This window comes from Helicoverpa armigera, chromosome 4 (genome assembly GCF_030705265.1).
Source record: "Helicoverpa armigera isolate CAAS_96S chromosome 4, ASM3070526v1, whole genome shotgun sequence".
Lineage (NCBI taxonomy): Eukaryota > Metazoa > Arthropoda > Insecta > Lepidoptera > Noctuidae > Helicoverpa > Helicoverpa armigera.
In genome coordinates, this window is record NC_087123.1 from 2,977,499 (window position 1) to 3,042,238 (window position 64,740).

General features: G+C 35.9%; 5 protein-coding genes across 7 annotated transcripts; 1 reads left to right on the top strand and 4 right to left on the bottom strand.

The window, feature by feature from the left end:
• Window positions 1-3,132: 3,132 nt before the first annotated feature.
• LOC110380983 (netrin receptor UNC5B) lies at window positions 3,133-12,776 on the bottom strand. The gene is made up of 13 exons (XM_064034443.1): window positions 12,405-12,776; window positions 11,743-12,128; window positions 10,845-11,055; window positions 10,229-10,428; window positions 9,778-9,856; window positions 8,548-8,730; window positions 8,189-8,233; window positions 7,929-8,087; window positions 7,310-7,441; window positions 7,061-7,229; window positions 6,598-6,713; window positions 6,011-6,265; window positions 3,133-4,811 (listed from the first exon to the last, which is right to left on the bottom strand). Exons 1-13 carry the CDS (start codon window positions 12,484-12,486, stop codon window positions 3,658-3,660), a joined length of 3,171 nt encoding a protein of 1,056 aa, XP_063890513.1. The 5' UTR covers window positions 12,487-12,776; the 3' UTR covers window positions 3,133-3,657.
• Window positions 12,777-13,422: 646 nt separating this feature from the next.
• LOC110380984 (antichymotrypsin-2) lies at window positions 13,423-20,852 on the bottom strand. The gene is made up of 10 exons (XM_064034302.1): window positions 20,801-20,852; window positions 19,861-20,048; window positions 19,150-19,293; window positions 18,574-18,777; window positions 18,147-18,245; window positions 17,501-17,632; window positions 16,944-17,156; window positions 16,335-16,476; window positions 15,644-15,764; window positions 13,423-13,538 (listed from the first exon to the last, which is right to left on the bottom strand). Coding segments are annotated over exons 1-10 (1,296 nt in total). The 3' UTR covers window positions 13,423-13,537.
• A 2,767-nt stretch (window positions 20,853-23,619) lies between these two features.
• Window positions 23,620-40,568, bottom strand: LOC110380970 (protein suppressor of hairy wing). 2 transcript variants are annotated; one of them, XM_021341133.3, is made up of 6 exons: window positions 40,283-40,568; window positions 39,539-39,711; window positions 35,096-35,246; window positions 30,607-30,738; window positions 27,321-27,483; window positions 23,620-26,168 (listed from the first exon to the last, which is right to left on the bottom strand). In XM_021341133.3, the coding sequence occupies exons 2-6, from the start codon at window positions 39,687-39,689 to the stop codon at window positions 24,585-24,587; spliced, it is 2,181 nt and encodes a 726-aa protein (XP_021196808.3). In that variant the 5' UTR covers window positions 39,690-39,711; window positions 40,283-40,568; the 3' UTR covers window positions 23,620-24,584. The 2 variants fall into 2 exon arrangements, with proteins under 2 accessions (XP_021196808.3, XP_049703191.2); XM_049847234.2 differs by lacking the exon at window positions 40,283-40,568 and adding an exon at window positions 40,015-40,171.
• Window positions 40,569-40,719: 151 nt separating this feature from the next.
• LOC110380972 (uncharacterized) lies at window positions 40,720-50,045 on the top strand. Its single transcript, XM_021341136.3, has 5 exons — window positions 40,720-40,932; window positions 43,879-43,991; window positions 47,618-47,775; window positions 48,518-48,704; window positions 49,174-50,045. The coding sequence occupies exons 1-5, from the start codon at window positions 40,897-40,899 to the stop codon at window positions 49,325-49,327; spliced, it is 648 nt and encodes a 215-aa protein (XP_021196811.1). The 5' UTR covers window positions 40,720-40,896; the 3' UTR covers window positions 49,328-50,045.
• Window positions 50,046-50,959: 914 nt separating this feature from the next.
• Window positions 50,960-58,692, bottom strand: LOC110380986 (cuticle protein 7). Of its 2 annotated transcripts, none has more exons than XM_021341159.3 (5): window positions 58,505-58,692; window positions 56,111-56,236; window positions 55,526-55,684; window positions 52,204-52,383; window positions 50,960-51,194 (listed from the first exon to the last, which is right to left on the bottom strand). In XM_021341159.3, exons 1-5 carry the CDS (start codon window positions 58,589-58,591, stop codon window positions 51,042-51,044), a joined length of 705 nt encoding a protein of 234 aa, XP_021196834.2. In that variant the 5' UTR covers window positions 58,592-58,692; the 3' UTR covers window positions 50,960-51,041. The 2 variants fall into 2 exon arrangements, with proteins under 2 accessions (XP_021196834.2, XP_021196833.2); XM_021341158.3 differs by having other exon boundaries at window positions 50,961-51,194; window positions 56,111-56,239; window positions 58,505-58,691.
• Window positions 58,693-64,740: the final 6,048 nt, after the last annotated feature.

The following is a 64,740-nucleotide window of genomic DNA, read 5'->3' on the forward strand; positions in this document are numbered from 1 at the left end:
ACCTCTTTTTAAAAAGAGATTCACATATTATGGGCAAACGGGACCGATTAAAGCCTCTTAACTTTTTTAGTAGTTGAGTATATACATACTCTTTAAAATTGTAGAAGGATTTTTTATCAAATTATCATTTCTAAATAATAAAATTACAAAACCATTTTGTCGCTTACGACTTTTAGTTATAAGGTAGCGCGCGTACTGTTATCCTCGCCCCGCTCAGACGCTCCGACCCCTTTTGGCGCCTTAGATGCGCGTGCCGGTTATGGAATTATTGTTGACCAATTCCTCGCCTTAAATCCTCAATCTTATCATCAAGTACACTTCCAAAAATCATCATCAAACCATTTACAGCTAATTAAAAACATCAGATTCACCTTTACACACTTCAAACTACTCATCATCAAAGTTCACCATTCAAAATACCGTCAATAAAAACTCCAAAAAGAAACATCAAAAGTTCTCCAACTTTTTAAATGTTAAATGTTATTCAACTGTGTAGCTCTATTAGTATAAAACCCGTGATACCGTCAAGCAGTTGTTCAGGCGAAGAGCTCGCGAACTAAGTGCCCTCCAATTAAGACGAGACTACCTAGTGCCTGTGTTTTTGAACCTGGCTTGAAAATTCTTGCGTTTTTTGCTTCTTTTTTTTTCTTTTTGGTTGCTATGTGAAATGGTTGGTGGTGTTTTGTTTTATTGTACTCTTTTTTAACACAGAATAAAATTCCAAAACAACATATTTAGGATTTTATTTTATTAAGATAACTGAAATTAATTATTTTAAGATTTTTTGAATGATTCTGGTACTGCGTAAAATACGTACAAATAGATACATGATTTGACAGTGTCTTTTGAAAAAGTCAAGTTTATTTAAGTAGCTTTCATATCACATTTATGCTTATTTAATTATTGCACTTATCTGCAATTTGATCACAAAGGATTTTTCCTCACCTTAAATTAGTTTCGCCAAACGTTCAAATGTTAGTGGTAGTCCAAATGTTCCCGAATTTCAGCCAGATGAAAGAAAAATACATGAAGCACCATATTGTCTTTCCATTAAAGCTATACCTAAATCAATACGGGATGAAAATGAGTTCATTCCGTGAAGTTTAATAGGGTTGCGAAGTTATCACGGGTGGCGCAGTATTTGAGGAAACGGCTGTTTAGCTGATTATTGGTGGTTTGATTCCCGGATGAGACACTTAGAACAATCTCATCAGGCTGTTGTTTTCTATATCCCATATAGAGTAGCTATGTACTACCTGTCTGTGTAAATAATAGTAGCTATGTCCTGACTAAAAAACGGCAAAAGTAAAGTCTTTGAACTGTGAAGGAACTAGATTTTTTTCATAAAAAAAACCTCATCAAGATTCAAAAGACCCTCATCCAAAGGAACCCTTTAGAAAAAAGGGTCACGATCCAAAGTAAAAGGTAATCGTTTTTGAATAAAACAAAAACTAAACGGGTCACGACCAGAATTGGACAACTGATAGCTTCAAATCAACCCGGAACGTAAACTTTCACATACCATGAATACATACTGAACCACCTAAATATTTAACCACGCCCCATTAAAACAAAAGACTGTCTAATCACATAAAAAAAAAGAATTCAAAAAAGGAAAATCAACGAACAGTTCCACCGTCGAAATTCACTTATAGTAGCACAAACTGCAGACTAAACAGTCGGCCGACAGTTGGCTGGATGGCCAACCTCTTTTTTTATGAAAATCAAACTGAAACTCAAGAACGTTAATTCAAATTAAACTGATAAATCAGTACTTTTAAAACGACAAAAACAAAAGACAGCCCCCTAAACGCCTATCCTTCACCAGTTCTCATGTGTTTTGCTAGGAAGAAGAAGTGGCGCAATAAACACCCCACATGTCTTGTCGCAAACGTGAATTCAATCAAAGTTTTAATCAGTCTAATACCGACTAAATATCTGATAGTTGTATGTTCATACTACTATTCATTTCCACACTGATTTATGAGCCCAAAAAGTCGGTCAACTAAAAGTTTCCACCCTACTCTCAACATTCCGAAATTCATGTCGGGATATCACTAAATAATTTGTTCGGTATCTCAACACGATATAGCATGTTCCTTGACCCAAATACTAGGTATTCAAGTATTAAGGCTAGGGTTGTACGGCGAGACGATTGCATTGCTTAATAATTGAGACCACGTTCCTACGGTACCGGTCGTAAGTGATAGGCGGAGGCGGGCGAACAATTTATTGTTAGGAAGTAAATTGTGAATTGTATTTCTGATTTGTTTGTATTTTGTATGTATGCTTTTGGAGTTATGCTCTGCTTTTTTTCGCCATTTGTACCTACATAGTATCGAGTTTAAGTCCCGATTATTTTATATATACAGGTCACAGAAATTTCACAACCATTTTATGTATTTTTTATGTAGTAAAGACAGTTTTTTTCGTACATACGTACTTCAGGACATTCTTATAAATTCCTTACTTAACCCTTAATATCTCAGCTATTCTCGATTGAAGCTGTTTCGTATTACTTTTTTAAAATATCGCTTGTTGCTTTTAATTTGTACCTTATAACAATTTTACCAGGTTCCGCTCAATTCCATCGAAGGAATCCTCTCGTAAAGAACAGGTGTTATGGTTATTAACTCCTAAACCCATACATTTTATCTACGAGATTCTCTTTTCTACACTACAGTTATTGAATTCTTTTGAGAAAATGTATTTGAGATACTTCTGACCTTCTTCGTGTATTTTTTACAGATTCTAAGATCTTCAGATTCTTCGGCCAGCGTTTTCACACGCGTCTCGAGGGAAGTATGTAAACTAGAAGCCGACCGAAACCGAAGTTGGGAAAAGGCTAGGCAGATGATTAATTAAGACTATTCTAGATATACTTTTTTAAATTCGTCTCCTAACTTTATAATGTAGTGTTATTAAAAGTTAATGGCTATATAACAAAACTGTTGTTTATGTTTGGTATTGATTTTGTACAAACTTTTCTAGTATTCAGTAGGCTTGAAAGTTTAAATGAATACCTATTATTTCGATGTAAAGGGTTATTACATAAATAAAACAAAACATTTCCAAATGTTTACTTTAATTTCAAAATTTCAAATCACTACTTAATTTTCTTATCTAAACAATACAGTATCTATTTGGTTCATTAATATTTATTTATATATACAACTAATAATGTTTTTTAAACATACTCTTTAGTAAAATATTAAGCCTTTTCTAAGATAATCTCAATACTGATTAGAACGAACTATAGTGTTTGCTTATTAATTAAAATTGAAAGAAGTGTTGGTCTAAAATAACTATATTCTCACTTTCAAGTGAAAACATCAAAGTGAATGAGAAGACTTATAATTATACAGAAGAAAAACTAAGGCTTGTTAAAACAATACTAATGGTGGAAATAATTAAGCAGTTATAAACATAATAGCGAACGTTGAGTTTGAACGGACATCAAAATAATAGAAAAATAACAATTATAACAAACAAAAAGAAGTGAAAATTCCTTCAAAGAAATAACGATGACATAATTGGCAAAGTGGAAACAAGTTCAAATATTTTCTCAAAAGATTGACTCAATAAAGAGACTAAAAGAAAAATGTTTTCCTCTATTCAAACTCAACAATTGTTACACATTTCTTTATATTATTCCCTTCAGTTGGGAAAACAGCGCCTTTCAACAACTGTTGCACAATCAATCCTACCCATTTCCCTGAATATCCTCGACAAATTGACCAACATGTTCACGTCGTTATTCCTACACAACCATAAATTCAATATATTTTCTGTCGGAGAACAAGTATTGGAGAAATAATAATAGTAAGAGCAAACTTTTAGCTTCTCAGCCAACAGTCGCCAGTCGTTGCTTTTCGCCGTCTGAGAGTCCAGCAGTTTGCACAGTATCACCCGGTCGGACTTGGTCAACACGTTCGTGCGGTAATTATTGTCAACGCTAAAGTAGCTCCTAAAGCTGTGATTCTTATACACGAAGTCATACCTACCCTCCTTCTTAGTCAGTGACGAATAATTGAATGGGTTCTCTAATATATTAACAGTCTCTACGCTCGCACAACTGAATCTCTTACAATTTATGTTAAAATTCAAGTCGTTAGTCTTAAAATTGAAATTGACAGAATTCGATTGCTTCTGCTTCTGGTAAGCAGACACATTAAGCTCTAAACAATTTATTGAGTCTGTCTGTTGCACTACAAATATACAGTGCATGGATCGTACAGTCATGTTCCAAACTTGGGAATACGGCAGCTCCTGGTATTTCCCCCCTGACTGTATTTTCCAACCAACTCCTACATCCCTAATATTAATACATAAATCAGAACAATTTTCTTGAAAACAAATCGTTTTTGGATCACAAAGCAATGAGCACCCGGCCCTCTTTTCACTTTCGAAACATTCGTAGAAAGCGTAAGGTGTGTCGTTAAACACATGGACTTTCAAGCTATAGTAACTGTCGTCCATTCTTTTAGATATAAACAGCGCTAGTTTGAGCAACTTGGCGTCTAGACCGCTGAAACTTCTCCCGACTAGAACAAAGTCGCTCAGAAATTCGCTCACTAGGTAAACTTTGGAAGGGTCGACTTGCGCGAACAGTGGGGTCCCGGGCGTTTCCTGGCCCAAAGTCAAAACTTTTCGCCACTCCCTCGAGTTGATTTCTTCGGGCCTTTGGAGGATGGATAGGAGCCAGCTGGTGTTCTTTAAGGCGGCGCAATGCGGGAAGGATAAAACCACACCCTTGCAGAAGTGAAAGTTTTTGGGACCGCACCGTATCACGGGGCTTAGTTGTGTTTCACCTGTTAAAGAAAACTTAGCGTTATGCATGTTCTTATACTAGTCTCGTGTTTTATGACACCATTAAATGCAGACATAAATCCTCCAATAACATTACACCATTACAAGTCCAAGCTTGAACATGATATTGATAATCCCAAGAATATATTATAAGTCACTAATTCAACTATGTACATATTTCAAGGCAATCAATCGTGACCCGTCTCCAAATAACACGGCCTGGTCTACACGAAGAAACTTATAGGTCGGACTATCTGACATTTGAGATTCAGGTCAGACCACGGCTCAATGTAATCCTATTTCTGAATAGCCAAGTTTAATATTGAGAATAAGTTTGTAAGTTTGTTGCGTTCACTTTGTTTGTTGCAGGTGTTGAAGAGTTGGCAAACTTTGCGATTTAATGTCTGCAGTTTATTGTTTTGCTGAAGGAAGTAAAAGTCCTTTTGTTTCCGTTTGGACTGCTAGTTTATTATTAAAAAGTTTTATAATATTATTTATTTAATATTCTTTTTATTTTTAAACTGGAATATAGTCAGTCGTCATTTGTTACGTCTAGGTATGTTATTACGCCTATATTTTACTATAATCTGTAGGTAAAGTGTGCCGCTGCTTCCCGCAAGCTGTGATAGTTGCTCAAACTTACAACCTAAATATGAGTATAAGCTAGAAGTCTCTAAAATTTACTTTCAAAACTAAGCCAACCAGATCCAAATCTGGCGATCCAATCTCGATTCCCAATCCAGGTCACTAGGCCTAAATCTAAATCGCATTTACCTTCTTGCATCAGAGGTCTATTCCAGTCGTCTGCGACCTCGATCGAGAATAACTTTATGCCCTTATTGAGAAGTCCGTGGGGAACAAACTAATCTTACACTTATGTATCAAGGTTCAGTGCTGATTACTTTGGAAGTAAATTATGTATGTTTATGTGGATGATGTTAAAGAGGCTATTTAGGATTTATTACGAGAGCATCCGTTGATTACCAATACGGCATTTTCCATGCTACCTAATGACAGACCTTAAACAGTGCATTTCTAATCATAGATTATAATACGACGAGTCTAAAATATATAGCAACAACGAGAGTGCTTGGTGCGTGTCAAATATTACCTAGCAAGCATTCATGTAAACCTAAAGACCAAATTAGTGACTTTCAAAAAAATTAATAAAAAAAATCTTAATCCAGCTAGGAGCACCTACCTTCCTGCAGCAAAGGTCTACTCCAATCATCATCAGCAACTTCAATGGAGAACAACTCTTCACCTTTATCCACTACTCCATCGGGTACAAACAAGCTCACTCCACACTTATTAAGATTCAGCCAATCACCGTCAGCGGTCACTATCTTCGAAGTAGCTACGTCTATGTGCTTGGTGAAGTATTTTGAGTCTAACGATGCATTATTTTTGAGTGATGGTGACATTTCTACACTTTCATTGCCATACGACGAACCGGCTGCAAAGATTTGTAAAGGTTAGAATTATGTTGATAATGGGAGTTTGATTTTTAAAGCTGATAGAAGCTAGAGGCTTGTGATTGTGGATTTGATTGAGGTTCACAGTAATTAAATAAATAATGAATATGTTTATGTAAGTGGTAAAATTGTGGACAAGATTTATTTACTTGTTAATACATGAACTGAAATGAAGTTGTCTCAAGGGTTCAACAAATCAGGTTAGGTTATTGAAAATAACCAACACAATTAAAGAAAGTTAAAAAATAAATAAAGATAAAAACGTTAAAATTCCTCAATCTGGTGCCTCAACAAAGTGCATAGAAGAACTCACAGCTCAAAAAGCAACTGGAGTCAGATCGGGCTGACTCGACACTGTCCTTGCAAGCGTAAATCCTTTCGCTGCCGTTCCGTTCGGTCCTTACCTCATGATCTATAGGCGTGATGTAGCTGCAAAATAAATATTATATTGCATAATGTGGAAAAGCAATTTTTTATACATTACGTTTCGTCAAGGGCCGGAAAATTGATGATAAAATTTGGGATTTTGGCTTTAAAATATTTTGATGCTACAATACAGAACACAATTACACAAACAATAATTGCTACCGGCCCAATACTGAAACCTCCTAATTTATTCGATCTATGTGACAGAAAATTTTATGAGGAAGAGTTAAAAGTTAAGTAATGTTTCATAATTTCCAGGTAAATCTGACCAGGTAAACTCCAAAGACCAAAAATTTGGTAACTGATCCATCGATCAGTATTACTAAACAATAAGCCATTGACATTATCACCTGTTAGCTAATTGCGGTACTTCATACAAATGTTCGTGTCGAGTGTTTGTAGACGTGCTCATATGTCTGTGTGTCCTCCGAGAATCAATAGTTTGGAACTCCTCGTGTATGGTCAGGTCCGGCTGATTCGTTAGAGTCCTTTTTATTACATTCCCAAAGTAATTTGAACCTTAAGAACACAAAAATAAGATATAATATAGCACGAATTTTTAGATGATGAGTAATAAATGAAAAAAAAACTAAAATTACCTGAAGGTGGCTTGACATACGGCGAAGTATCATTCAATCTAAGTTTTATATATTTAATTCCCAAAATAACGACGACCATGAATATTAGGAAGGCTATTGATAACGCAATAAATAAAGGCCAGTATGATGATCCTGCGGACAAATAAATTTTTATCACAATCTTCGAAGAAGTTCTAGAACTATATTTCATACAATAACATCTTCGCACATAATAATATTCCACATGACAAGGACAATATAAGAGTCACAATAGGCTAGTTTCCTAAAAAATAATAATTAGTCCGTCTTGTAGATTGTCCAAAATTAAGCGATACGTATTTTTTCTTTTTTAAATTGGATCAGAACTTGTTAAGATATAGCGTGTTAAAGTTGAGTGTGACGTCACAAGTTGCTACAATTTTCAGGACACTGTGACGTAAAAGGCCCCCACTCCTAATTTTTGAAGTGTATTATCTTTGTCATTTTATGTTTAATTAAAAAAAGAAAAAATACTTATCCAATATTTTTTGATTATCTAAAAAGCGGACTAAATATTATTTCATTATTTCGACCCTGGACACTACCCTATTATCGTCCTTCGTTTAAAAATAAATAAGCAAAGCAGGAAAAACTGGCTCACCATCATTAATATCAGATTTAGAAGTCCTCACACAAAGCGGACATTGTGCAACTTGGTAGTCTATTCCACGACATGCATTTAAAGTAAGACACCTCCTCCGTCTAGTTCGAAGGCAGTCCAAGTCACATCTCGACCACTCTGACCATTGGGACCAGCGACCTGGGACAAATGGAAGGCTTAAATTTGGGAGCGAAGGACCAATAGCGCAAGCAAAATCTGGTCCTCGATTTTGAGGAATAATGAAATGAATCCATTGTTACCTAGTATTATATCTGGTGATTCATCCGCCAATTCGTCTAGTTCATCTGTTGGAGAAACATACCAAATCTTATAGATAATATACAAACATACAAACACGTGATGTAACAAAATTATATGATTAAACAATTGCAAATATGTAATACATCAGAATATTTCAGCTGAATGTTATTCATTTATACCAGCTTTTACATAACCATAATGATAGTCTTATACCACAATATTATTTTATATTTATATTACAGTTGTCACATTGCCGATTTAACCAAATGCCGGCAAGTATACGGCTGGTTATAATTTGGTTACAGTTTTAAATGTTGCAACTGAGTCTTAATGTTTTATTAGCCTATGGTTTACATACCTATATCACAATCCACACAATCCTGCGTCTTCTGCAAGTTAGGCCCCATACAGGGTTGTCCGCCATTCAGAGGTCTCGGTGCCGTGCAAGTCCGTTCCCTCTTCCTTCCCGTATGGCCTTGCCTCGCTTGATCTTCGCAGAAGCACTCGGTCCAAGCAGACCAGGCGCTCCAACCACCGTTGACTGTTGAAAGAACTTCAATATCGTCATCATGAACACATAATGTGCTATCAACCCTATTTAACTATAAATGGCTGCAAAAGGCGTTAAATTGCTAACTCCGGAGAAGCAAAGTTATTTTAAAAAGCTGTATATACTTATGAGGTAAGAGCGATCATTACCATGCTTAAGCGAGCTTTTATTCGACTGTCATTCAAAAGCCACAGATTTGCAATGAAAAGGAATTGTAGTTAAATAATAACGAACTATTTGGAGGATGAATCACATGGTACCTAATTAATAGTTATTTGTTATACAAGAGTGCAAAGTTGCTTTTTAACCGCGGGCTCAATTTTGATGACCGAGCAAGCGAAGGATTCTAAAATTGAAACACGAGCGTAGCGAGTGTTTCAATAATTAGAATCCTGAGCGATAGCGAGGGAATCAAAAGAGCACAAGGTGAAAAATCTTTGCACTCGAGTGCAACACGTAACTTTTCATCCCACCTCATCGAGGAAATTACTAAATGCAAAAAAACAAAATGGCGCGCACATACGAGTATCGAATTAAAAAGATGTACCTATTAAAGTTCATATATTTGAAAACTCACTTAAAAAATGAAACGACGTTAAAAATCTGTATAAAAACAATAATAAAAAATACTTAATTATTTTAAGCAGTAGGTATTTTATTTGTTTAATATGTATTTGTTTGAAAAGTCTTATCAAGATTGTCACAAATGGAGTATTGCACACGATGTTCTAAATTCAAATCACTTTGCCGCTCTAGAGGATAAAAACGACTTTTGCGCTCAGATATCAAAGGGTAAAACTACTCTTTCCGAGATGGTGGGATGAAAAATATTATTACTCCAGTGACTGGTAATTGCTTGTTATACACACACGTATATTGCTAACCACACTCACACACAAAGCAAACTCACAATTTAAATGTCATTCACGCAAACGGTGTCTTGTAACAATAATTTCAGCAGAAACGAGGGAGAGACGAGAAAACAAAATTGCTTCAAGTTTATTTGAAAAGCGACTGGGAGTTGGAATTTTAACGTACCGAAAACTGTCAGCAGGGCTGGTTCGGATATCCTTTTCCCGGCTAAATTTTCAGCGACACATGTGTAGTTCGCCATGTCCTGAAAATTGTTTCACAATTGAAATCTGTCCGTGACTGCGTCCGTAGAATTCGTTTCTTTATTTAGTTACTCGTAGTAGGAAATAAAAAGAATTGAACTAGTTGCTTGTTTTGTGTTAAACATGCATGCATCATAGTGAAAACTTAGTTTTACTAAATTCATTAACTGTTATTGGACCAAAATTACTCAAGCAATTATTACGAGACATTTGCATGATATTTATTCATGATTACAATTTTAACGTAGCCAAAAATTTCGAACGTACTCTTTTCTTATTTTAATCTTGAACTGACCCGGAATAATTTCTTTGAATAGGTATATTTGAAAAATCTTTTTAGTGTATTTAAAAAATATGTTTGTCTTCGAACTTACAAGTAGCGTAGCCTGCTTAATAAGCAGATCTCCTTCCTTAGACACCTGTACGTTATCATCAACGACGATTGGAGCTCCATTCTTCAACCAGTATATTTGTACGAAAGGGGCGGCCGGGGGCGGCTCGCATCGGAACGTGACTGATGTGTATTGCTTGACTAACTGAGATTGGGGAGCCACGGAGAACTGTTTCTTTATGTCTAGAAGTAGGTTTTAATTGGTTAGGTTATGGTAAAGGATGTTTTAAATTGTTATCTCTTAAAGATGATTAGTATCCGAATGGTGCATGTTGTGTTCAACCACGAATTTTAATGTGATGAAGATTTTCGGGCATCTTTGATTTATAAGAGAGGATGCATGGTAAATATAATATATACAAGTCATATTGAAGCCCTTAAGTATCTTGATTCTGTCATACATATTATGGGATCTTTTTAACTAATCATTGGTCATTAGAACAGTGTACCGTCAATGACTGACGTTGAAGACAATAGGTTTGTATCAAGTACTTTTTCCGTCCACTGCATTTTTATGCACAACCATTTAAAGATCATATTTATGTCCAAAATTAACATTTATCTTTTCATGCAATTAAATGTAAATATTTTTAACTTACAAGCCAACTCGATAGTAGCAGGCTGGCTGCGTATATGTCCGAGGCTGGTCCAAGCAAAACATGAGCATTGGTACTTGTCACTTCCGAAGTACTCTTCGACATTTTCCCTCGTGACTTTACACTCGCCCTCAATGATTCTCACGCCAGTTTGAGGGTCCACAAATTCGAAATTAAGCGCTTGCGTTTGTACTCCATTACATTTGAAAAATACCTTTGGGTTTTGGAGAAAATGGTGTTAATTTTTGTTTGGGAAGTTTAATTTGATGTTTAAACGTGGAACGGAAAGTCAATTCAGACTTTCATATTCTGAATTGATTAATGATTGACTGCCTTGATTAGGTTTCATGCTTTTTTAACTATACTCCATTCAAAATAACATTAGAAATTTAAGGACACCTTTTTTACTGTTTGTTCAACCGATTATGACTTCTATTCCGTAGACAAAAGAACGGAATTGAAAGCAAAATAGTGGTTACAATACCAAGTATTTATTGCAGCCGCCATTAATCATAATACCAATGCAATAGAAGTCAAAATCGGTTGAACAAACAGTAAAAAAGGTTTACTTAAATTTCTAATGTTATTTTGAATGGAGTATAGGTATAAGACGTGTTGTCTTCATTGAATGCTTGTGCTATACTTTCATTTTTTTTTAAACAGTCAAAATATAGCAGTAAATGTATTTTACTATGAACTTAAACCGTGTCAAAATTTAACGATTTTCAGATGTTCAAATTCATGACAAAGTTATTAAGATGCAAATTGGAAAACACAACACAACCCTTTCTATCGCATAAAATAGAATATTCATAATTAACACATTGAAAGTTAGTCTTCGAACTACATACCTAGTAGCTTTTATAAATAGTAAAAACTATACTAGAATTTGATGACTTACTTTTAAAGCATTAGCAGCCCGACATTTCAGAGTAGCCGGCTTATTTTTAACAACATAAGTGTTTTCAGGTTCCAAAAGAAAAATTGGCAAATTGTCTTTGACTGTGTGCAAAGGTATCTTATCATCTACAGAAGATACATCATGAACATCGCTTCGCACTGTCGCTGTGTCTGGGGAATCTTTATAATTTGCTTCTTTACCATCATAATCATAGTCTAAATAAGTACTTTCGTCCTCTTCCTCATCTTCCTCAATATCCTCGTGGTTGTTAAACACGGGAGGTAAAAAATAATCTCGTTCGTCTTTTGTTTGGTGGCTGACTAAAAAGTCTAGAGGTTTGTCGTTTTTGAGTTCCGTTTTTATATCATCTGTTCGACGGTGAGAATCTATAATGGAAAGTTTGCGGTAATATTGTTGATGTATTATTGTTTCGCTTTTAAGTGACTTTAAAATTGTTTCAAAAAAATATTAGGCTAAAGTATATAAAAGCTTCTTACGAAGTCAGAATTTATGCATTGACAACATCGCTGAATCACTGAATTACACACATTAATATTAATCTAAACTATTGTTATTGTGGTATTTTATTCTTAAAGTCAATTAAAAACAAATATTACATCCAAATGTGAGCTAGAATCAAAATTATTTAGGATACTACTTACTTTTGACCGTGTTTTGTCCTCCCACATAAAAAGCCAATTGCAATTGTATTATAATCAGGCAAATCCAAAAATTCACTTCCATTTATAAACTTATTAACTTTCCAATTATTTAAAAAAACAACCGAAGTATCGCGAACATCGTGTTCCATGCTTTATAAGTTTTACATAATAATTATATTGCACTTTTTTCAAAATATTTTCAAAACACAATCCATGTCACTGTTTATCACGGGAGTTTCTTTGATTTGTAATAAATCACTTCACAATATTTTTTAACGAACTGATTCATTAAAATCGTAAAAGTTTACGATTTTGGCCGAACGCTTGCGTAGGTGTTAGCGTGACGAGAAATGGCATACAACTGCTATTTAGGGGTTGAATGGAAACGGTTCGTACCCTTAATAATTTTACTGCGCATGTGTAGAACTTTTAAAAGTTTTCATAGAACTTACGATGTTTTTAGTGGTAAAACTTCTATTTTTTTTTAATTTGCGTAATGATTTTCTGACATTTTTTGACATTTTTTTGAAATATGTGGTGCGATTGAGCTACTGCTACTCTACTTGGGTTCGTACATTAAACTCAAACTAATTTTGGAAGAATAGTAGAATTTATTGCAGAATGCGTTTCGTTTTATACTCCAATATGGATGCCTAAAAATGCTCTATTGTCATTGAATTTATTTGATGTAGATTGCGGTGGCAATACCATAATATGATATGTACTCCTGCAAGTACCAAACTAATTATTTCAGAGCCAAGAAATAGCTTAATAAGATTTCTTCAGCCTTAATATTTAAGTTTCTGCATCCTGTAACTACTTCATAGGTACTGTAATTTTATGTATCTATTAGAATGCATTAATTATGCTTTAGTTTCTTTCACTTTCGTCCTCATAGTAAATACCTATGTAAAAGTGGGATTATAAATAACACTTAAGGTCGATAGGAGCAGAAGGTATTAAAAATAAGTATTTACACAGTTTTAAAGTTTATTTATTTCAAATTTACTTACTATCCGGAAAATGTTCCAGCAAATAATTGCTCTTGAACAAATGATATGTAGAACAGAAAAGGCCGACTAGCGTCAAAAATAACTTTATTCAATATTCCTTTAACGGGTTTCAATACCGCCCCTGCAAGCATAGATACGTCATTTAGGTACGTACATAAAACAATGTATCTACACTAACACGTATAATAAAGAGGATTTTTTTCCTTCATTTGTAAAGGCTCCGAAACTACTGAACCAATTTCAAAGATTCTTTCACTCTACATGTCACTCTTTCTCAATATAGGGCATATTTTTTCCGGGTACGGGAAGAAGTTCCCTCAGTGGGTGAAACCGCGGGTTAACAAGTGGTTTTCTTATAATTGTTTATTAATCTATTCAGGCATGTATTTTTATTTATTAAAATTTTACTATTTAAGTAGTGATATATTTAAATAGCTATTATAAAAAGCTTTTTGTATCAGGGTGAAAATTAAAACACCCTATTAGGAAAAAAAATATATTATATATATATATATATATTTTTAAATTAATAACCGAACACGTTTAGAAAAATCTACCGTTGAAACCATTAATATGTAGTTTTTTTTCATATAGGTACGGTAGACCGCACATCAGTGGTAACTGTCATGCACCTTAACTCAATAGTAATAAGTACGAGTTTCCTATAAAACTGTTACCACTGACCTGAAGTTGACTGTACGTATATTTATATATATTTCAAACGCACTTACTATCCCGAAAAAACTCCGGCAAATAACTGTTCCTGCACCATAGTTATGTAGAATATGAACGGACGATTAGCATTAAAAATCTGCATATTTAGATTCATTTTCTGTACTTGCACTGCTGCAAACATAAATAGGTACAGTCAACTTCAGGTCAGTGGTAACAGTTTTATAGGAAAATCGTACTTATTACTATTGAGTTAAGGTGCATGACAGTTACCACTTATGTGCAGTTTACTGTACATACTGATTTTATTTTCTGACGCTATATGCAGAAACTAGCTGTTTTTTCGCGGTTTCACCCGCGAATTTTTACCATAACAGAACAACATATTGAATTTTTTTCAAATTTATTCTATAGTTTCGGATCCTTTTATGTACAAAGAAACAAAAAAAAATCCTTTTATTATACTTTTGCAGCTATTTTATTTACGTACGCGTACCATGGGAACAATTTAACGCACCTCAATAAAAAACTGTCCTCTATAAATGGACAATAGTTATAGTATAGTTACAGCCTTTTTATTGTCCCACTGCTGGGCACACGCCTCCTCTCATACGGAGAAGGATTGAGCATTAATCACCACGCTTGCTCAATGCGGGTTGGTGATTTCGGACTATATAGGGTATTCCAGTTTTCTTTTATCTTCTTATCAGCCATAGTGTCTTAGATATACTTAGAAAGTACTTACATACAAACTTAGAAAAGTTGCATTGGTATTTTCCTGACTTGGAATCGAATCCACACACTCATACAAGAGATGTACATAAGTATTTTAACATTTAATTACATTTATACATTACGAATTTAGTATAAATATGTCGCTTCTTGTAAAGCACTGGTACTCAGCTGAATCCGGTTAGACTGGAAGCCGACCCCAACATGATTGGGAAAAGGCTCGGAGGATGATGAGGATGAGGATGATGTCGCTACAGCAATACTTACATATTTTATATACCTACCTACATACCTAAATGTATGCACTCCAATTACTTGATATCGAGTTTTGGATACCTACTGGAATCAAAAAACCTAACCTTTTTACTGACAATATCTTATTCCTGAAATAATTTAAATCGAGTTTTGTTTCAATGGTTTACAGCGTTTTCACACTGGCGGTTTTTCGGAGCGGAATTTGATCTTTTGATCTTTTTTCTTTTGATCAAGTTACTATCATTCCTGACTTTATTAATTTCATCATTTTGCATATATTGTTACTGGATTCCGACGGCTGAAACCCCTTCCTGAAGGAACTACTTCTCGCACCCGATAAAAACAAGCATGAGTATAAATATACCTATTATTGCAGTTTCATCAAAATCTGTTCAGCTGTTTCGGCGTGACAAGAAACAAGGAGAACAGGGAAGAAAACGTTTTCTTCCGTAATAAGAAAATTGTGACTACCTATAATTTTCTTCCTCATAATAAAGCGTGAGTGGGGGTAAAGTATCAATAAAGTATCAAAAATAAGTAGGTATAGGTATCGTTTCTTTCACTTACTATCCCGAAAAGACGCCAGCAAACAATTGCTCTTGTACGAAGGTTATGTAGAACAAGAACGGTCGATTAGCATCGAATATAGGCAGGTTCAGAATAGCACTCGTAAACACTACTTCTACTTCTGCAAGGACAAACAACCCACCGGTACAAAAGATTACGTTTCAAACAAAGCCACAACCTTAGGTAAGAATATTCAATGAACAGAGAGCCTTATGCAAATCATGATTGAAAAGTTAAAATTTTTTTTAACTTATAAGTGATTTGCATAACTAATTTCTTAACAAACATCAGCTATTTATCTGTTATTTCGACTGTATCTATTGCGTACTGTAATATCAATAATGATGGTTACTAAATCGTCAAACAATTTTATCCTATCCATATTTTGACGTCAGCTTACTTGCTTCGAATACCCTACTTTATCTTCTGATTTTGTGTCCACATTTCATATGATATCACCATACTTCATAAATCATTTAGGTACTTACCAGCTTTAATCCGCACACTACAGACTAAACTGTCGACGGTAATGGTGTATCTAATTAAACTTTTTAGTCGGTTAAACACTGGACGGATTTCTGTGCAAACTACGATTGACTCCAAACTAATTTAAGAGCCAGAACAAGCTATCGGCCGATTCAAAGTCTGAAGCAGTGTCGAGACTGATACTTAAATAGAAAGCCTGACTTACCAGTGGCCGCAGCGGCTTCTGTTCCTCTCTCATTAACTTCAATCACAGCTTTATGTATTGCTTTAGACACATAGATTGTTTCATCATCAACAATGCCAGTCAAATCGGATTTACTTCTATCGGTCATAGATCGCAGACCAATCTGAAAGTTAGATAAAAACCACATCGAATATGATTCTTACGTTTAAGTGCTGTGTGCCACAGAAAGATACGCAGAATGGAGAACACAAATAGCGGTGGAAGTTAAATAAGCATCAGAATGCTTGCCACCCCCCTTATCCTCCGAAATACATGATACATATCTAGAAATTTGCTACCGGTTGCCTTTAGTTGCTACCAATTGCTAACCTCGTGTTTTGAAAATCTTTTGTTTAATCCAGTGTGAAGAAAAGCATGCTACCTTCAAGTAATTCATTGTGATCTACTTTAAGGATGAAAAGATATTAATAAATTGATTTTATGTGCCTCGAGAAAGTGTTAGCATTGCGTAATTAGCATGTACTTAGTACTGCCCTTCCTCTCGAAAAACAGAGTCGTTGTGAAAATGGGTATTACCACCAGGGTTTTAGGTAAAATATTTATTTTCTTGATAATTCTTATCTGGCTTACCTTTCTGTATAAGTCACGTAAATCGAATTCAGACTCTATTTTGAATTTTGGCATCGTTAGCAACACTTCAGTTGATTTCATTCGATCCAATGCCTCGTTCAGTAGCTCAGGAGCCAGTTTCAAGGCTCGTAAGAGTACTGGCAGACCATCGTTGCTGTACGGAAGAACTATGACCATGGAGCAATAATCGCCTTTATAAGGAATTTCTATGACCTGAAAAATAAGACAAAATAGAAAAGCAGTTTTGCATGTCGTCTTATGGGGCCAATTAGAGGTCACAAAAAGAAAAATATGTTATAAAGATACTGAAGGTGGGAAACTTATTTACTTACTCATCATGTACTTATTTAAAAAATACTAGCCGTTTTGCTGACCGTACCCGCCCGGATAAAACATTACTCGAGAATAGAGTAGCTCTTCTAACAGTGAAAGAATGTTTAAATCGGTTCTGTGGATTCGGATCCTTTAGAGTACAAACAAACAAACAAAAAATTGTGTCCTCTAAATATTAGTACAGAGTACTTTTAGATATAAAATTAGTATTTTAACAATATTACCTGGGCATTCAAAGTGTCAGATTTATAATAGTTGTACGATCCTTCACGCGACATCTTTGGCATTCGACGCACCCCAGTGGGAGTATGGAAATCGCCCGTAAAAGTGTTATCAAATGGATTACTCCAAGCACCCTAAAACATTATACTTTAGTAAAACCTTAACGGACAAACAGAAGACATACCTATGTATTGTTGTTAAGTTTATTGCAGCACTTCTTGTTCTCAGCAAAAACGCATAGGAAGTGGTGAAGAGTGGGCGTTTTGGGAGCTGACTTTTGTACACCCTTTTTTTTTTAACGACGTCAAAAATCATCAAATGAGCCCTCCTGCTGTGGGTTAGCAGTGGTGAGGGATTGTCAGACTCTTACTGACCAAAAACCGTCGTGTTCCGTCGTAAGCCTTTTATGTACCAGGGCCGCGGTAACTCTTTCGAACAACCCGCAGCCCCGGCAGGCCTTGGCCCTACTGGGCCCCGCTGGACTTTTGTACACCCTGACGTTCAAAAAGTGCTGTTTTGTAGGCGAGTTCCAATAAATGATTTTCAGTTTTTTATTCTTTTGTAACTCCTTTCTTTATCAAAAGAAAATGTCAATGTAGATCCTTAACATACGAATTCCAAGAATAATATACATAGGTAGATACTTACTGCAAAATAAACAGCGTTGACCAAAACCATTGATGTGTCTTCTGTTATATCATTATCACTGAGCAGTTCCGTTATTTTATTTTTAGTCTTTTCGGCCACCTGATTTAAAAACATCGTGATCAACTACTTAATGAATACTTTTTTCAACAATACAGAGAATGAAGAAAACAGGGGTGGTTAGGGTAATGGAATCTACTGAAATAAACTATTTACTTTAAAAGTGAATTGACATAGTAAACAATTGTTCTTTTAAACCGTCGTTTTTATTTATAAAAGAAAAATCTGATGTTCTTGTTGTCAATGCACTTGGGGTTGAGTCAGTTAATTCATTGCCGAATAATAAAGATTGAGCTACTCCAAGAGCGAAAAAAATGCTCTCTATCTGAAATCATCAACCAACGAAACGCTAATTTTCTTTAATCCTTACCCACTTGTTTATATCTCTCGCAGTACGCGACGGATTTGATCGATCTATCTTTCTGCAAGAAGACTTGAAGATCTTCTTCGTTCTTTTCATGAATTTCTTATTGATGTCGGCTTTTGATGAAACGTATATTCTGCTCGCTACGTCTAGCGTCACTCCTGGCAGATACTCCATGTTGGTTATTAGAAGACGGAATGCTGTTGATATCTGTTCGAAAGAACGTTATAATGAAGAAATGTGTGACTTTGTTGCTATGGAATAGGTATGCTACGTGTGGTTCGTGGTTCGTGGCAGAACCGCTCAACTGCCCTGAGACAGCTGTTCAACCTTGATAAAGAACCACAAATTGAAAGGGATCTTATCTAAAACGAAACCGCTGTCTCGTTAGCTATTGCGAACAGACTATTAATACCAAGAAGTTCCATACTTCTTATTAAAAGGAACCGATCCGAATTCATCCATTTGTCTAAACTTCTCTTGAATCACTCCTCTACATATATGAATATGAATAGCATTAAAAATCCCAATTTTCTCCAGAGAAAACGTAGTTTTAGTATGTGTAAGAATGAGGATAATCACCTGCTTACGTTCAGTAAGACCCAAAGCCGACAATAGTTCTTTTTCTGTTGTCTTCTTCGCTCCTAATACTAATTTGCCGAGAGGCATCATCGCAGATATTGGAGAACATATCATATTCCTCCCGTGGTTATCCAACGCTGCTTGCTAGAAATTGAAACCAATAGTTCAATTTAATTTTAACAAAATTTTATTATACAAAATTGGGCCTGGTTCAGGCCATGGTCCGGGGCGGTCCACCTTCTGCGAAGCAGTCATGCTCGTGAAGGAGGCAGCGAAACGACAGAGAGTTCACACCTCTCATCTCGGCTGCAGCGCTGGACCAGGTAGGTGTGGGTCCGTGGATGGTGAGTTCGGGTGGCTCATCGCTCATATCTAGATAGACAACAGACCCGTGTCGGTGGAGCGCGTTGTTCCATGCGCTCCTCAAAGAGATGTCAGCAATCCCAGCGGGGCCCACCAGGGTCAAGGGCTGCCGGGGCTGCTATTAAAAATAACTATTCTTAGGTGGCGAAATAAACACATCACACACATCATCTACTAGACCCCGACTCCTAGCCCGATGTATATGCTAAATAACTTTGCTTCTACTACTGGTAGTGGTGTGGTACTCTGTACACAGTACCCATCCAGTATTCTTGCAAGAATAACAACCATCCCTGCAAATTTTATTACATAATACCCTTATGAATTAGAAATCTACCGAAGTCATACCAGAGCAAACTCCCTCCTCAAACTCCCTCTCATTTCGAAGAAGGAATCATGCCCTAACGGCGGCGGCGGTTCTTCTTCACTAGTTGATAGATGTTTCTTCGCTTCATCATACTCCCTATACTCAGAACTTCCTATAGATCCCCTCTGTTTATGTTTCTTTGCTGACACTAAAAAGCTTATGTAAACGACTGTAAAAAAATAATTACAAACGAAAATAAAAAAAAAACGAAACATATCCATCAAAGATATTTTTTAACTGGCAAATTAAAGGATGTATCTAGTTAAGATTTATGATTAAGTCATAATAAATAATTACTTACAAATTAAGGCCAATCTCATTATAATAAAATTAAATCATCACTCCATCAGATATAAAAACTCCTCACCAAAAGAAATACGTTAACTGATAAGGGCACATCGTTTCGTTATTTCAATTAAGAGATTCGTTTCATACTGATTCAAGAACCACCGGGACTAATCATAGTGATTGTTTTACTAGATATAGCAGGTACTTTTCAGAATTAACATACCAGTACGTAGGTAACTACTTCTCCTTACCAACTTTTCTGTACGGGCGAGTGTCACAAATTCGCTGTCTGAGATTAGAGAGTAGTACTTACATAAGGAAGTTTACAGCGAGAATAAATAAGGAAATACATAGGGAAGTATGTATTACATATATAAAAGAAGAAATAAGTGTGACGTCACATGTAAATTAGGTCTGTGGGCATGACAACAATATCCCACAATGCTTTGCACCACTACGGAACCTAGATCCGTCAGTGGTGCCGGTGCCAAGTTCATTTACCTCCCGAATTCTATAAACTCAAACTTATTCAAATTATGCTGATAAATCAGCACTTTAAGAAAGTCAAAAACAAAAGACAGCCCCCCTTCACCACAAGCTCGATACAAGCAGTCAAACACCACAAAAACCAACATAACATGGCAAGTTGTCCACTGGGAATCTGCACCGTCGAAGAAGTCGTCATGGCTCCTTACTATTAATCCACGACGTGTCCAAATACTCGAGTAAATCATCAGAGAATCAAATGCCCATTAGTATTGTCTCGTCTCTCTCGATATTTTTTTTTACGAAGCAAAATGTATTGAATACCTATTCGTTTCTAGACGATACTGGAACTTTTTGCGCTATGGCAACTTTGGTGCAATATTATTGATTTTCAGTTGACAGTTGACTGACAGTTCCGTACCGTACCGTGCGCGAGGTTTGAGTTTGCTGGTTTCATATTAATTTAAAATCGTGGTTAAAAAAATCATCGAAATGGCTCAAGGAACCGGCTACGACTGTAATCGTTTGACTCAGCCACCATTGACGAGTATTATCGAGGCTTCTATACCAGAGAATGTTCGATACAATCTCTATATGTATCGCATGCTAGCTTTGCTCCACCAGTATTCCGATATTTACATCCCGGCGCACGGCCATTGCGTGCGACGACGCGGACGACTAGATCTCGCGTCGCCGTTCTTTCCGCATCCATTTATTGAGTTAATCGCCGCAAAATGATTCCTAGTGAGATTTTTGCCGAAGATTTGATGAGTACTGTGATTAGATATGGATTGTATATCGGTGCGGCATTCCAACTCGTTTGTCTTATGGCGTGTGTGACTTTGACTGACGAACAAAGCGAGCCCCATCCTTATGAAAAGGTAAGTCACTGTCCCATTGAATTTCTTGTGACATCAAACCTTTTTAACTCAGTATTTGAGTTTATAATACATACCTTTATAATAACATAGGTACGACCTAATTAGGGCATTCAGTATCGATCTGCGCAAATGCAGTTTGCGTATGGTGGAGCAAATGACCTGACCTCCAATGATAAAGGGCAGACTGATTTATTGATTTCTCGTTTTAGTATGGATGGGAATGTTTGCTGTGAGCATTTTTTACGTGTTGATGTAGTTACTGCAACAAGTAAACAACAGCAACAGCCCTGGTAAACAACAACAGCAACTTTTGCCTATAATGTAGCAGCTGATATTTATTTGTAACTGATGTAGGTTTGTATATTATTAGTTACAGACAGTAGGTATAGTCATTAGTTTAAAGTATAAATAATTTATGGGTAATTAAGGCGCCTTTATCGGATTGGGGTAACCTGTAATGCTAAATGTATGTAGATTAATAAATAACATATTACCAATCAACATTGGTACTTTTTGATAGTAGGCTATACTATTACTGTAAACTGCTGAATATTATCCTACTGCAAAGGTTTTCAATCATCCCAGCTGTTCTATGGAAACTTGCAGAAACTCCCTACACCATAGAGGAAAGAGTTACACCATAGAGTTCCTAATAAGAAGAGCAATGAAAGGAGTTTGACAATGCTTTGTTTTGTCTCTGCAGGCCTACACAGACAGTGACGAGTGCAGCTCTGAGCAGTCTTCACCTGGGCATCGTGCCGCCATGTCCCGAGCACGGCGGCATGACAAGAAGAAGAGGCGCTAAATAATTGTCTAAAGCTCAAAGGATCTTGTAATCTTTTGATAGCGTCTTTTAAGCCTCATAGTCATGGTAAACATTTGTATAGCAACTGTTGATCAACGTTGTTGATGCAACCTTGCCTATAAATAAAAGTTAACACATTTTGCAATGGCTGCAAAGGGCAGTTAAGCTGAACCTAAACCTGTTTCTAAGAACTGTACAATCTTAACATGCAAATAAATATTTTGAGTTTGATTTTGAGTTTACCATGAACATGGGGCTTTAATAGGTAACATCTTTATGGATCAATGTGTTTTATCTTTCTCTTGACAGTGTAAGGCACCATTTTTACAACACCCATTTGTTTCTGGCTGATAACTCTTGTCAACATTTCAAGTGGTGCCCTATGTTTTCTCTCTAGTATTATGGCGAGGAAGTGGTCAACAATAATTCCATAACATCTAAGGCGCCAAAAGGGGTCGGAGCGTCTGAGCGGGGCGAGGATAACAATACGCGCGCTAGCTTATAACTAAAAGTCGTAAGCGACAAAATGGTTTTGTAATTTTAATATTTAGAAATGATAATTTAATAAAAATTCCTACTACCATTTTAAAGAGTATGTATATACTCAACTACTAAAAAAGTTAAGAGGCTTAAATCGGTCCCGTTTGCCCATAATATGTGAATCTCTTTTTAAAAAGAGGTATGTTTGATATATTTTTCTCTGTTATAAAAGTTACCTAATCATGTTTCTACAACTAACAAAATAAGGCTTATATCATGAACTTTCAGGTAACCAAGTTGTATTTTGATCCGTTTTGTATTTACTGAGAAAAATTGACATCCTTGGCGCCAAAAATTCCAATTCGTCCTCTTATTGCATGATTTAGTTTTTAAGTTAGTTTTTTTTTGGTTAAATAAAAACATTCCTTTTGAAATACTCAATTAATATATCTTTTGAAATGATGCATTTATTTGATAGTATGTAATTTTATACCTACTTTTTAGATTAAGTTATGATTCGTAAATTAAGTGAAAAATTGCAGACTGTCAAAATTGCATGCAATGCACTTTTTATATTAACTATTTTTAGGTATTTACTGTTTTGGGAATTTATATATCGATCAATGAGTTTCAAGTTTACTATAGTATGTTAAGTTGTAACTTTTAATCAATCATTAACTTAATAAGAGTCCCCAATAGTCTCCCAACAACTGTTTTAGACAGCTGATAATAAATGTACTCAAACCCTGTAGGAACAACCATTGTATTGATCTCACTTTCATTCAATAAAACCATCTACGTAATATAAAGCATTTTATTTGTTAAGTGGACTAGAAACCTTACAGCATTAATATTATTGCATCTATATTAAAAACTAATGAATAAAAATCTCATATAAAATTATTCAACATTTGTACAGTTAAAACACATTGTAAGTACAACAACATTTAACCTTTTGAACGCCAATGTCGGCTATAGCCGACATGAGCAAGCGTGCCCTGTGCGCCAACGACGGCTATACTCGACAAAAAACAGGTCGCAGAAAAATACAAAATAAACCTATTAAATCATTACTTTTATGTATTTTTTAGTAGATATTTAAAATTAAGATTTTCGGGCTTGGCGTACAGGGCAAGGGAATACCGATATGGCGTGGCGGTGAAAAGGTTAAGGCACTGGATGACTTAAAACTAAATATATAGCACCAAACATTATGTTTCTTACATCAGAAATTCATATAAAATATTCATTGCATATACTTCCATCTATGGCACTTGATTGACACTCTGTTTCATATTGAAGATGCATACCTATTAACAGTTAAATAATTCTTGCATGTAACAATATAAAATCTCAGTGTACAACTTCGTTGTAATGTTTACGTATTTAGAAATTTCGGTAACATAAGTATCAACATTTGATAAATATATTCGGACAGAGAGCAACAATAGTAGAAGAAAATCTAAAATTGTATTGTATATTCAAAACAACAATAAAAATCTCTTGAAAAACAACAAGATGCATCAATTCATTGTAAATATTGATCTTTCTATTCATTATATACTTGCATAAAATTGCTACAGCAAAATACAATACATAAAATTGTATATTCAATATAAAACAACAAAACACAATTTATCTAAAATTATGCTTAATATTGGACAAAATATCACTTAGGGCAGACTAACATTGTAAGGATGGCAATGCAAGAAACTCAATGCTTTTGTACGAAGTTAAATGCAATGGTTTATAAAAGCTACAAATATTAACTTGATGTTAGGTTAACGTTATGCAATTTCAACGCGTGGATGAGGTCGTTGTCAGACAGAAATTGTTTGAAAGCGTCGAGTTTTTTGAAACAGATCGTAACACAACACGCTTTTTCTCCACTACAACAGGGATCCTTATCGCCGGCGTTTTTCTCACAACCAGGCAATTTCTCCGAGCTGGTCATTTTTGAGGAGCTGCACGAGTTTTTACCTTCAGAAGACGACTTATTGCCACTACAACACGATTTCTTTTCCGATTTTTGTTGGCCGCATTTACCACTAGAATCGCAATTGAAATTACATGAACAAGACAAACTTTCCACCACAGCTGATGTGTCATCGCTTTCGTGGACAGTGAAAATTCCTAAATCTTCCAAATTAGAGTTCTTGTGCCGTCTGTGATAATGCAAAAACGTGTTGTGATTTGTGTCTGTGGCTTGTCCGCACCCTACCATACACTTCATTGCTGCATGATCGCATTTGCAATCGATACAAGAACATGTATCTTCATTGCAACCTTCTTTAACGGGCTCTTCATGAGCACAGTTTCTGCACTCACCAAGCCCGGGGTCACATTTACATTCTGTACAAGAACAAATGCCAGCGTCAGCCGCCAATTGTTCCAGAGTATTCCTTTTAGCAACTTTACCAAATATATTCTCAGTCCTAACAACATACATATCAGAGGGAGGTTCATTATCAAATAATAATGTATCTTCCAAATCTAAATCTGTGTTGAATAGAACTGAGTTAGCTGGGTTTATTTCAATGTTTTGTTGTACTTTAGAAGGTGGCGGCGTATTTAGTGACCTATCTTCATCAGACCCCAAAAATAAGTCGATATCGTTTTCAATTTTATTAGTTTCAAGATTTGTGACTATTTCACTATCGTTAAACACTTTGTCGCCTACATCTAGAACGCTTGGGGTATCTAAATTGAACGAGTCGTGTGTGATAATATTGGCAGTTGGTGCAACTTCTGTACTCAAGTCAATGTAACTCTGCATGTGAGTGGGGACGAACGTCGCTAGAGTGAAAATGCTTTCAGGTGTTTTTTCTTTGATGCACACTGGAGTTTCTGATATCGAAGCTGCTAAAGCGCTGACATCTACCCATGGAGCCTGGTCTTCGATTTCATTAGCTAGTGCCAATTGCATCGCTTTAGACTTTACCTCAAACTTAGGAGGTTCTAAGACTATCATTGGTGGTGCTAAAGGCACAGTTGGTTGTAGATCGTTGACGTCAACCCAATGGTCATCGAGAGGTTTTTCTTTGTCTGTCTTGTCAACTGCAAATGGTGAAAGCGACAGGCTGGCTAAATCATAGTCGACGGCTAGATCATCAGTTTGGATATTTTTGGTTTGATTGTTATCTGGGAAGAGTAGTTCGGTTATATCGACGGTGTCTACTTTAGTGATGTCCTCTAAACTGCCATCGGTTGAATTTGACTCCGTAGTGATTCTCCCGAATGATTCGAGAAGGCTGTCCCAGTTCATAAGATCTTCAGTTGTTTTGGTCGCTTGCGTTTGGCTTTGAACAGGTTCAATGACATCTTTTTTAAGTATTGGTTCAGCTTTAATCTGTGGAAGAAAATATATAAAATTATTTTCTATATATGTAATAGCAAATCTAGAATATTCTAGTTTCTAATACTGACATCGGGAATTCAGACGATTACAAATAACGCATTTCTTCTCAACGATGACTAATACTTCAGTTTGTGTTTGGATGCTGACTCACAATGTTTTTCATACTTTTACGAATGTTAGGTACAAAAATAAAATTATATTCATAAATTAAAAACTCAACAGGATTAATTTTAAGCTTAAGCAAGATGAATGCAGATGTCCCCAAACAAAATAATGTTAAGTTCGTGAATTATTTTTTCGTTGTTTTCCAAAATTCTTTGTCTACATGTTGAATGGTTGAACGTTAATCTTTCCATCAAAACATTTGTTCGATGAAATAAAAATTACGTTGGATGCACGCCAGTTTTCCGCTTGCTGATGGAAAATATCAACAACTCGAGTTTGAATATTAAATGTTTACTCTCAAGTGAGCAAGACTTTTCTACTTCGAGAAATTACGGTATTATATACAAAAACGTTGGGCCTTTAAAGGATTTTAAAAAACTCAAAGCTATTTATTACATTCAATGTAATTGCACCGGCTGTACATAAATCAACTATTCAAAATGTTTGAAGAAAATATGGAAAAATGAAGAAAAATCGTTCTCTCTATTTTTTCTCTAGAGCTTTAGTCTCAAATCTGCCAGTGCTTTGGTCATAGGATAAGACCGATTGGTAATTGCGACGCAATGAGGAAGTCAGATTTGGTGTTTGAAATAGTCATGAGAAACAGCGCAAAGTCTCTGAAAGTCGATTAACAATGCCCCATGAGCAATGGAGTTAAGCGCTGATAATGAAACCAAAACCGGCCAAGTGCGAGTCGGATTCGCGTACGAAGGGTTTCGTACCATTATTTATAACACGGACAAAAAAATCACGTTTGTTGTGTGGGAGCCCCGCAAAATATTTATTTAATTCTAGTTTTCAGTATTTGTCAGCAACAAAAATACATCATCTGTGAAAATTTCAGCTCTCTAACTATAACGGTTCATGAGATACAGCCTGGTGACAGACGGACGGACGGATCGACAGAGGAGCGAAAACAATAGTGTCCCGTTTTACCCTTTGGGTACGGAACCCTAAAAACCTTAATTCCAATGTTACCTGATGTTTCATAGCATGCGCCTTAAGACTGGTGGCGGTGGAGAACAGTCTTCCGCAGCCGGGCTCCGTGCACGCGTGAGGTCTGGCGCCCGAGTGTGTGCGGCCGTGCGCCTTCAGGTGATGCGACGCCGTGAACGACTTGCCGCAGCCTTCTGTTCGACATCTGGGGGATATACATTTAGGGAATTATTTGTATAGCCTCTTTTTATTTACACGCAAGCTAAATATAAGCGTTTACAAGTTGTAAACTATGTATGAAAGAAAATCTTGATATATTAATTTGAACCACTTCCCGGTCTTCTATTAGAATGAAATTTTGAATTTTTCAAAATGGCGGACTGGCTGTTGGAAATCCAACCCTATGTTTGAGAGATTGTGTGAATGGCGATATGGTTAGAAAGAATGCTTCTTGTGAGATGACGGCAGATAGTCGAGGAAGGAGAAAACTTGCCAAATAAAATTGTGATAAGTGCATGAAGATGATTATGATAATTTTTAACCGACTTCCCAAAAAGGAGGAGGTTATCAATTCGGCCGGTATGTTTTTTTTTTTTTTTTCTATGTATGTACATCGATTACTCCGAGGTTTATGGACCGATTTACGTGATTCTTTTTTTGTTCGACTCGGAATAGTTGCCAGTTGGTCCCATAGTCATCAGGTCAGGATCTGATGATGGAAACCCTGAGAAATCGAGGGCAACCTTCGAAAGTTGTAGGCATACATAGGGTAAAAACTTGATACTCAGGTGTACGCCTAAAAGCACTATTCAACAGTGAAGATTTGGAGCTGATCTGATGATGGAAACCAGAGAGGGTCGAGGGAACTCGACAACTGAATATGTAAACTACCTCGTGTTTGGGTTTAATTATTTGTATTGACAAGACCTTTGCAACAGTGAAGGTTTGAAGCTGACCTGATGATGGAGACCAGAGAAAGTCGAGGGAACTCGACAACTGAATATGTAAAATACCTCGTATTTGGACTTATATTCTTTGGATTGATGAGAACTTCCCACTTGTATGGATAGTGACAACTATACGTATCACTGAAAAGCTTTAAATAAAAAACTTTTTTACAAAAAAATTAAACCGACTTCCCAAAACACTAAAAAGCAAAAAAAAAAACTATTTTTAGGTGCATCGGCCTAGAAGTCGGTGGCAAAATTAACTTAGTAACATCCATTAGACACCGAATTCTAGGCCGATGCACCTAAAAATAGTTTTTTTTTTTTTGCTTTTTAGTGTTTTGGGAAGTCGGTTTATTATGACGTTATATTCTGTAGAAACGAGATACATTATCTCTTCACGCTTATGGTGTGTTGCACCATGTAACTATAACGATAACCGAGCCGTGAAATTGCCGCCCATTGGTCAAATTGGAGACTTGATGACTGGTTATAATTTGGTTATCGTTATAGGTAAATGCAGTACATATATATGTAGGTGTGGTTGTGGTGGTAGTAAAGGAAGATTTTTAAAATATTTTTTTGAGCGTAAGAATGCAAGGTGCCGGAACTATACCTACATAAGTATATTTATATTTAAAAGTCACGCGATAGGAAAGTAGCGATATAGGTAACCGATAGGTTGTTATGATACGATAATGTTTCGTGTCATAATATTGAATGACATGGCATTATACATTATTTTATCTACATGTATGTAACTTGATTACGTACAATGCATAACTATATGATTCACATTGTAGTCACAATTTCATGGATAGCAAACATCCATATGTAGGGAACTATAGGACATAAAACATCCCTATTTATGAAAGTCAGAATATATTGTTCTATATTGTTTGCACTGTAAACTTATTTATAGAGCCACAATAAATAATTATCCCGTCAGTTCATTAGTCCACCCACAAATCATACCGACCTATTTATCAGTGTTACCTCACTCACGATAACATCAAGAAAAACATGTTTACTAAATTTACGATATAGAAATGTCCTGGAAGCCTGCCAGGATACAGTATCCCCAGTATATTTGGCAATACAACTGTAAGAGTAACACGAAACTTATAACATTGACCATTTGTCTTGTCAGTCGTTGCTGAAATTATGAAGCGACAATAGCAGTTAGGGCGGCGTTGACTGATGATCAGAGTAACGTCATTACAGATGGTTGACACTTGTACAATGTACTGTTTAATTATAGTGTATGATACAGTTCAATGATTGCGTCAGGTCTAAACGTTTGTAAGTCTGTGTGACAGATCGTTAAGCCCCGCCCACTTCAGTAGGTATATGGTTGACTTTAATTGTATTACAGTTTTGATAATTCCTCCTAATTCTCTAATTCCTCCTCTGTTTGAGAAGATGCTATCTCTACATTTCTATAATAACCGATAATCTCAACCAACATTTTTCAACTTCGATTAATCATTATGCCGGATTCGTTTTTCAACTAAAATCAATTAATTACGATAATCATCTAAGTATTGTCACAACGTCACTAAATCTCTTAATCAATTTACGGTTCATTGCAAAAACAGCTTCTGATAGATAGATAAGATATTAATTTACACGCGTTTTCCTTTTACTACATTTGGTTCGAACACATATCTCTAGTTACATATAGGGATGTAAATCAGGCTCTGCGGGGTATCAATCTAATCTCCCGTCGAGACAGCATCCGGTGACACGAGGCTCGTTACATGAAGTAATTAGTATCTAGTTGTGCAGACGATAAATATCGTTTAAATACCGGTATTAAAACCGCTAGTTTTAGATCGTTTATAGACTGATTGCAAGACATGATTCCGTAAAATGCTTTAAGGAGTCTTTTAGCGGTTTATCAATTCAGAAGCTTGTCTTGAAGGTATTTAAGATTAGGTGCTATTAGTTCGTTTTTCTTTTAAAGATTATCTACATGTGCCACCAATTCATAAGCAAAGCTCACTAGCTTCGAAGCCTTTTGAGACAGAACTTCTCAAAATTCTCTTATTCATACTACTTAACATTAGATCCATCAAAAGGCTCGGAGACGGGAGCAGCATTTCCAAAGCAAAAAAAACGCACGCCGAGCGCGGTGGCCTATCCCTGAGATCATAGCAAATCTGCTGGGCCTTGGTCTAGCAGTGAACTTTTTGCAACGTGGACGAGACCGATCAGTCGATATGGCTAGAAACTCGTGAAATGACGGCAGGTAGAAGAGTATGGAAGGAGAAAACTTGCTGCGCCGACCACAAAAAAAAATGGGATAAGAGCAGAAGGATGATGAGTTTGGCATTAGCATTTCTCTCTTTTTAGAGTTTCCCTTACTCTCTAATACTTACTTATAAGGCCTCTCCTGTGTATGTGTTCGTATATGTTTCTTTAGATCGCTGAGTGTAGTGAAGAACTTCGTGCATCCATCGGCGTTGCAATTGAATGTGTCGCCGCTATGCAGCCTTTGGTGTGCTCTTAACCTGAAACAGTGGTTATCATACATTAGTAGGGAAACGGGCAAAAGAAGAAACTGACAATATCTATTGAAGGAGTGCTGAACTGGACACGTTTATAGAGTACCCTTGCTCTCAGAAAAAGGTTAAAGAGAAGAAAGAAGTACTAAGGATCAGTGATCTCTTTGTACATCAATTAAGGGTAATAAATGAGGTTCATTATTATATTCAGAGAATAGTTTAAGGGAGAATTTCTAATGCATATTACTAATAGTTCAATTGAAATACCTACTACATTTTAGATCTTTTTAGATATAGGTAGGATTTACTTTTCAAAAACAGTTTTCATCCAATCTTTACCAAGAGCTTAGAGGTCAGCTTAGGGTCAGTTTTTGCACTCAATCAAGAAGTCTTTTTTGCACTCATCAAATGAATACGCGACGAAAATTAATTAGAAGCCAAGATCGGTTGTTTTTTATCAAAACGGGACGTAAACATTGAGCCATATTTGTTATCTAGTAGGAAAAAATATGAGTATGTAAACAATATTCGCGCCTTCAAGGTTAAGGTGACGAGCTGGCGGGCGTTAAACGCAGTTTATTGGGGGCCTAACTCAGAATACTATCAATATGTAAGTATGGGATTTTTCTATGGATAGTACAGGATTTTGAGAGTGAAATTAATTTCTTTAGATGCTATAAAGTATAAATTAATTCTTAAATATCACCTGCTTTAACATACGGTCGGTAAGGTGTTCTTATGGGTGCTAATACAACTGATAAGCATTACGATATATTTATAAATACATAGATACCTACATATTGTATAACACCCAGACACTTGGTGTGTGACCAAGACCAGGAATCGACCCAGGGTTTGTGCCCACGAGATCATTAAAGTCTTATGGACAACTGCTTTTTTTTAGAATGATGATTAAAATATCGCTTATCGAATTAGAAAAAAATATATTGTAATCTACTACAGACAAGTCTAAATAACAAAATACTTATAAAACGATACGACGATAACAATTTTTATGGTGTCTGTTACTGCGCGGAAATTCGGCTTGGCTTTGGGCCGTTTTGTTAGGCTAAATGAAAAAGCAGCTTCTATTTTTTTCAATAATAGAAAAAAGGTAAACACTGAACATTTTCTCTGTGTCGGTTTTCTGTCGCATAAAAATAGTAAATTATTAAACTATTTTATGTATATCTTTATATCCTCATTGGTCTATTTAGATTAATTTCCTAACTGTCTCAAAAAAAAATGGCACATGGGTATGTGCCATTTTTAGTACCTATAATGAGACAAGATAGTAACCTAGCCAAGTTTCTTTACCCGTCCTCAATGTGCCGTGAACGACATAAGACGCTAATTAAGTGCTAAATGACTGTAAAACTCTTCCCTTCCATCACATGAAGAATTAACACTTGCTTTATAAATGTTTAGAACAACATTCTACTTATAAAGTTTAATTTATACATTCCTTACTTGGGTAAAAATGTTTGAATGTGTGTGTCTTTGGTGTAGCGAGGTTTACTGGATGGTAGGCGTGTCCTATTTCAAAATCTAGTGTTTTTAAGTTTTTGAGAATAAAAAAAATATTCTTGGTGTTTGAATTTGTACCCGGTTGAGTGATCACAATCATTCAATCTACTTTTACAAAATATGCAATCTTCGGAGAAAACAGGCGACACGTAAAGTCCATTAAAACAACTGTACGGGATACTATTTGGCATTTTTCTTTTGTTACTAAGTAACTAATGTTTCCATAAAAATATCTAATGTGTTATGTATGTTACTTCATTCTTATCAATATTGTAATTTTAGCGGTTATGAAATAAGATTAGTTGACATAGGAAGATGATAAGATTGCGAGATAGTGTCAATGTAGAAAAATAGGCTTGGCTACACACCTACATTGAGATAGGTACGGTAATTGTCCAGCTCTGGTTTTAGATGACACAGAAGCCAGTAAGTCTGACACCAGTCTAAACCAAGGGGTATCGGGTTGCCCGGGTAACTAGGTTGAGGAGGTCAGATAGGCAGTCGCTTCTTGTAAAGCACTGGTACTCAGCTGAATCCGGTTAGACTGGAAGCCGACCCCAACATGATTGGGAAAAAGGCTCGGAGGATGATGTGACTAGGGCCCGATAATTAGGAGAACCTCATGGCTAAGTAACAGCCACGTGGGTTCATGGATCATAAGGCATCGACACTTGATGCGGCCGGTCTCTGGATGGATGACCATCTGGTCGTGAGGAGTTCCTGCGTGTTTCGGAAGATACAGCAAATTGGAGGGTCCCGATTGTTATTTTAATATCTTTTGCAGCCTATAAAACTTTGCTCGGCTCGATTTACTCATTCCGCAAAATTCTCAAATAACATTTTATGCTTAAACACATCTTTATTAACACAACACATGAGAACTGTTGTTGCTATTTTGTTCAATCAATTGGCAGTACTCCAAATACATAAATTACTAACACTTTCTGACTCATGGTGTTCTGTTTGAAATTTCCATTATTTACGACAGTGGAAATCAAAAAAATTGATCGAGTGCTTGTTATGCGGCGGTTATTATTTTTCTTCGTAAACATTTCTCTTTGTTTCCATGCACCGCCATTTTGTTTGCAGTGGTGTGGGAATTTAGAGGTCGCCTGTAAAAGCTCTCATGCATTTTCTGAAGATTTTTTTTTTGGGTTTTGCCAGAGCATTTACTGGCGAAGTCTATAAACGACTGGTCCGTCAATGTTCTAAAGATAACGTTGATTATTTGATTTCAAAAGATGGTAGTCGTTATAATGTAATCATAATTAACCGATCGCTCATCATGCAAAGACATATGCATTTCGTCTTCTTAAACCCGACAGATAGACTCAAGCATACACACACATACGCACAAAATCACGAACACAAACAATCATAACAATATATGTGTTTAATAAAGAATGAATCTGAACGAACGTTTAACGAGGCGATCTCGAGCAAATAGATAAATTGTAGATTTTTTTATCAATTGTTATTTATTCTCTCTGATACGTACCAGACAGGCAAAGTTTTTGCGCTCAAACGTCTGATGTGCGGTAATATTATGAAAAGATTATTGTTTGTATGTTAAGTGTTATCGCTGAAACTACTGAATTGATTCTATATTACAGATGGTATTATTGTTTTATTTAGAGGACTCTTATACATCGTGATCTCCTTCTGATATACAAATTGAGGTCTATAGGAAAAGCACATAACATAGACCCACAGAGGGATTTACACGACAGCACTGCAAACTTTGTTTCCTTTTAAGTGATTGGCCAAGGAAAAACGGTAGTTAAAATTCCAAAGACTTCGTTTCACATAAGTCTTTAACGCTCCTCAAATTATGAAATGCATCCACAGATGCATTTTATTGTGGCATCAGATTAAATGGCAACAATATTAGTCTTGAATAAAGAATCATTTTAAATTTATAAACAAAATCCTCCGTTTAAATTATGGGTGATTTAAATTTCTAAATGGCTGTCAAACTTTAGTACCTTTGTTGACCAAACACAGCTAGCTCGGTCGCTATATAGATATATCCTTGGGAAAGTTACTCTATCATGTCTGTTTATCAGAGAGTATGACGTAGTCTGAGATCATTAGCAGTCTATGAACGTTCAGTGTCAGTAATGCAGTCACTGCCGTGCAGTGAACATTGATTGGACTTATCTCGTGCCAGACGGTAGGAAAATCTACAATGATACGCGAAAAATATATTTTCCTCTGTTAAGACTCTTATCGACAGTCGAAAGACTATTTATGGCTTATAGATTTTATCGGTCAAGATAAAGGTGTCGATTGGAAAAATAAATGATGACTGTCAATTTTCACTTGTTGTACGTATGATCACGTGATGTGCGAGCTAATCTGATATGAATGAAAATTAAGTAATAGTGACTAGAGGTTTTTGAGATCCGTGCTTTCGACGTTGGGGGGATGAAAAGAAGTTTATGCTCTCTGTGAATCTGATTGATCGAATTGTGTATAATCATCGGCAGGGCTTTTGAGCTGACCTTCATCTGCGCAGAAGCGATTTATTGGTTTATTGCCTTATGTGTACAGTGCGCAAAGCGATCCCCACTCTTCCGCCGAGAGCTCAATATCCGTGCCGATAACTATAGCAGAATCTCTGTGGGGGAAATTTACAATACACGACCACAAACTATTCTTACTTACTCCTTTCGCACACAAAGGTGACATGGGTGGGTTCTAATCAGTAGTAGCCTGACACTCCTTCCCGTTGCACCCACAATGAGAGGGGTCATTTTAACATTTTCGATTTAAGTACCAAAAAAAAGGATACTGGCTTTCATATCACTAAACTTGCAACTTAAATACTACTTACCTGTATAAAGTATTGAAAGCTTTCCTGCACCCGCCGATAGTGCAAGCAAAGGGCTTCGCCTTAGTGTGGGCGCGAATGTGAATCTTCAGACTATATGACGTTAGGAATGCCTTCTCACATGATTGCATCGTACATTTGAACCTGTATTCACCTGGAAAAGGAAAATTTTAACATTATTATACTATTTGAAAATTGAAACTATCCTAGAAATGTGGCCTTTGATATCTTGCAATGTAATGCAGTGTTTATGGAGAATAGGAACAGATGTGGACATATTTATGGACCAGAAATACATTGAGAATCCATGTAACAGGAAAATTATTTCAACAATTATTTTCGAACGCATCTGAGCTATATTTTGATGATGTCGAACTTGCCGACTATTCCTAATAACTAGCGGCTAATCCTGATCATTTTTGGGGGCAAAGGTAGGAGTAGAAAGTTTCAAGCCAGTCCTACAAGCCGATTTCCTGGTCATCACAATGGTAGAAGCCGTAGAAGGCTGTAGAAGAATTATATGGTTTGTATAAGGAGAGATAAACACCCGAAATCATTATGTGATTGGTATTAAAACATATTTGAAGGTCAAAATTTTGTTTTTACTGTCATCTGGCCTGTTAAATAAGGCAGTAGTTATGTGTGAAAGTCCAAGATTATAGGTCCAAGATTAGGTTTAATGGATGGTGTACAAGTTTAGTTTTGAAACTAAGTGTAGGATCAATTTGATTTTTAGTAGGTATGTTCAGTCAATATCTCTGTGGTAGATAAGCAGAGTTCAAAGAGTCATCGACGTAATATAATATTGCATATTATATAACGCCACGTATTGTAGATCAACGCCAAAGAAAGTGTAAGTTGTCAACTTTCTATGTACAAGAATCGAGTTACTATGTGGAACTCCTTCCTAGGATCGTATTTCAACATCAATATGGTTTATTGAGATTTTTCTTTCATTGTGTACCTTGAGAGCATTTGATTACCAATCTTGGTTTGACTAAAGATCTGCTGCTTACTATCGAAACTTTGCGCATTGTGTGTCTTTGGGGATTTATTCCTGATATTACGAGGGACTGTCAAGAACGGTTATGTTTTAACAGAATATTTACAGTTTACAGTAATAATGGCGTCCAAGGGCGATTTCCACCTCGGCGGCTGCTCTCACAAGGAGTTAAACCAGCTGCGCAGGACATATTATAGTGCACGAGCATTTGCGCAGATACAAGTGCACTCACTATTCCTTCACAAAGCGATTTCGGGCCAACCCGAGACGTCTAGCACAGCAGTCGCGCTTGCGACCACTAGACCAAGGAGGCAGTCACTCAAGTACAGCAATACAAATACGATATTATCATAAAATAACCAGTAGATACCACTAAATACTAATAAAGACAATTTAAACTAGCTACTCCAATATTAAAAGATTACAAAAAAAACTGACCATCGAAACAACTAGAACAACAGACTTGGAAAGTGTAACAAGCGTGGGTGACTTCTAAGAACCTACTGCTACATGATTTATTTAGAAGTTATCGCCAAATCAGTTTAGTACCACATGTTGCGAACGTAGAGAAATTGTTTCAGCGTTAAAGTGCGAGAAAGTGGGCTTTTCCATAATATTAAAATTATGTGATATCGAAGCAGCTGTTTCCTGAGAAAGCATTGTCGAGACTTCTGAGGGATCTTCTCCGGACCACCGAATAAGAACTATCCTTTGTCCTTCATAAAGTTTTCCTTCGTCCAAAATTTCTTCAAAACCGGATCAGACGGATCAGATAAAATCGCAAAAGAATAATCAATCATTAAGATAACATTTAAAAACGACTTTTAATTTCGACAAAATTCTGCGAATTTTCGTGTCTTCTAAATAGGACCAAATTCTTCAAACTGTATACTTGTCTTTATAAGATCCTGAGAGAGGCTATACAAAACAAAAAAATGTTGACTTTGACAATATGACATCACCCTCCCACTTACTAACTGAGCAGTTGTTTTGGTACTTGTTTGAGTGAGAAAGGACCAGTGCTTTGTGACATAATTTTGGCGATCAGGTTAGGTAACATGTAAATAAGAAGTTCTCTGCGAAGTGTAAGAAGAGCCTTTGAAATCCTTCTTCTTTGTGGTTTGCAGGATCCATAGCCTATAGAATGGGATCAGAACGAGTCGTCTAATAGATTAGACTAAGATTTTAAATGGAAACTTCCTTAAACCATGCTTGCATGCAATACATATTATACTATAGTCCGATGCGCCCGACAAGCCACATATACTATGTAATATCTTAAAATAGAAGAACCGAACTAAAAACGATGACCATCATATTTCAAAAGAGTTTTTGCTGTGCTCTTAACTATCTGCGAAGTTTATAAACCGAACAAAAACCGCCTCACAAAAGCTCGCCATATTCGTTCAAGGTTATTGAACTTTACAACTAATATTTATTTATTGTATTAGATGTTAATTTTCTAAGGAAAATTGGCCAGTCAGCCCATATATTAACACCTAATAGATAGAAATTGTAAAGAGATCGAATCGAAGTACAATAAATTCGCGAGAGCAGAGGAACGGACAAGACGACGCTCGCTGTAGGCTAGGGACAGATGTAATCGCAAACCCACAATTTGATGGCAACCATTATCTACCAAAGAACTGAACTGGTTTCCACCGGTTCCAAGACCCCCAGGTTATCGGAATTATCATATAAAACCAGAATTTGGCAGTATTGCAACAGATTTCTTACTTCAAAATATTTGTATTGTCTCTACATTATAAGGTCTTAGCATGACTTTGATTTTTCATAATCTAGTCTGTTCATAAAAATAATGATAGGAGATATAACACATGCATGTCCATTTATCAGTACCTATATTTTTTTGATTTTCCAATCTTTGTCTTAATATATGTAGATGATATAGTTATGAAACTTTTTTTTCTACAAGACAAAGTTAATGATTTATCAATAAGATAATAGTAAGTATTACAGATGCTTTAGTTAGTAAATATGTGACAGCTAGTACTAATTACAACCATATACTTTAATACTAATAGTAGGAGCTATATGTTTTGAAGAAAAGTTTTCCTGTTGAAAGTGCAAAATCAAATATTGTAAACAAATTCCTAGAGAGTGAGTAAGGATACTAAAATTTTGTGTATAAATACAATGTTGTAACATTTTATACTTTTGAGTGTGGCTAAAATTTAAAAAAACCGGCCAAGTGCGAGTCGGACTCGTGCACGAAGGGTTCCGTAAATTACAGTTAAATCAACCTATCTCAAAAACTATAAGAGATACTTTGATCAAACCAAAAATCGTTGAAAGAGTTAATTAGCATGCATCACCTCTATTTTTTTTAGAATTTTATACCCCGTAGTTATAAAAATAGAGGGGGGGGGACATACTTTTTACGACTTTGAGAGCTGATATCTCAAAAACCGTTCACTTTAAGAAAAATGTTTTTTAGAAAACTTTATATCATTTTAAAAGACCTTTCCATTGATACCCCACACGGGTATGTACATCGAAAAAAAAAATTTCATCCCTCAGTTACATGTATGGGGGCCCCACCCCCAATTCTTTTTTTTACTATTTAGTGTCATATTTTTGTAGCGGTTCATACAACACATATTCCCATCAAATTTCATCACTGTAGTACTTATAGTTTCCGAGTAAATCGGCTGTGACAGACGGACAGACGGACATGACGAAACTATAAGGGTTCCGTTTTTGCCATTTTGGCTACGGAACCCTAAAAAGGACAAATAAGGAGCACAATCGGGAAATATTATGATGTGAATCTGATCAGATAGGAATTATCAAATACTATGTTAATTATCCATATATCTATTGCAAATATTAATCTCAATTTAAATGATTGTTTTAGTGTAAAGAAAATGATAATACTTTGTACAAATTGATGCTTTTTATGACTTAAAACCTATTGATTTGAATGCATTTGTGATAGATCATACAAGATTGTTTAAATAAAAAATATGGAAATCTAATACAATTTAAATATAAAATGCTACTAATAAAGCTGATTAATCTCATGAGCTACTTCCATATGTATGACTGATGCAAAAATTTGCATTCAAATGTATGCAAACTTGTAAATGAGTTAGGCTTGAAATGTAAATTCATGAATACGATTATACAAGTTGTAACAAGTTTTTTAGCATTTTTATTATAAAAATAAACAGAAGCAACTCTGTCTCAATTTTCTAATGTTTATAAAGCAGTTTGTGTGTTCTATCATTTTTATGTGTAGTTATTGAGAAGCTACTACTAAGTATGAGTGTTGGTATATGAAGACTGTTTTTACCTATATTAGGTATGCAAAAACTAATAAGCAGTTATTAGTCATGTGTTTTTTCCATAAAGCTTGTGTTACAGTACAGCGGCTAATGAGAAGTTTAGTGTTTTTTCTATGTGTGTGACAATAATCTCACCCTTGTGTGTTTTCATGTGTGTGCGCAGGTTTCCAACAGTGCTGTATGTGCGTTCACAACCCTCATATTCACATTTGTACCTCGCGCTGCAGTCCTCCGGCTTCCGTTTGCTCTTATCCATGGTTGATGAGATGTCACTCGAGTTTTGCATATCCAACACCGTGTCATCATGACTGAAAAGAAAGAAATACTTCAGTTTCAACCCTGAGAATGTTAACCAGCTAATCTTTCTTATAAGTACCTATAGATAACTCTATATCACTTCAGTATCAATGACAAAAGTAAACATCAAGTTTAACAACAACAAAAGCACTACCAACTGGCTACTACACAATGACATTAAAATGTGGATGAAGCAAAATACTTATGAACGAAAATAGTCCTGGAACCACATAGGTTAGTGAATAATCTCAAGTTACTATAAATAAATAGGACTCATAAAGTCTGACATGGGAAATTAACGGTGATTAACATACCTCTTACTCGCCTTTCAATAGTGTACTCATTGGAGAACACAAAATTAGGATATTCACATCACATCGTGATGGTAATGTACCAAAATAGAATGCCCAAAAACGAAATCTACATCAGCTAAAAGACCACTTTATATACAACTCCATAAGTGCGACAGGGACAGCACAATATTGACAAACAGCTGATTGGATGCAAGTAGCTAATAGCGCCGAAAACTACAATAATGTATATTTTTTTTACAAAATAAATAAAAGCGTATATTTAACTTACGATGAAAATCCAACAAGATTTTCTATACTGCCGTCCTTGGAAATTAATTCGCTTTTCGACGTCACACTGCTTTCGGGAGCTTTTTCTTCGTCATTACGCACTTGGTAAACATTAAATCTTTTGTCTAAATCTAAATATTTTAAATCTGAGTCTGTGTTGTTTGAAAATTGTTCAATTGTAAAAGGCCTGAAAGTGTTTTGTGAGATATCGAAGCGGCCGCTGTCACCGAGCCATGCGTGCGTCCATGTTTTAGATTAGTGTTGTTCCGTATCACAAGACGAACTGTCATACAGACAAAAACCGGCAAAACATGAATCGGCAAATAATGTCAGTCTACGTCTCATAGATGGCGGTAATTTCAAATACTTGTACGTAGAGAGAGCTACCGCTATGGAAGGTAAAGTAGGCGCCTGTACCCGCTCTGAGGACTCCCGGCGTAACTCCCGTTATAATGAACACCACTTGTTGTCTGCGCGGGCAGTGCGTCGACCGCACGCCCTTCTATTCACGCGAATGTATCATCTTCACATTCGGACAATAATTCGCGTATAAAAGTGTGCCGCACAATTTTGTAATTATTATTTATTGATTTTAATCTGAGTTTTATTCATAAAATGTGTTCAAAAAGTTTATACATCTATCTTCATTTGGTAAGTAAATAAAAAATACTTTTTTTTTTTGTTAATTTCAACTTTTTATTAAATTTGAAAAATATTAATAAATATTTTACGTAACTCTTTATGTAGTAGGGACGAACGAAAATTGTTTAAAATAATTGTTTGAAAAGTTTTCAATACTATCGATCACCTACTCCTTATCAAATTTTACCGCTCACTCATGGTAAACGCTGCTTCGTTTTGCGCCCTCATTTTTTACCGAGATAAGGAAAATTTGAAAATACACATGAATGCTAGTCAGCAAACACTCATGCTTTCGAAAATCATGCAAACTTTTTCCTAGAATATAGGTAACTAGCCAATTTTTTAATTTATTTATCTACTCCACATCGTAGTGGTAGAATTATTTTCCGTGTGAATATGACAAGACATGTTACTCGCAACCAAGTAATAAAGATGTCTTAAGTCATACACTGCATGGTTGACTGACTCATTGCCTATGCATTTGGAGCGAACAAGCGCTCAGGAGATAGGCAAAAAAAGCATAAAACAGTGGGTGAAGTTTATCTTTCTTTTACTGTTACCCACGGCACCCATTCTCCGTCTAGGCGCATTAACGTATCATTAGTTGAAGGTTGCTGACCGACATCATGTTCTATATCTTGACGACATGGTCACTATCCGCATAAGGAAGTCGCAAGACCTTTATGTTGAACCTATATCATAAACCGCAAACCTCTTTCCACTACTTAATTTACAGTTTCTCCTTATGTTAACGACTTAATCATAGGCCTGGTGCAAAGATTCTTATGTTTATGTCCCCAGTTAATCATGAGCATAACTTTAACAACTAACTAGATTACCGAGCTGTTTGTAGATCGGATTATAGAAGCTATATTTATTTATCCTTTATATAAATAACGATTTTCATGCAATATCGTTATGCTCATCTTTATTATACTCTCCTGGCAAAAAAAATCTATGGTGTCGCAACGCAACCTCACTGTGTATGGTAAAAGTTGCAATTATAGTCTCTGAGCTTTTCTTTGCACGTAAATCCATAATGCAAATGCTCATTAGACATTGTAGTGTAGAAAGTTGTGTGTCTAGTAAATATTAAAACGCATGACTAACATTTTGATAACGTGCCAAAATAAACAGCGAAACTATTGAAAGCATTTACGCTAAGTATTCCAAGCTTTCGAGATCTCTCTTATACTTCTTTGGTTGTACTATAATACTATGACCATGATCGTTACTACTCGGAAATCGAGCTTCAAAATGTCGTTCAAGAACGTGTTGTCCATGACAATGGACTCCAGAGACCGATGAACACTTTCGCTGCTTTTTCTTTATTCAAATTTCACTTTTGATCAATTCCTAGTCCACTGAGACTTTCTGTGGACACATAATGATAAAGTAATCGATCCCAGGAGACCAAATGTTGCGTCAAAGGAAATACCGTGATTGGAATAATAAATATGGGGAAACATTGATTATGATGACACAAAAAGTTGCCTGTTATACTAATAGAACCTAGGTTTACTTGTTCTGATTAATGATTATTAATAGATCAAGAAGGTACATACTTGAAATGATACGAGCAAATGAGAACTTTTGAAGCTGACCTTCCCTGAAAAAGTTAGGACTGAGAACTTAAAGTTAGGATAGGATCTTGCTTTCATAGCCTACCTTCATCTTCCATAGCAGTTGGTCACTTCAATACCTATAGGATTTTTCTCTAGATTTATCCCGAGACTATAACATTTATTGCCGATTTGATTCAAGGGTAGTTAACTTTTACAGGGATATTTGATAAGGTCTTATACCATCCCCTTAAATACCAAAATTGCTAATAAGAATCAAAAAACATTGAGACAATACATGTACCTACACCTGACTCTAGCCTGCTATACGAAGTGAGTTCAATGACATGTTATTCACACATGACCTAGAAATCTGACACTGACACTTTCTTCTTGAGGGTCTTTTCGATTCACCGCACATCACTACGATACCCTTTCGTTTCCAGTGAAATGAAATTAAGTGCGGATATGAGTATTGGTTTTGGAATTTAAGTTGCGAATGCAATTTTGCTGTGTTTTACAGCATGGTGTAAAAAATATTTGATAAAACATTCACTCTATTTCCGATATTATTAGTTTTATTTTCGCTTTATTAATTAGGGGTGTTCTAGTTCGCAGATATGCCCTGGACTTTAAATACGTTATAAGCATAGGTACTATGAAATATCTTATCATATTTTAAAATAGGCATGAAAGATATATTTTTGTAATTACACGCAACTACGAAATGCAGTTCCCATAAACTTTTGAACCGGGTACCTACAATCCTCTTAACCTGTAAGCAAGAAGTGTTTCAAGCAAACAGAAAATAACTGAGTCAGTATGTTAAGTCCACGGTTAAGTTCGTGTCATTATTTCACCAAACAAGTTTTTTTTAACTTGCTTAGTCACGTTTTGGGTTTGGCTTGCGGGCGTTTTCGTTTTTTACTCACGATAAGCTTGCGAAGTGCAGTTCCTGTGATAGCTATCCAATAGAATTAGACAAGAAAAAGGACTGGTTTTGTTTGTCGAAGATGGTCCGTGGCAGGGGATCTGTGTCATTCGGCCACGACACACATACCGTCCTGACGGCGACTCACGCGCCGGCGATGAATTCGTGCGACCAATCATATTTTATTTATATAGGTAGTGACTTTTTATTTCATACTACCTATATTGGCGATCATAACTACTTTTAATTACTGCAATGATTTATTACAAAAAAAGACTGATTGTACTGACTGAACTGAAAATAATGCAAATAAGACATAATGATTTACGTAGGTAATGTAAATGAAAACAAATTTCAAGTTAGCAATTTAAAGTGATTTCTTCCAAATTAGGCCATTTAGCGTGCGTGAGTTGAATCCATTCTCGGAATATTTATTAACTTTTCTTTTCACGTACATTCCAGGCGCTCGTAGCTGGCTGCGTGGTTGCTGATTGCGGTCCAAGATTGAAATACACGTGGGGCGATGCATTACAAGGAACAGATTGTGCAGGCCCTGATGGAACACCCTACCCTAGGTAATTTTATGTTTTATCGGTTTTTAAATTACGGTTTTTTAAGTTTTTAATCTTCGAGCAAATGTAGGTATAGTTACCGGCACGGATATTGAGCTCTCGGCGGAAGAGTGGGAATCGCTTTGCGCACCCGTACGCATAAGGCAATAAGACAGTAAATCGCTTCTGCGCAGGTGAAGGTCAGGGCTCAATATCCGTGCCAATAACTGTATCAATACTTTGATTTATTTATCCTCATAAATAACAAAATCAAACTATGGCTTGTATCTACCGCAAAGCACATAGGTGGTAAAAGTGAGTTCTTTCAGATGTAGGTGTGATGTACACTCATGCTTTATCCGAAGCTCATTTTCATGGTACCTAAGTACCTAAATGGTTACCATTGTTACCAGCATAAACAGTCCTTTCAAAAGAACGAAGGGTGCTTGTCCGAATCCACAAAGCTAAGGGGCACCATGCTTTGTGTCACCGTAGGCAACTTTACTTACCTACTGGATACCTAGAGATACCTGCCTAACTTAACATCAGGGACTAAATTAAAATATAAAAAAACACAAACACAACTTACGCGGAACACCAGATAAGAATTATTCATTTCTTTATGGCTTCGAATTTTGTAGGCCATTTATCGCCTAATAATATCTACAAGCTAACGAGTAAAATATCGATATAGTGAAATACCTACGATAAAACTACAGCTATTATAATTAAGCTAGCTTAGCAACCGGTTAAATTAATTGGGTTTGGGCAATACGCGTTTCCTCCAGGCGCCAGTGTACGCTAGAGAAAGACGTCAGTGTTCGGCTCTGTCCGGTCCGCCCGCTCGGGCAACTTCGGGCATTGACGCGCGCCATCTTGCCATTTCGTGCCCTCCCCAGTCAGTGTACAATAATTCTACACAGCCGAGGCGTGTTATTGTTGCGTTGTACCGAGTTTTTTCTCAAAATACCCGGACAGTATACGTACAAAATGGTTGATAGTGATACTGGACCAACAAAAAATGTGGAAAGCAATAATGATGTCGATAGAGAAGAGTTTTACCAGCGATTGTACGATGTTTTTAATAATAAGAAGGCGCAAAATTCAGTGTTGTTATCACGTGACAAATATAATTGGCTCATCGAAAGGATAAAGCATGCAAAAACCACTCCGAAGAAAACTCCGGCGGATTATCGTCGTTTGAAAAAGTTTGAAATTATTGAAACGCCTGACGGGGAAAAATTGTACGCTAAAGATCGCGGAGATAACAGAAAGCAAATGTATGTGACTATGGATGAGATGTATGACATTATATCTCAATACCACGTTAAGTTGAACCACGGTGGACGAAGTCGCATGATGATTGAAATAAAAAGAAAATACAGAAATATTACTACGGAGAGTGTGTTGGTTTATTTATCAATGTGTATGTCGTGTAAAAATAAATTGATCAAAAAAAGGTCAAAGCAAAGCCCGAATGCGAGTAAAAATTGTGAACCTATGGATACAACTGATGACAATTCTACCGACCCAATTGCTGAGTGCTCGACATCTAAACTTGAATTAGAAGCTGAGGATTTAATACGAGATTTAAGGAGAACAACATTTAGAAGCCCAGAACTTTATTCACGAGGCCAAGTTGACATATTAGGCGTCGCTAACGAACCTACAGAGGAATATAAATATCTGATGGTGTATAGAAATTTTATTTCCAAATATATCCATTTGAAGCCCATGAAAACTTTGAGTATGGAAGAAGCCATTGAAGAGTTATTAGGAATATTTTTGGTGTTTGGAGCTCCAAATATTTTGCAATCCAAAAACGGACTGACTCTAGCAAAGCCTATATGCAGACGAATTTCGAACTTATGCCCTCAGATTAAGATCGTTGCATCAGGATCAATTTTTAGCAAGACGGATTTTTTTGGGAAATCGAATGAGGATATACTTAAAAAGTTAAATGATTGGTTGTGCAAGTCACAGAATACAAAGTGGCAAGAAGGCGTTAAATTCGTACAATACGAGTTAAACACTACATTTCATGAGGTATTGTGTAGAACGCCCAGTGAAATGGTGTTTGGTGAAAATCCAAAAGGGGGTCTTGTTAACTTTATGGCAAAGAATGTGTATGAGGATTTGGTAACGGAAGAAGATTTGATGACAGTTTTGGATAATAAGGATCCCATTGGCCCAAAACAGCTGAACTTGGAAGAGTCACTTATGTTGCCCAGCAATTTTATTAAGTTAGAGGCTGAGATGGAGGATGAAAATGGAATGGAGAATGATGAAACAAACATTTAGAATGTTTTAATTTCGTACTTTGTGTACTTAGGTACTAAATAACTCTTAATGATTATAATATGACTAACCTACCTACATTTAAAATGCTAAGAAATCTTTGTTTTCTTGATTATGACGTGGAACAATAAAAATATTTTCAGTTAAACTTTTTTTTGTAACCTTTTTGTAATGATGGGAAATATAAAATGTTATTCAACCAAGAAACCTGCTTCGTTACTAACACAATTGCATTCATAACGGGTTTTGCTTTTCTCAGCTTATCTAAGTGGTCAATTCCATAAAACGGAAGTAATTAGCCGTGTGCTGGAAAAGAGTCGTAGGTAATAAAATTCTACGACTGGCCACTAGTGTACCTACTAATTTCCCCTCCTTATAGAAACTACTTATTTATTATTTATATTTAAACTTCGGACATCTATACCTACTAATATTATAAAGCTGAAGAGTTTGTTTGTTTGTTTGAACGCGCTAATCTCAGGAACTACTGGTCCGATTTGAAAATTTCTTTCAGTGTTAGATAGCCCATTTATCGAGAAAGGCTATAGGCTACTTTTTATCCCGGTACGGGAAGTAGTTCCCACGGGATGCGGGTGAAACCGCTGGCAGAAGCTAGATTTTAATAAAATCTGTTTTTACAAGATATTATTGCTCCTATGTTTAACTTCAGCCCAAAAGTAATGGATGATAAAATATTCTAACTCAATTATTAGGTAAACCAAAACATATTTTTTGTAACAAACATGCGTTATGAATAGAATACCTATGTTGTGCAAAACGTGCTAACCAATTTTAGATGAAGCAAGTAGGTATGAAGTAGGCGATGGTTCCGTTAATTCAAATGTAAGTTCCTACGTTCATTCTCCACTCGTGGGAACTTTCTCACTAAGCCCCATCTTTGTTCTTTTTCTACCTTAATGCATCGTACTTAATATTTACCGCACTTACAGTAATTGCAAAATGATGATTATTACATCTGCTGATTACAGAGCGAAACGGAACGTGAAGGATTCATTATTTAATTTTGCGACATCTAGTGGCAAGCTTAGTAAAGTTGTTGGTTTAAAAGTTTCATGTAGTTTTCATAGATGTCGCTGATGTATTATTGGTATGGATGGGTAGGTTCAAATTACTAAACAAAATCACCAAAAAACCGACTACTTAACACATAAAAACCGTAATAATAATTTTGAGACAAGACCTCTTTGCTTTAAAAAAATCAGCAGTCAGTTTGGGATTATTTATTTTGCCACCTGGGTCTTCTAATAGGTGCAAAAGATTATTTTATTAGGACCAACAGCAAATATGCATAAAACCAAATAAACTCAACCTATCTTGTCTTTTCTTTCCAGGCATTTAGTAAACAGAGCTCTTAAGTCAGGGCCATGGCAGTCATCGCGGCAGGGTCGTGGAGTTCGGACGGTGGACCCAGCAGTCATGAGAAGAGCGTTATTAGACGCACACGCTGGTTATTCAGAAGGCTCTTTTGGCCACGGCAGCAATAGAACTGGTGAGAAACTGTCTGCTGTCATTCATATCTTTTTCTAAAAAAAAAAAAGTGTTCTGCACTTTTTTTCGTTGGGAAATCGGCAAATGCCGCTGTGAGTGCAGCGTGAAGGTGTGTCAGACTTTAATTCACTAAAACCAACCATGTTAAAATATCTTTGTAGGCCTTTTTTCACAAATACACATTAAACAAATAAAGCACTGCTGAAAATAATGATTCAATTGATTCAGTAATTGTTATTTATTGTATTAACATTATTTTTAAGAGCGTTTTCAAAACGAGGTTGATCGATAGAGGTCGTTGTCTATGCGGATGGAGGGCGCGAAAGTGTTATTGTCAATAGTATTGATGGGAACACGTTTTGTTCGTGTTAATAATGTCGTTAAAGAAATATGAGGTTGTCGCTTGTATTAGCTATTTGTAATGCTATTGTTTACCTCGAGATTATGTGGCAAGAAATTAAACTACTGGTTTAGAAGTAATAGGAGACTGCCATGAAACTTGTGACAGTTATTTTAAAAAGTTTAGGAATGGAATCAGGTATGATGTAGTAAATGCTTATTGAAATGGGTAAGTATTTCCGAACGTTCTAAAGGGGTGGTTCGATAGTTCGTGATTGTACCTACCTAATTGTGGGCAGTAACTATTTAGTAATAAACAATTGTTTATGAAACTGAAAAACAGAATGTTCTTATTTTCCTTAAATATTAGTGCTGTAGTCTCTAAAACCAGTTTCTTTTTCTAGGTCGCGCCTTAAACATGCCCAGCCTATCTTCGGCGCCCACGAACTCCTGTGGGGGTGGCCGACTGTGCAGAACGAGGTACAACACTACAGCACCTATGTATGGCGTCTCTTTGACCTCGGGACAGCCAGTCACCATCGTGCAGAAATTCCCTGATTTACTGCAGCAAGTCGTCTTTGAGGTTTGCGAGTGAGTATTGGAATATTTATTTTTGCCATAAAGGAAAAACGTTTTGCAAAAATTAGAGCCAAGTTCTAAAACAGTTAAAGATAAAAATACTGAATTTGTGGTTTACAAATTTTTGAAGTTGGTGACCGATTATGGCTTTGTCCGGCTGTATATAACGGTCTTAAAAATTAAAATGGGTTCATGACTCGTTGCAATTGTTTTAATTTTTACTTCTGAATAAACTGTAGGGAGCTAGTTGTGATATTAGGGTCAGTGGGTCGTCTTAATCCCGACTTAAGGGACGTGGTCTTAATGCCGACTCCCAGTGCAATAGGTTTTATACTTTTGGAGACTTTGTGGTGCTACTAACAAACAGAAAATACGCTAGTTTACACTTAGTTTTATGTTCTCACAGACCTAAGATTAATTTATACGGGTCAACCTTATTAGTACAGCTTGTATGGCTAATGAAACACTTCTTTTCTTTCAGATCCAGCGAATGCTCATTGGTACGAGGCACGTGTTCACAGACGTACGTGCCATACCTATTCTTGGTGCTCCCACTAGGTCCTGTCACCCTAACAGGCCAAGACTACGTGCTCGTAGAGTCTGGTTGTGTCTGCAGGCCAGACCCGGCGCCATAGACCCGCCATAGACATTCTAGACCATTTGCTATCAAAATAATTGTAGGAGAATTCAAATCCGTCCAGTTAGAGAATTTGTAATGGCGTCTTTCCGCCATTTTGGGGAGAAATTATTTATTTTGTTTAAAAGTTTTCTTGTTATTGTAGTTGCTGCCAGGCAATCGATGAACGAAATAGTTTTCATACAAAGAGCGTAGTTTCTAGTAGCCACTTCTCAATGCTTTGGGATTTGTGAATGTGGTTGCATTGAGCACTGTTAGCACTATTTAATTGAACGCGGAAACTGTAGACTGTTTCAAATTATGTATTTTTTCTATTATTTTAGAATTGGGTATAAAGAGGAGTATTTTCTTTAAAAGGAAGACTTTACTATTGGTATTAAAGGGTGCATTTATTAACTGTAAAATCGCCGAAAAATTATCAAACAAGTAATTTGTCGGCCATTTTTCATTAAAAGTTAACTTATTAAACAGACTGAATATTAATTTTATATTTTTGTTAATTTATTATAGATATTTATATTTATTCTATGTGCCGTCGTGTGACGGTTCAAAATATTTATTGAATAAAATAACGAATAGGTTTTATGAGAGAACTTATGATTATTGTGAATATATAATTTTATTTTACAACAATATGACTTATACGAATCGCTCATGTTACGTTAAGTTACGAACAACGAATGTATCAAAGATTTAATAAATTTTAATGGAAATAAGTTTATTTTGTTTTATTATTTAGAATTAAAATAACGCAGTTTCGATACAAAAAGTCTTGTTTTCGACCAAGGGTAAAATGAAAGCGTTGCACATTCAATGAAACAGTATTTGGTATTTTAAAAAATCATAGTAACTTTATTAACATCGAATAAGCTACATATTCTGGCATACTTTACACAATCACAAACATAGTTGTAAGAAGTTATAATTTAAAATGTAGTAACAGAAATAAAATAAAATCTACGAGCAATTCCATCAGAGGAAAGTAAAGAATAAAAAAGAAGATAAGTATTAAAATCTTTGTAATCTCATCCTACAATCAATCCTTAAATTAAATATAGGCTGTGAGAATATAAATAAGAATAATATTTACTAATATCTTCACATCATAACCTTGTTTCAGCTATGTCTACATTTTTGCAAATAAAGACATAACCCATATTCATAAACTTCCATAGCTTAATTTACGAGGCACAGAGTACTATAAACAACTATTTTACACTAAAAAATAAAATGTCTACGCTGGTATTGCGGTATTGGTTTGTATTATTAAATAATTATGACTTGATAATTACAAACCAATTGGGAAATTATGAACTTGGCTGTACACACTACCGTGCCCAAATTTCTTGAGGAATCTTTACTAACATGGGACGAATTTGTCACATATATTTTGAACGCTGTTGTGAAACGTGTCAAAACAGACACGTTTTTATAGTCACCTCTATTCATGACCCTCTATTCATAATTCTCAATATCAGAGGAGACAGGTCGAGTACAGGAGTACCTATATCTTTAACCTCCGAATCCTTTTTTTTTTGTAATAATTCCATCATCATCCTCCTCCTGCTTTTACTCCAATTTTATTTGGGACGGTACCACATGGTTTTTCTCCTTTTTTATAATCATTTATTTATCATTATTAATTTTATATTCATCTATTCTAATTCCCCTATCCGCAATAACCAACACAGACAGACTACACTACATACATCTTATTGTTCATAACGGTAGTACTGTTGGGGGGCGGCGTGCTGAGGCTGCTGTGGCCGCGGCTGCGCGTGCGCCGCGTGCTGTACCTGAGGCTGCAGGAGTTGGGGTTTGGGAGTGGGGATCTTTACTACGATGTCTGTGGGCTGTCTTGATACCTGGGGGAGGAATTTTGTTGTTAATTTCTGTACCATTCCGAAAATGAAAAACATATGTTTTATATTATTGGTTGATAATCGATAAATAATATAATTATGTAATTACATCTAAATCAATCTCTTTACATCAATAGTATTGAGGGAATTCTGTCATTCGAGAAGTTTTCACAGATTTCGAGGAAGTTTTACTTTTCGATAGTTATTACACCTTTTATTGAACTCGATCCATATTAAGGGGACCGTTTCCTATGTCTAGAGCACCACACTTGTACCACCCCATCGAAGTACATGTACCTATCTATATCTACCTTCGGTAAAACCGTCGTCTCAAATAGTGTATATCCGATCTTTGATATTGAAAAAAATGTTGCATTATTTTCTTGATGCCTAACAAGCATATAACCCATATTCCGATATAAATCCATTTAAACTAGGCCAGGGGCACACTGACTTAGCATTATTTAATCGCATTAAAGATCAGGTTCTACTTATTGCGAATCAAGAACGTACTTATTGTATTGTTAGATTGTTACAAGTCTTCAATGAATTGCAAAATTGAACATGAGATTAATCATCTTTGGTTTGGTTCTAGATTTCAATCTTTCAAAATTACTGCTATGCTATTGAAAATTAGTTTTATTTTAGGTATAAATAAGACCATGACTCGTACTCGTCTACTTCTATGATGATCATCATCATCATCATCACTTTAATTTACCACCATTTACTGGCCTTTATCTATTCCCCATCCAAGTTCCTTCAAATACACCAATGATGTGAAGACAGAAATTAAATAAAAGCGATCAGTGTGCGACAAAATCTGTAGGAAAATTAAATGGTAAAGCTACTGGCTATCAAATCTTTCTCAATCCTTCAACATCAACAACTGTTGTTGAGCGGATTGGTGGCGTTCCTTGGGGGAGGCCCTTGTCCAGAATCTTGTATAGCCGAAAGGAACGAACTATAATTCCCTTTATCTTGCTATATTATGAAGAACAGTTATTCATACCTCAGCCTTAAATCCTTCCTTAGGGTCAGCAGTGTAAGTAACAGTTCTGACGAAGCCGTCGCTGTCGACCACGGAGTAAGAACCCTTGATGACGTCACCGTCTCTCTGCTCCTTACGGTTCTGGTAGTTGGTGTACTGGTCATCATTCACGTCGAAACCGAACTGGTAGGAAGGATGAGGCTGGAAGGAAAAATGACGATGAGTAACTAAAGAACATGCGGACGCTTGTTTGCTAAAGTGCAGTTTTTGGAAATATCAAGAAAGATTGTTTAAGTATTCAGCAGCTTGGTTTTTTTTAACCACATCCATAAGTTGTTTCTTTAGTTTCATGGGATAAATAAAGCTTAAAGATAATGATGAAGTTGATTCGGCTACGCAAAACTTTGTCGTTTTTAGAGAGTTCGTAAAGCTTTGGTTTCCTAGGAAAGCGGTGCCGTCATATAGCGGCCGTAATACAGCGGTGAATGACGTCACCAGAACGTTGTCTATGTAAAGAAAATGGGGCGGTTTCCTAGAGAGCGGTAACTGACACCGTAACTTCAAAAAGCGGTGCCGCCATTTGCATGACGGCCGTCTTGACGGTGTCAGATAGTTTGGTGAACGTTTTATTGAAAGCGGTGAAGCTTTTTTAATACGTATTTGTGTTTTTTTTTTTCGGAACAACGTCAAAAATTTGTTACAACTCTTGGAGCAGCAAGGACGACGAAATTTTAATAGATTTCGTTCGTAACCACGAAGCAATATATAATATAAAAAGTAAAGATTATAGAAAACGTCAACTAAAACAGAAATTGGTGTCGTGAAATTTGAGAAATATTAAGTTTTATTTAAATAAAAGGTTAGTAAGTATGATACAACTAACAAAAAGTTTATGACGGTGTGTTAAAACGGCCGTGGAACTTTCCACATATCATCACCGTAAAGACGACCGTCTATTTGCGTTCGTAATATGACGGCCGCTATATGACGGCACCGCTTTCCTAGGAAACCCAAGCTTTAGTGTACCTAAGTCATATTCCCTGTCAAATTACAAAAAGTATCGTATATACAGATCATTCAGATAGATATTAGATGATGTATCATTCATAAGACACGTTGCAAGACGACCAACAGAACAGGAAACTATCTTACAGCACTATTTGAAAGTCTGCGTTATTTCTACGCGTTACTAATCCCCTCACATTGATTTCCTCAAACACGCATCAAAAGAACTAAAAAAAAAATTACGCAATTAAACCCTATAAAAAGCAAAAATTAACTTTTAACACTACGTAAGAACCAACTAAAGCATGTCAGACTAAACAAAATTTTGTCGTGTCGGGGGACCGCTCTAATTTATTAGCCTAACGTTAGAAGTAATTATATACTACTACATTATAATATATACTATTTATAATTTTGTATATAATTGTGTTTAGATACGTGTTTTTTATACGAGTGTTGTAATTAGGTAGGTATCATTCGATTTTTGTAAGTATTTTTAAAGGTAAAAAGCGGTCCCCCGACACGTCAAAATTTTGTTTAGTCTGACATGCTTTAGTTGGTTCTTACGTAGTGTCAAAAATTATTTTTTGCTTTTTATAGGGTTTAATTGCGTAGTTTTTTTGGGTCGGGGGTTTTTTTAAATTTATAATTTAATTTTATTTCATGCTTTTTGAAGGAGCTCCTTAATTTTTCCTTCCTTCATTTAATTTCTTTTATTTTAAGATAGGGTCGCTATATGCGATCACGGCCAAAGGAAGTTGTTTAACAGTCCTCATGACAAACTGGCTCTGGTAGAATTGTACAGATTGAGAATCAATAAAGATTAACTTTTGGTCATTCTAGATTTTCAGCAAAAATATAAATCGGTTTATCCGTTTCATTCCGGCATTCCAGGGTTTCATCCGTCACATCCCATTTCCAGTATCAGATTCTCGTCAATTGAAGAGAACTAGTCAAGACAAATTCAACGAGCCCAAACTCGATGGGTTTACTAAAAGGCAGTTCAGGGTTAAGTCTCCTACCTTCGTGCCCAAACAGCAGACCAGCTCAGTGGTTCCAGAAGACATTAGTGTTTCAAATTTCAGATCCCACATATGCTTGCAAGTAAACTGAGCGTGTAACATTCCTATCACACCTATCAAACGAGCTGATGACCTTGAAGACCTGAACCGATTTCCACCAAACATAGCTAAGAACACTCCCGAATGACATTCCTTTCAAACAAAAAAAACCGCATTACAATCGGATCATCCGTTTGGGAGCTACGATGCCACATACACACACACACACACACACAGACACGTCAAACTTATAACACCCCGTCGTTTTTGCGTCGGGGGTTAAAAAGAAACCATAAATCGCCACGCAATAACCAAAGAAAGTTATTTCCCAAGCTATCTTGATCTCACGCAGCGGGCAAAGCACTATCTAGAGGTATATACTTCACTCGTATTAGTACGAGTACACAAGTCCAAAGTGAAAGTTGCAGCCGGCCGTATTCCCGCTCTTGTTAATTCGATCCATCCGTGTTTCTATACTTTGGACATTGTATCGAACTATAAGGAAATAAGACAAACTGGGTTGGATGTATTCCGGAGTCAGTTTACGTATTTTGATAGTTGTCCAAATGTTGCAAGAACGGCTCGCTTGCTACTTTTAATTGTCTGAATTTACTGTTAGAAAACTAAAGTGCTAAAGTACGTTTCCGGGTTTTTAGTTTTGTCTTGTTTTTGTGTAACCTAGATGTGCGATTGCAGTTGCGTTTCTTAAAAATGAATTAGTGAGCTGAAATATTTCGTCGACTTATTTAGCGAGATAATATTTTGTACTGAAACATTTTGCTCAATTTAGCCGTAACTTTTATTAATATAACAAATCTTAATAACAGTTCTATTGGATTCGTGATTTAGACATTTTATATACCTGATGGAGTCAATGCTTCAGCATTGTTCCCAAAGATTAGAATCTGAAACGGTATTTCTATCATGGATAGTCTTTTATTTTTTTCTCGATCAATATTGTTGATAATGATAATGTTGCCACCACTGCTAGTGGTAATAGAATGGCCTCTAAGCTTAAAGCTAGGTACTCCGCTGCGATTGACACTGAGGTTGAGTGTGCCTGTGCTGAGGTTAGAACTGTGGCTGTTATCAAGACTAATATAACCAATACTATAGATCATCAACATTCAACTTACGTCATACTCCTCAGGTTCGCGCTGTTCCTGGGGCCTCTGTGCTTGGTACTTAGGCTGCGGCCTGTACTGGGGCTGGGGCTGTGGCTGCAGCTGATATCACGGCTAATATAACCTATACTATAGAACAGTTGTTCCACTTACATCATACTCCTCAGGTTCACGTTGTTCCTGGGGCCTCTGGGCTTGGTACTGAGGCTGTGGCCTGTACTGGGGCTGGGGCTGTGGCTGCGGTTGGTATTGCTGCTGGTGCTGTTGGGGCTGGTATTGAGCCTCGCTCTGGACTGTGTATAGGGGTTGAGCCTGGGGATGTAGAAATATTGTTAGATGGAGAATAAGAAGAAGGAGGTGATCAATCTGAGGATCTTTCTTTGAATCTGAATCTTAGTGTGAGTGGAGCTTCTATTATGGCTTAGGGATAAAAGATTTCAAGCCTCTTCATATAGCTTCTTCATTAGATAATAGATATCGAATTTATTGCTGAATCATAATGTCTAGTTTGCTCTGTGGTAGGTTACCTATTGGGAGAGGGTCTTCCAATGTGCAATTAAGTGCATTGTGGACAGTGAGTTTTGTAAGAATTTTAAAGTGGCTAGAACTCTCGTTTACCTATATATCCTAACTGTTCTTCAGTTCTTGATAAGGAATCTGTAAGTAAGGGAATCTGCAGATGCTATCTGCATAAACATTTTTTTTTTTCATGAAGTAAAGATATAGTAAATGTCTTACAGGTCTGGGTGCTGCCTGCTGTAAGTGTTGTGGTCGCTGAAGGACTTGTGTCTGCGCAGGCGCCGGCGCTGCGGCTTGTTGGTCAGCGAGGTACTGTCTTAGTAGGTGTGGGTCGTAACCTCCGGCCTGCTGGTAAAGGTTGTCAGTTAGGTGGCGTTCATGTTAATGAACTTGAGGTAGGTCAGGTAGTAAGCAACATTACATTGGGTATGTATGGATGAATTTATAAGTTAATAATGAGCCGTTGGACAAAGTAAGCGAATCAGATCACGGGCAAGATGAGTCGTATAATGCTTAGGAAACCGCAACAACTATGGTAGAAATCTATAAGGGTTTTATTGAGACAAATAAAATCATCTAGTCAATGATTGGACAATACATGTAGGCTAAAAGCTTCTAATGCCAATATAAAAATGGCCTATATTCATCGTCAATGATATCAATAGGTATTCAAGTATTTTGCAATCCGTCATCCCAATTGTTATTTAACTGAGCTCAAAATCCAATGTCAGTTACCCAATTACTCAAAGTAATTTGTCTGCATTACCATCAACACCTACACGTAACATAAGTAACGAAAGAAGACATAACACCTATCAACCAATTACAGCTACAAAGGTCCAATTTCACGGAGTTGCATTACGAACAATTAGAAAAAACAAAGCCAACAAATTGGCCAGTCGCGCTAATCAGTGCGATCAGAAGCACGTTATGTAATATTAATCCAATTATATCTCGTTTCGAATCGAACGCGGTTACGAAACGTAAAGTAATAGCCCCGTTGCGTCTCGGCCGATTGGCTATGGGTTGCCGAAAACACGTGTGGACTGTTCTACTGAACATAAGTTGTGTAAAAACCTCTGCTTTCCGGTCTACTTGCACCCATTATGTTGTTTGGTGGAGCAACTCAGTCACATGTGTGCGAATAGTCGGATGTGCTACTTTCTGCAATGATTGATTTCTAGTTTTTAATTGTTGCTAAACGTTCATGTCGTGTCGTGGTGTAGTTAGATTATACGTAACGGAATCGTGATAGGCTGAAATTATCTTTAAATATAGCTGGATTTTAGATTGTTTTCTGAAGTAGAGGAAATAGAGAGAATGTTTGATTTTTGTAATATGCATGAACTATTGCAAATCTGGAAGCTACTGAGCAATATTAAAAAAAATTGGTTATAGCAACTAAAAAGCCAAGTTTTCAACAAATGCCAAATGAGCACAGCCTTTGCAGTAGGTACATTGAAATAACAAAATCTCGACTTTCTTGGAAACACCAAGAGGAAAATCGCTGGTGTACGTACCGTACACTATTAGATTATGAGAAAATTGTAGAGGGAGTTTTCATCAAGAAAAAGTGAGTAATTTTAATTTCTTAAAAATATATTTACATTACCTCAATATTCATATTTATAGGTAAATCTATCTGAATTATATTTTAAAAGTTATTAAAGCTTTTATATTAATAAAACAAAACTTGAATAGGTACACGAAACAAAATACACGTTGAATGAAGTTTCGTAGTTAAAAACCCATTCACATTTTTGAATCATTGGAATTAGAAGACATAAAAGTTCACAAGTGATGTTAGTCAACAACGATCTCAAATCTATTCAATTTAAATCATGTATGTAGCTGAAATAATAACAGGTCCTTGCTATCTGAACGTAACGGTATTTGGGACTGAGTGACTAACGCAACATTAACAATGAAGGTTTTAGTTCTCAGCGTGCCGTGTTAAAGGTTAATCCTTAGGAATTATTACAGGTAATTGGTCTATTGTATGTTACTTTTGATATTTAGGATAATTGAATGTTTAATTTTATGTCTGGGAAAGCTTGTACTGACTAAAATATTTGATTCATTGGTATTGGAAAATGTGTTGTCCTTAATTAATGATGAACTTAATGACATTGTAAAAACATAAATATGTTGTTAAAAAAGCTCTCTAACGAGGTTTAGTTTTATGTTTAAAACGGTTAATACAAAACTTATTGAATTTAAAAAGTAATAAAAAATTGAGATAAATGAGTACGAACTAAAAACTTCACTACGATCATATATTAACGGCCAGTTTCTTCATCAAAAGTTAAAGTTAAAGTAAAAGTTACGGTCAAATACGTTTTTTCAAGGCTAAAGTGACAGCAAAACTAATAGAAAAATTGAATTTGACCGTTACTTTTACTTTAGACATAACTTTGACTTTTACTTTGGCTTTAACTTTTGATGAAGAAACTGGCTGTAGGTAAGTCTATTTTATTAATTGAATTTATTAATGTAAATATGTTAATTGAATGATTTTTACAATTAATTTAAACGATAACTTCGTATAATTCACAAAAAGAAAAAGTTTTTCAAAAATCACAAAATCACTGGCCGAAAAAAAAGAAAACTCACTTGATGCTGAGGTTGGTACTGGTGCTGGGGCGCGGGAACCGCCAAAACACACCCCAATACTGCCAACGTGACACACTGACGTAACATGTTGCACACACAAAAAAATATATATTAAAAAATTAAATTGAAAAAAAAGGCCACAGCACTCGCGACGTATTTACGTAGGTAGATTGCGGTGCGTGTAAGTAACTGTGACTATATATAGGGGCACCCCTTCTTGCTTTGTCGGTGGTGAACGCAGGAGTGGTGTGGCAAAATCCATGTATGTGTGTGTGATTCGAAATTTAAATTGGAGCATCGGTTTTTGGAGTGCGCTCTCGGATTTGCTTGTTTTATGTCGTGTTTGGTAAAAAAAAGAAAAAAAATTAGATGTGGAAGTGCTTGTAATAAGGTTAGTCTGTTAATTAAATTAAATTATAATTTATGACTTCCTGAGCGTAATTTAAAAAAGAACTAAATCTAGCAGAGATTGTAAACAGAAATCATGAACAAAACAATTGAAAGTGAATATAAAAATAAAATTGGTTTCCCGTCAGCTTTTCATACATTTTTCATAAATGTAAGTATAAGATTTTCTTCTAAGCCCATTTATTATCCTAATGGCACTGCAGTCTGATATAATTTGCATACTCGTATTGATGGTGCGATGGCGCCAAGAGATAGATTTTCTCTGTAGGTAAGTTTACTTCAGCTATCTACTAGACTATAATTATATCAGCCCAGGATTATATCAACCAGCATTTATGCTACGTTATTATGCTACATATCTACTTATACTCATATTTTTCCAAGATTTATCCTATGTGTAGCATGTTCTCCAAAAGGAAAGTGGGTACCCTTTTTTATATCCAATTTTGAGCCATAGGGCTCAAATTCATTCGGAGTATTTTCCGGAGAAGAAACAATTACTATTCATTCATGCAAGTTATGCTCTCTAATTTCTTGTAAACATGTAAATAATAATGCTTTACCTACTACAATAACCATTCCAATTAGGTCAAGGATTCAGTAGTATCCTGGTCGGGCATAAGCTTAAATCCTATTCCTAAACATATTGAAAACGTGCTCGATAAATCTACAACAGGCCTGATCTCTAGCTAGACCCGTATCCGTGACATTTGACTGTGTGACGTCATGAGGGAACTCAGTTTGTGTGCACTTAGCCGTTTATATACTTACCTAGAATATATGACTTTACACCACGGTTATGTATTTTAAGGGGTTACCGAAGATATTTTTTGCTTATATCTCTTAGATAAAGCTCTGAAAGCTCTTTTCCTATATTGATGGAATAGCTTCATTCTGTCAGCGGTTTCCCAGGTCCAAAGAGATTTGATTGTATGTCAAAAAAAAGTAGTCTTTGCTTTATTCCGTAAATAAGCTATCTAATACTGAAAGATTCCAGGGATCCTGAGATTAGCTTGTTCGAACTATTCAGCTTTATAAAGTTACTTTCATCATCATCATCTCAGCCATAGGACGTCCACTGCTGAACATAGCTTTACTTTAGATTTAGTAAATTCACATAGCATCACCGGGTTTAAGAAGAACATTGTAACTTAGGTAGCAAAACAGATACGGGGTCCATGAGTCCAGTATGTCATTCATACCTACTAAGTTATTACGGACATTCAGAAGCTTGAAAGTCTGACCTTATAACTCGGATAAACTATGACTTGTAAAGGTCGTGGAGGCCAGGCTCTGAAAGTTAAGTGTCGTGTCCTATTGTCATGATTCATAACTTAATAATCATGTAGGCACTATGGAGATTGTTATTTGTTGGTTACCATGGTAACAGTCTATATAACTGTTGAACTAATTTTGCACTTTTTCTTGCACCTCCTACATATGTATCAAATATAGCCAGCTTCGTGTGGGCTTTCTGACAAAAGCAAGTTATGAAATTTGTGTCTCGTTTGTCGATCTACCGATAAAACTTTTTCAGTCAGAATTAATCATTCACTCACATTGACCGTTTTAAATCCAAATTGCTATCTAGATAATAACTGAATAGGTTTATAAGTGCACATTGTATTACGGTTTTGGCCTTGCACCGCTGTTAATGCCAATGCACTCTCAGATCCTCAAAATATCAATTGCTCAACCCGAATGCGTTCACTTTTGTTTTATTTTAGTCTATTGTTTGATTAGCCTTTGTTATTTTTAATGCTTAGAGATTTACTAGTGCTAACAAGCGTTTTAAGCTGAGAATGAGAGTTAGCGTTTAGCGACAATGTCTTCCATGTGCGAAATTTATTAAATGCTTTTTTTGATTGGTGAATAATTTCATGAACTTTTGTGTGAAAGTGAATAATGAGTAGGTACCTATAGATTACGAACTATTTTAGTAATCTGTGACACACAGAGTGACCCCTAAGTGTCATACTTATCTCCAACAAAAATCTATTCCTATTTCTTTCAATCAATAATTGAATCTAACATGATAAAAAGCCTATGGGCTTATCTAAGCAGCTTTTGCAACTCAACGCCCATACTCAGATCTTGTAAATCAGAGCTATTTATTAGCCTTACATAACTGTAACGTATTACCCGATATAATTTAATTGCCTTGTAACATACAGTGATACCAGTAGATATGGGCATCTATGTAACATCGCTTGAGGCTAGCCATGTGACTGTGCGAAAGCATTTCAGTGCAAGCAATCGTGATCGAGTGCGTCTGGTTTGACAGCTGTCAAGTGATTCCAGTTTGTGTTAAGAACTTTTTGATTTGAATTATTTTATTGAGTTGTTAATTTGCTTGGAGCTGTAGTTGTACCTGGCCGTTTCGTTTTTTTTAAACGGTTTTATTTAGCCCGACCCGTACGGTATTTATTGACTTTGATAGCGGATTTACATAAAAAATTGCTGTATGTACATACCTACTATGCACCTAATAAAATCTTATTTTCCTCGGGATCTAAAGGCTGAAATAGATACTAGTTAAAATTAATTTATTTGGAAATCTGTTTGAGGTTTTTTGAAAAAACAGGGTTTTAAAAGTCTGCTGTTCAATTAAAAAGACAGATTTTAACAAAGTTTTAGAACATCAAAGTTTTGACTAGTTGATGCAAATGAGAAAAATGAATGAATGAGGAAAATATGAATGAAATAAAAATTAAATGCACATTTATGTAAATTAATGAACTCAGTGTAAGAAATGAGCAATCACCAAATTGTATCTTTACCATACTGTCTTACTTATATAGAAGTCTCTTTAATAAGCAGGTTTATCTTACTAGTCCATCTGCGGGCCGCATTACGTTTCGTTACACGCCATCGATATATATGTACTACGTACTAGATAGAACGTTCCGAACAAAAAGCTTACCACACTGAACTGCAGTGCAGACTATGCAGTGCCCAAAATGGCAAATCAGAGCGATTTTGACGCCTGCGTCAGATGGATGTCTATGAGACGACAATTATAAAATAGAAAATACATATCAAGGTATAAACTTACACATATAAACTATTCGAGAGTCAAGTTAGTAAAATTACACGCTGTTCATGCTATTACAACGCTTGTATATCATACTTTTCATTTATAATTCAATTTTACAAATATGCATTAATTTGTTCCCGCCCGCCATCTTAAATTATGGATTAAGAAAATCGTGCAGAAACAGATGTGCCATAAAACTGGCAGTAGGTAAAATATCAATGAAAACAGATTTCACTTTGTCATGGTATGTTCTTACTTTCAAGAAAAAATAATTAAATTCGCGAAAATTTGTGATAGCCCTCTTAAGAAAAAAAAACATCGTAATTAATATTAAAAACTCTAAAAATAAGTTCCTGGTTTTAATATATTACATGATTTTGCATTCAATTAGATATAAATAAACTTTTTGATATATTACATGATTTTGAATTCACTTAGATATAAACTTTTTGAGTAATGAAAAATGTAGGCAAAATACGAGCGACACTTCAGCAATTAACATCAATGAGGATGACTACATGTCACAATACGTCAACGAGATGTCAACAGACGACTTATGCGGGTAAATTATTTGTATGGATGTTCTTGTCTATCGCTAGAATATATGTCAATGTTACACGCTAACCTATGGAAAGTATGCAGTAATGTTGGTAATATTTTATGACAAAATTATGCACGTGCTTCTAATGATTATTTGAAGCACGTTTTTTTCTAAAAGATTACTTACTTTTTAAGGACCTGTAAAACTGTTTTGTTTTTGGCTTGTTATGTAAGTGGAGTCTGTTTGAGTAGTTCCCAATTATGAAGAAAGTTTTAGTAGGAATGACGTCATAAGTAGGTAAGGTTGCTCGCCATCTTGTGTCTAGTAGACTGGAATCTCCTAGTTTTTATAGGCCATGTATGTCTGTGTTGAAAAAAAAATGATGACTTACCTAGAAAAGTCACGTAAAGGCTTATTTTTAAGTTTAGGAAATTCTGAGATTGTCTCACTTTAGTTGTAATTTCAAACGCTGTTAATGCAAAGTTATATCTATAAGTTAATCTCAATAAATTCCTACCGGAATTACGTTTTGCAGATAGGAAATTGCATTTCACGAATCGTCATAAAAGAGAGCTAATAGTAGGTACCTAAGAATTATATTATTCATATAATTTCCTTGTTTATTATTAATGTATTAAATGGCCACTTCTGTCATAATGAAATACAGTAAACACAGGCTGTTATGATAAATACATAATACAAGCATAGAAAGTGCATCCAATTAAATAGAGCCTCATTGGTATTCCCAATTGATTTCCCATGAAATGCAGAAAATGTCCGTGATAGATCAATAACATGACATGGCTAGAAAGAGGTTTTATATCAGATTAATTGCTGGTAGGAAAAGACAGGAAGAGGATGGTACAAAGAAAACATGAGTGCTTTTTTTATAACCTGATAAACAGCTGAAGTTCTTTTTTCTTCCTAGCAAAAAAGAAAGAAGTGGTGAATAGAGTACGTTGGATATGTCTTTTGTTAATTTGCAATATCAATAATTATTTTGTTGAAACACATATTCCTTGAAAGAAATAATTAGAACCTTATAAAGTCTTCATAATCGCTATACTAAAGCTACATGACATTTGCACTTATCTCGGGTCACCATCATGAAGATGCTCGCTCCATGGTAAATCTTTACCCGTACTTATATAAAATAATTTTATGTAGGTAAGTGTGTGTATATGGAGGTTGCACGATGTTTCTGAACGCGAATCGGTGTTAATTTACTTTGAAGTTTAGTTAAAGTTTTGTTGTTTTTTTCTTTAAATAACGAAACCAACCTTCAGACAGAAACGCATTACTCAAAAGCTGTAAAAAATAAAATGATTTTTATGTATGGACTTTTTCAGTAAGCGTTGATGTCTAGTACATTGGCGGCCTCCAACAAAAAATTACTACATTTTGATCAGTAGTCAAGTGAATAAGTGTTAGACTGTTAATAAGGGTTTTACATTGCTTAAGAGGGGTGGCTTTTCAATTTCTGAAACATGAAGATCTTTCCATGAAATAACTTGCCTTCTCATAATTTAATCCAGACATTTTATATCCTGGTATCAATATTATAGAAGCTTATGTCTCTTAGTCCCAGTAGTTTTCCGATTCTCGTCAAATAAGTTTGCCGCTCTTAACGCAACCCCTTTATCGTTTCCTTCACACATTATGACTAGCTCACATTACTAACAAACTTCAAAGCTGTGAAGTTAAGTGACGCTATATTTCGAAGCACAACCATACAAGCGTATGTAATGTAGGTTGGTCAGTACATGGCCGAGTTTTTGTCACATGTCACTGATAACCGGTCGACACGTTGCGGAACATACACTGGCTATGTTATAAGGCTTTATAAGTTGTAACTTATGACCTAATTTAGAACGGACTTAGTGATAGTGTTGTAAATGCTGGGCGGTGTCTCATTTCTAATGATTTGTACTAATGATAGTACTACTTTTCAATTAAATAAGAGAAAAATTCAAGGCTGAGGTCTGATATCGAGACCCCCTAATTTCCCTCTCGACTAAATTGGTTATAAGGTCAAGCAACCCTTGGTTCGTAAATGGGACCATCTTATCATGACGAGTTCTTCTGTGCTTCAGAAGGCCCGTTAAAATGGTTGGTCCCGGCAGTCATTTAAACATTTTTCTCAGTCGTTACGGGTAGTCAGAAGTCAGCAAGTCTGATTCCTGAACCATTCCTGGCAACGGGAATCAGATTACCCGGGTATCTATCTGATGGGTACTGGAGGTCAGCTAG

Coding starts and splice junctions, on each gene's coding strand:
- LOC110380983 (XM_064034443.1), bottom strand. CDS start 12,486: ATGGAAGTGAATTTTTGGATTTGCCTGATTATAATACAATTGCAATTG. Junction 7,442..7,928: donor TAAATCTGATATTAATGATG/GTGAGCCAGTTT, acceptor ATTTGTCCGCAG/GATCATCATACTGGCCTTTA. Junction 4,812..6,010: donor TAGACCTTTGCTGCAGGAAG/GTAGGTGCTCCT, acceptor TTTCTTTAACAG/GTGAAACACAACTAAGCCCC.
- LOC110380984 (XM_064034302.1), bottom strand. CDS start 20,852: ATGACGACTTCTTCGACGGTGCAGATTCCCAGTGGACAACTTGCCATG. Junction 16,477..16,943: donor TACGTGACTTATACAGAAAG/GTAAGCCAGATA, acceptor TCTAACTTTCAG/ATTGGTCTGCGATCTATGAC. Junction 15,765..16,334: donor AGAAGCCGCTGCGGCCACTG/GTAAGTCAGGCT, acceptor TTGTCCTTGCAG/AAGTAGAAGTAGTGTTTACG.
- LOC110380970 (XM_021341133.3), bottom strand. CDS start 39,689: ATGCAAAACTCGAGTGACATCTCATCAACCATGGATAAGAGCAAACGG. Junction 30,739..35,095: donor GCTTTCAATACTTTATACAG/GTAAGTAGTATT, acceptor CCACTGTTTCAG/GTTAAGAGCACACCAAAGGC. Junction 26,169..27,320: donor CGCATGCTATGAAACATCAG/GTAACATTGGAA, acceptor TTTCTTCCACAG/ATTAAAGCTGAACCAATACT.
- LOC110380972 (XM_021341136.3), top strand. CDS start 40,897: ATGTGTTCAAAAAGTTTATACATCTATCTTCATTTG. Junction 43,992..47,617: donor GATGGAACACCCTACCCTAG/GTAATTTTATGT, acceptor TTTTCTTTCCAG/GCATTTAGTAAACAGAGCTC. Junction 47,776..48,517: donor CCACGGCAGCAATAGAACTG/GTGAGAAACTGT, acceptor TTCTTTTTCTAG/GTCGCGCCTTAAACATGCCC.
- LOC110380986 (XM_021341158.3), bottom strand. CDS start 58,591: ATGTTACGTCAGTGTGTCACGTTGGCAGTATTGGGGTGTGTTTTGGCG. Junction 56,240..58,504: donor AGTACCAACCTCAGCATCAA/GTGAGTTTTCTT, acceptor AACCTTTACCAG/CAGGCCGGAGGTTACGACCC. Junction 51,195..52,203: donor AGGAAGGATTTAAGGCTGAG/GTATGAATAACT, acceptor TTCCTCCCCCAG/GTATCAAGACAGCCCACAGA.